Consider the following 72,089-nt stretch of genomic DNA (forward strand, 5'->3'; position numbering starts at 1 on the left):
GACTCTATATGGTACTTGTCGACTCGTTGTTGATGATGTCCTGACCTCATCTAATGCAAAATGTGTCTTACACCATTCAACAATATCATGTGCATCATTTACATGAACTCCTTGATAATTCATTTGATACTTTCATAGAGCACATTTGATGTGAGATCCAACACCATCATGTTCACCTTTTCCATGACCACTCTCGAAGAAATTCCATATTTGTTTTATATTTTCATTTCAATGATATCTACATAATTCATAGAATGGTCTAGATGATTTGAACTATGTGGCACATCCATTAGACAACACACTGTTAAATGTGACCTGGTTAAAGGATTTAACCATCTTGTTAGAAGTGGTTCTAATTAAAGGACTTTAAAACATTCACTTGGAATGCCACATTGTTAAAGGATTTACAAATGGGTATTAAACCAACCTAAGTCCATAGGATTTTCATATCTAATACAATTGCTAAAGAGTATTAGAAAATCTTTGACCTGATTACAAGATACAACTTAACTTGCAAATCTTAGATCACTCTTCAGCTCTTCACATTGCCTGGGATTCAATCTCTACAACTCTTGATATTTTTCCCTCCTATCAAGCTTAGTCTCCTTGAGTCTCCATCCTCAATGTACCAGTTTAATCATCTTTCTCTGACCACTTGTCAAAGCAGACCCTCTATGCTCTTCCTTCTCCTAGATGCCTTCTCCTTGACACCCTTCTAACCACTTCACAATTTTACACTCAAAAAACTCTTGCTTCTTGGTCTGTGACTCCTTAAATAGAAGTTTGGAACTTCCTTTCCCACTTGATTCTTCCAGCTTTTAATTTCAATTCATATGGATTAGGTAGGATTCATTGTATCTAACCCATATTTTGTTTCCTCTATAAACTTCTTGAATAATCCTTTTGAATTCACCCAAAAATAGTTTGTGCCACCAACTCATCATCCTTATCCTCAAACTAGTTCACAAAATTCAAGGCAACAACTATGTCAGCTTAGATTTGGTGAATCATTGATATTTTCAATAATGTGGCAGCTTGACACTATTGAAATACTGGTGCTCAGTACATAGTGTGTTACTTAGCACCTACTACATTTTACTGATGCTTGGCACCAACTAAAAATTTTCTCAGCTTCAACTAGCTTGCTCAACACCCTCTGATGAACTTAGTTTAAGCTTTGCAGTCAACCTTATTACAACTTATTCCTCCAATGTTTCTAAGTGTAGCCAACCTTTGTATCTTCAAGTATGTTATCAATACATCATTTAACCATTGGCTTAACTAATCCTTGCACTTCATTACAATATCATAACTCAACCTTTCCCTTAGGTACTCTTTTTACATTTTTCTAATCAAATCCTCTTCATCGATCAACTAAGTGATAGTATTTGGATCTTATAAGCAATTATATTTCCTACACATAGTAGGTTTTACATCAATGACAAAACAATGATTGAAAACATTCTTTTAACAAGAATCTTGCTCTTTCCATCAAATTTCCAACATGTTTAAAGATCAAAATCAGACATAGCAATAACATCATTGGGAACACTTACAAGTTTTCATCAACAAATGAAGAATAGAAAATGCATCACTATGGTGATAGTAATTATAGTTAGAGTAGGAATAGATTGTAGATTACTTACACTATCATAGCAGAGACATCTACCAATCTCATTAGTTGCATAGTTCAAATTAAAGATCATTCTTACATAATTGTTATCAGTCATATCATAAATGATAGACATAATCTTAACATTATTTTATTACACTAAGTGCAAATATATAGAAATCATTTTACATATACCTAATTGTTGTATCAAAGATAGAAATGGTATTATTCTCATATATCATATCAATTGTATAACATAAGAACAATCATTTAAAAGTGGTACCATAGAGTATTTTTCTTAAATCAATCATTGTTAGTTTTAAGTGTTATTTGAGACTTTAAGGAATGACGTCTCTTCTAATTGAGTTTTGTGACTTATTTTTACCTATTTCCCACATTTTAATAAAAGGATACATTACATCAAGAGCATTATCAATGAGGAGCTTGTAATGAAAAATACATTCATAAACAAATTTATATGGATTTGTAAGTTTTTATGACAATGACAATGGAATCATATTAGAGGCAATGATAGAAAGTTTTAGACTGACTATTATGTACAACACAAATATCAAAATCATATCATCACAAGGTCATGGACATGGAATTGGTCAAGAAGATATATATTTAAGACTATATCATCATAAAGGTTCAGCAATTATACTTAGAAAAGATATATGAGTTTTTCACATAAAGCTAAGATAACATATTAGGAATGAGTATTATAGAGTATGGATAATGGATTATATCAATCTTAAGTATCAAAGAATGAATATAAGTGGTTAAGTAAAGGAGAAGAATGAACATGACAACAACAATATAAAACTATCAATAATAATCATGAAGAAAATAATGTCCCTTTTGATGATTGAGAATTGAAATCACATATCTGTAGGATGTACACTTGTACCCTCATCAGGTGGAAGAACTTAGTATGGTCTCAAAAGATCTTGTAAGAAAACATACATAGTATGGTTCATGATCTATAAATTAGTATAAAACATAAAGCTTTATTAAAATATTATCCTAGAAAAAGATTCATTATTTCTTACTTCCAGACAACATGCTCTATGACATAATTTATTTCTTGTGGCCTCTTTCTCTTCTGTTGGATGTGGATCCATCACAAGCCCAACCCTCTTTCTCTTCTATTGGATGTGGATCCATCACAAGCCCAAGAATTTGTAGATTGATGGTCTTGTGGGTCTTTTTTTATAGGCTGATAGGGCCACTTCTATATGTGATGTCATCATTGCATAATAATGTGGTCATCATATTAGCAAGTAATTTCTCTTGTGCAATATATTCCTTTCCCTTTCCCTATGAATAAAATTATGACAAAAAATATAAGGAAAACAATGAAAACATGTCCAAAACCTTCACAAAAGTAACATAATAATCTAAAATTTTGTAAAATTGCAATTGCATTAATTTTTATACAGAAGGTTTACCTATACTAGAGAAGGAGTGAGATCAAAATCCATGACTCTGTCATCTAATGGATTGGCCATTTCACCTTGTGACAAAGAATATATATAAAAACATTAGCATAATCAAAGGAATAGTTCACTTAGCAAAAAATCTTATTATTAAAATGGTATATTGTATATTAGAGTTCTAATTGGAACTAATTAGTTTAAATTTTACATATATGGTACTTCTAAGTCCCATGATAGTAACATTCTTTGTATCTATGTGATTCAATTTGCAATCTATTAGCAACTCCTCCCCTAAACTTATTGATTTTATCGCACATACCAAAACATGATTTCCCTCATGCACCTTGAAAATATAATTGGGTCACTTATAAGTTGACCCAAGATATGTACTATTTACAAAACCTACAATGTTCCCTATTTCTTTTGACCTTCCATAAATATACACAACAAGTCTTTTACTCTAATAATTTTCTTTTCATTGTAGATAATTTGTTGATAGTGCATACCTGCACATATTTTTTATATATTGAACTATCCACATCCAGTTTTTGTAATTGTAACAAGGTCCTACATGCTCCACCAATTTGACAACTTTTTTATAACTAGTTAACCTTTATGCCATCCATAGAAAATAGGCCCAAACCATGCAATGATGATAGAGCTATGTGATATATCCTCTTGTTAACACAAAAAATAGTGTTGATTGGAGGTAATTCCTTGGGTACCCATTATTTCTCAAGATGTGTGTACTTCAAGGGAACCTTGATGTCACCCTTTGTCTCATCATCATAAGAACATGACCCCCATTGAGCAATGAAAAATTGCATGCATTTATTGAATTTTCTTCAAATCTTTTTCCCTCTAGTTTGTCTTTGTTTCATAGACCTACTACATGTCTCACTATCATCTTCTATTCTCGCATTTCCCTCACTTAAAGAAGACAAATATGATAGATACCTATTTGGTGGTACCTAGAGCCCATCAAATGAGAGATATAGTTGAAGAAGAAAAACATTTTGCTATAAAATGAGGCTAATATTGACAAAGCTTTCCTAAAGTTAATATTGAAGGTAAAGAGAAAGCAAGCATGTAATAAATTTATACCTCCCAATCCATGTCACTTAGTACAATCCTCATTAAAGGGGTATAGTTTCCTACATATTAAAATCATTTGCCTTAAGTTAGTTACAAATTACATAATTCTTATGCTGCAAATTATGCATAGAATATAACATGAGCAATATATGTAGATCACAAAAATAATAAAATTATATATTTTTTAATTGGTTGCCTCAACAAAAGACATATTATAAGTAATCAACGCCTAATACATTTCCATTGATTATGTCATTAATCATATTATTTTTCCATCTCATCATCATGAACATCATCATTATCACCATCATCACCCAAATTGTAGCATCATCAATATCATGATCATTACTATGACCATCATTGTCATCATCATCACCATCACCATCACTACCATATTTATCTTTGCCACCACCACCACCACCACCATCATCACCATCGTTATCATAATCATTATCAGATCATCATCATTCTCATCATCATCATCATCAATTCCATCACCACCATCATGAACATCTTTGCCATCATCATCATCATCATCATATCCTTCATCTTCAACAACATCAACATCATCATCTCCTCATTCATCTTCCCCATCATCATCTAATTCATCTTCTACTTCTTTGGTATCTTCTTCTTGAATCACATTATACTTTACCGGTCTTCCTCTTTGATGATGTCTAATGACAAATGACCAACCCAGTTTATGTAGAATGCCAAAGTAAAACACTTGCCCACATTGGCTTGGAAGAACATAGGGCTCATTTCCAACTAGATCAAATGACCTTGTATTAATTATTGTAAATCCATTATCATGTTCAATAATAGCTCTACTAGGATCATTTTGATTTAGTCGTAGCATGTATTATTTGACATCAAGTAGAACTTGTTTGAAGGAATTAAAGTTGCACTCAATTATATCGTGCAAAACACCATAGTATATGTTTTTATATTGTTGAGGATGCATATCATTTCTAGATAAAATATTGGTGACCTCAAATATTATAGTCATCCCAGAATCACAAGTTCTCTTAGTCTCATCCACACTTTTTATTTGAAATTTATGGTCATTGTAGTACATAGCTTTGTGGCGCTTGACCTATTATTTTTCAAAAATTTCAAAATTATGCATCCATCTTTGAGTTGATATTAAACAAATGGTTCATGATAGATTAACTTATACATACCTTTCCACCTCTTAAACCATTTGCTAGATCAATTACCATTGGCATAACATTGGGATCTCCATTACGATGAGCTTCCTTAACCACTGAAGCAACAACTTTCTATGTTAATGAGTGACCATTTTGTTGAGATTGTTCAATCCATACCATCATCCAATCATGATTGTTTGCAATATAAAAATGTAGTGCATCCCACTCATGAGAAAATATATAAAATAAATAGACCAGTTAGAAACAACTTATATTGATGATGGATAAGAATTAATTAACTACAATAACATCTTATAATTACCTCTCACTTTCCTCAATCTACCTTTCCCCATCAAGTACTCCCCTTCGAATCTATTCATGAAGTTGTAATCCCAAATGTGATCTACATGGATCTTTGATGAAAAATTGGGAGGATATTCACTAATGTAAAACATGGTCTGGTAGACCATATATCCCTTGAGCATGGAACCCTCAAGACATGCTCTCTATCGAACCGAGCCCTTTAAAAATTTCAAGTACCTCTCAACCATCCACATTGACCTAGTTAGTACAAGTTCACAAAATTTGATCTCCTCAACTAGATGTATGAGGTTCTATTCTCGTGCAGTGAAATAGTTGAAGGTAGACACTTTTGCATCTCACACAAAAGCTGAGGAATTTTTCTCTTCCATTTCTTTATGTCTTTTCTTATCAATTTCTTTTAGATGACAACCACCTAGAAGATATTCATCACCTAAAAATATATTAACAAGACTAATAACACTTCTATACAATAAATCTAAAAAATAACACTTCTACCCTCATGTATTTCCAAAGATCATATATAACATGTTTGAGACTCATGTTGTCAAAGTTGTGAGGGAGAGATAGAGGAAGAAGATACTACAGCAATAATAAAATGTTCTTTTCAATATATTACAAAATAAAACAATCAAAAGTACATGATATTTTATAAATTTATTATAGATAGAGAAGAACATGACTTACCTTGACGAACTTATGCCAATCATGCATTTTCAACCCTGACCCAAAATCACCTTTCTTTGATATGAGACTGCTTATGTTTGCAGCAATTATTGTGGGAAATTTTTTATTTTTTTGGCTTCATATATGGCATCAATTTTTTTCTTTTGTGTTAATAACCAAGGAATGGTGCTCGCATTAATCTGGTTTCCATTGCTATTTGAATCAATGAAAAACTTCAAAGCATGATTGGATTCATCAATGCTATTGCAAATTTTGACCAATTTGTCTTTCTCATGCCTTCCATCCAATATTTTCCATAGTTTCTTTGTTATATTCTTTGCAATATGCATAGTATCAAACAAATGCATGATTAGGAGGTGCTCGCAGTGCGTCAACCTACTAAATTGTCTAGGATAACTTTTAAGTCATTTTGTAAATTTCTCATCGATTCCTTGACGACCTTCATGAATGTCAATTATTTCATTATTAAACCAAAGAAATTATACAAACTTAAATTTCAAACGAAAACCTACATCAGATGGAATGTCATTACCTTGATGATTCATTCTATTGTATTCCAACTTCCACATATGAGGTGTCATTCTTCATGGCTTTGATGTTGTATCTTCTTTCCCATTGAAAAGATGTTTTTCTTCAATTCAATACTTATGATTTTTGTGGACAAAGTGTCTATGCTCATTGAAGAGCTATATTCCTAAACTTTTTGAATGGTGAGATTCATCTTTGGACCACAAATTAGACATTGAATTTTTCCCTTTGTCTGAATACCTACACGACCATGCATAATTTGGATGACATGTGTACTATAAGATTCATACTTACAATTATCACCCATAACTTAAACATACAATGAAAAATATGTGTTAACAATTTTACATACCACAAAAATGTGTTAGTTTTAGGGTATCATGTATTGTCCATATAAGCATTGCACAGAATTGAAATTGTGTTTCATCAATTGGTCTAGAGATGTCCTACATAGCGACCCCATTCCATAACTCCAACAACTCATCAATCAAGGGCTCAATAAATACACTCATATTTTCACTTGGCACTTACCTAGTTGAATAAACATAAACAAAACATAATTATTACAGTCATTTTGATACTATATTTATAAATTAATTTAGCTAATTACTAAATAGAAAAATACATGGTACAATCATTGCCAACATTATGTGCTCCCTCTTTATAGACATCCAGGGAGGAATGTTACAGGTAAGTGCAAGAATTTGGGTTTCACTTTTAGGAAAAAAGTGGAAGTGTTTTCCCTATTTTTGAAATTTCTTGTCAATTGATGTCAAAATTTGAGGAATTTAGAGATTAAATATAAAAATCTTCAAAAAAAAAAAAATTTGTGTTCAAAATCTAGTTTTTAAATATGCAATTTATTTGTATACCCATATGATAGATTTTGATTTTGGTATAGATCTTTAAAAACCACTTTTTCAAAATGTCTATTTCAAGACCATACCACACTCATGTATGGACACCATAATTTGACACAAATAAATGAATTTTCATAAATCTTTTTAAAGGGAGTTACATAATAACCTAAGATTGATGACAATATTTTTCCTTAATTTTTTATTGAATAATTTTTTATTATTAATTATTAATTGGCTATAAAGGTAAATTTTAAAACCTCTCATGTATGAACACCATAATTTGATCAAAATTTCACTTTTCTCAAAAAATCTTCTTTTTAACCTCAAAAGAATTATATGTAGATTAATGACATATAAATTAATTTAAGAAAAATGATAAAATAAAAAAGTTATTAAAGTTTTAGTGAACTTCACTACTTTACACTTAAGTACCACCTTTCATTAAAAAATAATACAAAAATAGTAAATATAATCATAGTACTATAAAATTTATATTTCTGAAATTAGGATAGTGTGAGCTCTAATGGGTTTGTGTTTCATAAAAAAATTTGATCGTGAAGACCCTCTAAAAATTATGGCAAGCCGTGAAGTTGTCAGTTCAATGCCTTAGCCAAATTTTGAGAGTTCAAGGCATAGGCTTGATCTCATCAAGCCTATCTTGAACCAAAATCCAAGGTAGGAGAAAAAAAATCCCGCCCAATGTTCTAAAAAATGGGTACTCATTTTGAAAAAGTCAAATCGACATATAAAATCACCCCCAAAAAAAAAAATTAAAAATTTTTAGAAATTGGTACCCATTTTTTACTTTTCAAAAATGGGTACCCATTTCTAAAAATTACAATTTTTTTATGTTTTCAAAAATGGGTACCCGTTTTTTGAAAATAAAAAAATGGGTACCGAATTTTTAAAAAAATGGGTGCCCCTTTTTAAAATTTTGGATCAAGTGCCCGAGCCTAAAATGGGTACCCATTTTTAAGAAATGAGTACATATTTTTAAAAGAGCACGATCTCAATCTATGGACTTCCATGGAATTGTGACCCAACTTCTTGCTTCTACCCTTATTGTTAATAACAAAAATAGGCCAGATCAAGTAAACAAATTTCATCTCTCCAAATGGATTGACACCATCTATTGCCAATGAAACCTTCAGATTATGAGGTTCTTCTTTAAATACTAGCCACCTATATTCTATGTCCTTAAATGTAGAACCATCTACAGGCATTCATATAATGTCATCTTGACTTATATTGTTTGTATGGAAATCCATAAATTGTGCCAAGCTAGTACACTTGAATAATCATTACAGATGTGGAATAATGGAGATGTATTGAAGAACCTTGTGAGGCACCTTTTTTGTTATTTGATCTAATTGATATCTACTAATGTGACAATCAGGGTATTTTGTTATAAATTTATCTTGTTTATTATATGTAATATGAGCACTGGGACATGCATGTATTGCTTGGTACTCCATTCTAATATCTTTCATAATGGTCGATAATTCTCGGTAAGAGCAAGGTAGAATGTTTGATAGTAGTAACCAACACTCACCTATCAACCTATGGAAAAATATTGTTATTAGTATAAAGAACAATAATGGTATACTAACATAGAAGATGACAAAAATTACACTATACCTTAGCATACATGAGATTGTTACAATGGATATGTCATTCATAACCTTGAAGTTTACTAGAAAGAATACAGTGGAGAGAAGTATTGTTTGGGAGTCTTGGTACAAGGGCTCATATGCCTTTTCAATTACAGGTATATCAAGGTTCTCTTCATCATCATCATTTGATGCACGACTATCATTCTCTTCATCATCTTCATCAGTTGCGCTAGTAAAATCTTCTTCAATCATGTTCTCTAGCACATTATCAGTTGCTTCAATACCAACATCTTCAATTGTGTTCTTTACCTTAGGATCATCTTCTTCCATGGGAGTATTACCTTCTACTTCAAATATTCACACCTTCATGTTCCACTAGTTTGAAATCCTTATTCACCAAAGGATGAAAATCTTTTCCCCCTTCAATGTGCTCATGTTGCGTACAATGTCTCTAAGCTGATGTGATTAGAATTATTTGATTCTTTAAACCCTTGCATTTTTTGCAAGGAAAATAACATTTTCCATCATTGTTTCTTTTGAATTGAGACCACAATCTAGCAATTGTCACCTTATTTTATTCTAGGTTCATATTGTTAGGCATGGACTTTCTTCACAAGAAAATATTCGGGCTATAAAATTATATCAAATATAAGCATACAAGAATTAGTAGTATCTTGTATATAATTGGTAATAATAAAACAATTAAATATTACTATATCTTTAGTAGAGATGGCATCTAAAAAAATCATAGTTCATTAATTCTTTATCTTTAAAGGGGGAAGTTTGATCCTTAACCAAAATATCATCATAAATTAGCAACATATTAGGAGAAGAGTTGAGATTAATCCCACCATCACCACAATTCATTAGGGGGATGACAAGATCTTGCATGAGTTGTGGGATTGTTACAAAGAGAGTATTTTGTACGCAATAAATAATAATATAAGCACGGAGGATGGTCATGTGTCCATGCTTTATTGGAAAGTGTTCATGGCATATTTCATAAGTTAAAAGATCTACAAGAATGTGAAAATAGTGTATTATAGTCTCAAAATAAATTTGAGTTACTACACTAACTATAATCCCATGTGATTTCATTTCCCCTATTCTTTAATTTAACACATGTGTTGGTTTAGTTATTGTCCACAATAACATTGGTTTAATTATGGGTTTCATGTAGTTTTTTCTCCATACCCCTTTATTGGTTACTTTACCTTCTTATAATCTCATACTTTCCTATTGTTTGTCTTCTACGAAAAAGGGGTAAGTAATGGGAAATACAAGCATTAATCTTCACAAATAAATTGTTCTTCACGCATATTTCTAGCCACATAAAAGAAATCAGAAAGCATGAAGTGGTTAAAAGAAGAGCATGAATTTATTTTTGGAAAGAAGTCCATTTTTTAATCTAATTTATTTTTATCATGTGTAGCTATAGGAAAGAAAACATGAATCATTAAAGGGATGTATCTTTAAGATGTGAAACATTTTGATTCATCACTTACCAAAAGTTGCAAATCACATGAATACATAAATTATTAGACACATGAAACCTTCTAAATTAACATTCAATGTAGCTATAGATTTAGTATTCAAAATAAATTATTGAAGTGACATATATTAAAATATATGAAACCTTTTAGTTTGGTATTTTAGAGGCAAATATATGGTACAAAAATAGAGCATTAAAAATAAGTAAGCAGTAAAATCTTACTAACAACATAAAAGATGTATACTACAATTTTATTATTATCATAATACAAAAGAAACTAAGTCAAGATGATAAGGCATGGAGATGGAGCTCTTGTAGGGATCATACGTTACATAAATATCAAATATCCCTAATAGGAACTATTATAAAGTAAGGATCTTGTATATTGAAGAGAATATAGTGTTCATATAACTGATCAATCATAATGCAAAGAAAGATTACAAAGTTTAGAAGATATCAGATACCTATTAAAATAACTATGCCATGAAAATGGATTATGAGTTTATATTGAAGAAAGAGATAGAGGATATTTATTTAGTTGTAAGGGAAAAGGATACAAAATCATATTTAATGTGATCAAATGAAAACATAATAGCATGAAGGTACCTTCAAGTGATGCATTGTTAAGCATATCGAGCCCAAAATGGAAATTGACAAAAGATTGAAACATGCCACAGGTAAAGAGAACACTTCAAACTCGAGGATTAGGATGGGTTAAGCTAGAATGGATTTTTTTGCAAAATGATGAGGGATCATCATTTTGAACACTTTTCTTAGTGATCACTATGTTCCCTCCTTGATTTCGTAGTCATTCTAAATGTACATTATGCATATGATGCTAATATAAAGGTTCATTTAGATTAAGTTATAATTAAATGTGGTGAATACTATTTATCTCACTATTACTTCTAATTCAAAGAGCCTTTGAATAATTGATACACACATTGAAAACAAAATCTTTATCAACACCATACATGAAAGAGACATTTTAGGAGTATAGAGTTTCCATGCTACCTTGAATGCTGAACTAAGGAGAAGTAAATATATTACAATTCAGATTCACAATTTTAGTCTACTTAGTGTAAAAAATAGTGCTTCCTAATACAAATAGGTTTCAAAGGATAGTTGCAATCAATGTTAGTAGTTATATCCCTCTTGATGACATTTTTGTTCCATATGGGTAAATTGAGTGTAGGAATCTACTCTTGTCCAACTTAGGACCAACAATATTCTAGATTAACATATTTGAACATGTCATGCAACATCCTAGTGACAACCAACATTTACACTTGCTACCTTGGATAGAGAAAAATATGAGACCTTGGTTTCAAAAGAAATTTTCATCAAGAAGAATGTTAGCCAGCTTAATTAGAATGTGGCACTACCTATAGTTGAGGCATCCTTCACTCATCTTGGGACATTAGGAAGATCGCTACCATGCCAATTATACCACCAGTATAGAAATTTTTGTTTTAATTAAATATAAAATGAATAAAGAATAATTTTCTATACTAGATTTGTGTGATATACTCATACTAACTAACAATTCAAAATTGAAAAAAATAATAACTTCACAACTGCATCTTGTAAAAACCCAACAAAGTATAGATTACAATCAATTGTCGAATGCCACAATGCTAAAGCTATATATTACAATCCTCAAGTATCAAAAAAATTATCAGTAGATATGGAAATCCAAAAACAAGATTTTCGAAATTGAAAGAAAATAGTGAGGAATAACCAAGATTTGCTAGTGAGGTGTAAATCTATTGTAGTCAATATGATCAAATGAACCAGTTACCAAATTTCAAAAGTCTAGACAAATGATAGCACATCGAAACCCCTTGTGTAATTTGCACATTGAAACCCCTCAGTCCACATTTAAAATATGTGTCTCTGTGATGTTGTTTGATTAATTTATAAGCCTCTTCATACTTAGGGTTCCTTAGTTCTTCCATTGTTGTGGGATCAAAAGAAACATGCCATTTGCTCAAATATATTAGTGGAGATTTGTAGGGCATTCTGCATCAGGGTATTTTCTAATTCTTTCCCTCCAACAAATAACTCATAGCACAAAACTTGTAGATGCATGATAAATGCAAAGCCCTAATTAAGGAGAATGCACAACAAATTGGTTATCTTAGGTTGTTCAAAATAGACTTACCTTCAACAGTGTTGTAAAACTCTTCCTCAAGCCTCCTTCCCACACACCCACACTTTTCTGAGTGAACAAATTAAGTCTCACTTATTTTTGTTTATATCCCTGACAACATCAAAATTTCAATGTTATCAGGATCATTTTAAAAGAAAAATTAGTTTGACAAGGAAAATTGGCTTGCCATCAAAAATTGAAGTAAAAAGTGACCCCCAAATGCTCTAGTGATTTGTGCATGGTGGAGTTATTTTTCTAATGTTTAGTGGGTGTTTGTTGTTGAAGGATGGTTCTCTTCTAGTGACTCTTTTATACACTCCAGAGGTGTTTAGCTCTTATGGTTGGTGATCAGAAATGGAAAGTCCCATGTTTGTGCTAGCAGAGCAGTTGGGTTGTTCACTAGTTGGACCTCTATAAAGGGTTGGGGTTTATGGGTGGAAGTGTTTATTGCTGACACCCCTATTCCCCACTTTGGTTTTTGGACGTTTGGGGTCTTTTTTCCTAGGTGTGTTTTTGGTCTCTACCTCTGGTGGGCTCTCTTATATTTGGAGTTTTTTACAGATGAGGATACATATGTGTTTGGTCTAGATGGTTTTGTTTGACAGTGTTTTTCCTTGGGGCCTATTCTTATGATTCTTGGGGCCCATGCGAACCCTAGGGTTTGTAGGAGCTTTGATGTTGATGGACTAATCTATGGGGAAAATGTGTTCCTTGTCCTTGTTGCTAATTCTATTGAAGGGGGTGTTCTCCCTAGACAATTTTTCTTTCTTAGATGCTTTACTATTGGTAGCTCCCCTTGGCAAGGCATTTTTTTCATCATTTGGGGATTCTCTTTGTTGGAATTATGATATATTTTTCATTAGTGTAAACACTTATTCAGTTCTAAATGCTTACCGAGCTCATCACTTAGTCTACAGTGTATACTGATCATTCAGTGGTTACCTTATAAGTTCAGCAGGTAAACAGATCACATTGAACATTCTAGAGGATACCGAGTGAATGGGCAGTTCAGTATTGTTCACCGAGTGATGGAAGAGCACAGTGCTTATTGAGCTCAGTGTTCACCAAGTGATGGAAGAGTGCAATGTTTACCAAGCTCAGTTTTCACCAAGTGATGGAAGAGCACAGTGTTTACCGAGCTTAATGTTCACCGAGTGATGGAAGAGTGTAGTGTTTATCGAGCACAATGTTCATCGAATGATACTATATTTACTGAGTCACCAATGGTTATTGAGTTCCAATCAGTATTGTGTGGCTATTATAAACTAAGCCTCTACTTCTACCGAGTGTATGATGATGCCAAGTAATGTAGTGGATGCTAAGTATCAGAAGGTCATCGAGTCAGTTCAGTGAATCCGAGTTATTTACTATTGGGCTGACTCAGTAATGTTTTGTTCACTTATGTTTTGGACGACCTTGCAGTTGTAAATATTAGAATGGTATATATGTAATGTATGATATCATTTGTAGCATGGTATGGTGTATGAGAATATAAAGAGAATGATGTTCCCATGTGAAAAGGTATTTCTATATTTTGAGAAAAGTGAAAGTGAATCAGCAGTAGAGTAAAAGGAATACAGCAAGGTCAACATAGGAGCAAAAAAGTTATATCTATCACATCAGGTGATCAATGCAAAAAGGATCTTATTAGCAAACAGTTGTAAGTAGATCCACTACTTTATCCTAAGAGGTGAATCAATTTATAAATCCTTTAACAGGGTAGACTTAACATTCTTTTTGTAAATCTCCTAACAAAGAGCATACTTCACTGTATGTTTGTAAATCCTCTAACAAGGTGGATCAAGCAGTCCTACATGCTCCTAATAGGGCAAATCACCAGAAGTGATCATTGTAAGCCTCAACAGGCCAACTTTATACTGCAGTATTGAAGTTTTGTGGGCATCATCCCCACCCTAGTTTTACTTTCTATTTGGAAGGTTTCTGGGTCACCAACTCTCTATGTACATGTGCAATGAATATGTGATCTTTCATTTATGCAGTAGATTAGATGAATGAATGATGAATGGCTAAAATGCTGAAGTGTTTGAAAGTTTTATAAGTTACTGATTCACCCCTCCCATCTCAGTAACTTATCTTATCCTGAATATTTCCAACAATTGGTATCAGAGCTTTGTGGTTCTTAGGATAAAGTTTGATAGCTTGAGCAAAGATCAAGGACAATGGAGATATTCAGACTTGACAAATCTATTGAAAATGAAAAGTTGGCCATGGCTCAACTCGAAGAAGAAAAGGAGCATCTTTCTCAATCTCTGAAAAGAATGAAGGAACTAGCAAGATAAATGAATGATCATCAATATATTGAAGAAAAGATTGAAGACCTTTTACCATCAAGTAGTTCAAATGAAGCTAATAAAGCAATCAAGGAACTCCTAGCAAAGAATGGTTCTATGCATGAAGTAGTAAGGAAGCTTAAAAGAGAAAAAGAAATCCAATCAATCAGGCTATGTGAAGTTTTGGAATAGAGAAACAAGGCAAATGAAGACTTAGAGGTAAGAAATGATCTATCCAATCAGCATGAAGATCTTGTAGGTCAACTATCTAATACAAATGAAGAAATTATGAATCTAAGATCCAAGAATGAAAGTTTGAGAAATGATTTAATCACTGAAAGACAAATCAATGCAAGCTTACAAAGTGATCTAAGATCTAAAAGACAAATCAATGAAAGTTTGGAAAATGACTTGATCACTTAAAAGAATATCAATGAGAGAATGATGAAATCTCAAGCAGACATGACTCAATTAAATCAGCAAAGTGAGCAAAACTTTCATAGACAAAAAGGTAAAGCTAGTCTTGGATATAAGGAAGAAGGTGAAACCTCCAAACAAGGTGGCCAAACAAATCAAAGACCTACTTGAAATCACTGTGGTAAGTTAGGTCATACATGAAACAAGTGTTGGAGTAATGGAAAGGCAAAATTCAATGGTAAATACTTCAACTACAATCATCATGGTCATAAAGCTAATGAATGCAAAGAGAAACCAAAATTTGAAGGGAAATATCACAAATCCAAGAAACAAGGTCACAAGGCATTCCAATGTAGATCCAAAGCATTCAATCCAGCTGAACAACTTGTCAAAGCCATCTTTGGATGGGATTACAATACCTGGTGCAGATGTCATTATTGTGGAGAATATGGACATATTGGCAAAGACTGTTCAAGGCATCACTTGAGGAAAAGAGATACAACAATAAGATGTTACACATGTACTAAACTTGGTCATATAGCCAAGAATTGCATGAATATAGGAAGAATTGAAGATGAAAAGAAAGCTAAAGCTGATAACATTTGAAAGTAGATGAGAGAACAGTGGATTCCTAAATCTACCGAGCAAGACAATTCAAATGATGGTCATGTCACTCATGAAATGGGTGACTCCACCATTTCTAATTAAATTTAAGGAGAATCAAGAACTGCATCTTCTAGCCATATCTTAAGCAGTTCCAGAGTAAAAGAGTGCAAATGATCAAATCAGTATTTCAGATACAAGGATCAAAGAAAAGTTATCATTCACCATGTTACATCTACCAAGCAAGGTTGGTTAAAGATCTTACCAAGCTAGGTCGGGAGTATCTAAGATTTTTTTCATCCATCAAGTTGCAAGGTTTTATTGAGCAAGTGAATGACAGACTAGCAAGCACTATGTCATCTCAGCTACCTTCGTACCGAGTATTAATGATAGTATTTTTGTCAAAAGGGTAGAATTCAACTTCATTCTTCATCGCAATTTTAGAGCAAAGAAATTCCTAGTGAATCTAGAGAAAATTCCAAGCGACTTCAAGCGATTTTCAAGCGGAGAATTTGATTCAAGATTTTCTTATACTCATCGAGCAGCAATGGCATCCACAAGCACCTGCAGCACCAAGGTGAAAAGAGGTTCAAAAATGTTGGTAAAGGTTATAAAATGGAAAGTGCCCAACTTCAAGATTGTTTCAGCCATTGCAGAATCACTCGACCCAACTGGAGCTTAATCACAAATACCACCAAAGGTAATTCTCATCAATGATATTCATACTCATTTCAAATGTTCTATTCAAGAAATCGAAAACCTAGAGATGGACAATGCCCTAGGTGAAATGAGTGTAGATGCCTCTCTGAAACCTAAGTTCAAGCATCTTGAAACCAAAGGCTTGACTCATATCTTGCATATGCCTGGAATCTTCCAAACCAAATGGATTAGGTATATTTTGAGTCAGGCGCATAATGGACAATTATGGTTAGAGAAGCCAGTGCTAATCACAAAGAAGATGATTCACAAAATCATGTGTCTCCCTATGCTCAGTAAAGAAAAAGCCACCAAAACCCTAAGTCGGGAAGAGCTACAGAAGCAAACCCTAGTTGAGTGGGATGGTAGAGGTTTAAAGATCAACACTGTATCTGATGTCAAACCAAGATTTGGCATTCATATAATTTCATATAAATTATACAGTTCCAGCAAACTGAATAGTGTACCTTGTGAAGCTGTGGATTTGGTCCTCAAGATTGTAAAGAAAAACCTTGAATTTGATCTATCAAAAGTATTGCTGAGACAATTAAACAAAAATATGGATAGAATAAGGACTTCCAAGAATAACCCTTGTAAATTCGGTTCTCTATTGATCTATTTATTTTTCTATGTGCAAAAATTCTTTCCATCAAAAGGAATAGTAGAATGGAGAAAAGACATTCCAATTTTTTATCAGATAAAATGAGTTTGCAGTAGAGATGGGTGAAAATTTTGATAGCATCATGGACAATTATTTTGAAAACTTCAAGGAGAGAATGAATAACAAGTTTTGGATTCCACCAAAATTAGTTGAAGATTACAAAGATGATGTATGCTTCATGGTTGACTATGATAAGGTGTACATCCAGGCAGTCAAACCCCGAGTTGCATGGGTAAAACCTCTTCCATATGAGGTAAATATTGATGAAGCCAAAGACATCATAGAAGCACTGGTAAATGAGCCAATAGACCCAAGGCAATCAATTTTTGGAACCTATGACGAAGCAAAGGCCAGAATTGAGCTTGAAATCAAGCTACCTTAGGGCATAAGCAAGGGCAAGAGGAAGATAGCAAAATTGAAAACTGCTACCAGCCCTCTTATGCTCACCGAGGGAAAAGGTGAAGATAAAGAAGGTGATGAAGAAGAAAAAGGAGAAGAAGAAAAAGAACATGAATCTGAAGAAGAATAGCCAAAGAAGAAAGGTAACGTAATAATTACCAAACCTAAGAAGAAGCATACTACAGTATTCACAAGAAGAACCAAAAAAGGTAAGTAGGAACCTATATTGGTCAGGCTTGCACCCACATTTGAGGAAAGGCTTAAACTATTAGAAGAAGGAGCTAGCATCACAAATTTCAAACCATTGAAATTTGAAACTAGAGCAGATGCTGAGAAAATGCAGATAGAGGAACTGGTACTCAACAAGATGGGTAAATGGAAATACTCCCCAGACCAGATTGCCCCCCAAATCTCAAAAGAACTACTAGAGAGATTGCAACCGAGATGGGAGTTAGCCACCCAAATGGTAAAAGACATCTATGAGCAATCTCTGAAAAATCTTAGACCAAGTCTCACTAGACTAGAAGTAAAAACTGAAATAAAAAACCATGAAGGTAAGATGATGATAAGATTTCACACATGTTTCATTTTAGTCAAATACATTGAGCATGTTGTAAATGATGCAACAAACATGTGGAAAAACATCTATCATCTGCATAAGCCTAGTGAAGACCCAATGGAAATCAAGGATGATGATAGCAATGACAGTGATGATTTTGATAGCACTTCATCCATCATAGTCTCACTAGGAGAGTTGCATGCACTTATCGAAGAAGACAAAGAGGAAGAAGACAAGGAGGAAGAAGTTGAAGAGGAAGATAAGGAGGAAGATGATCTAGTGAAAATTGCAGCAGTAGTTATTGCATCCCTTCCTCGCTCTCCACCTAAAAATATCACATCATCTAGGTTGGAGTCAGCTTTAGTAGGTTTGATAGAATCTACATCAGATTTATCATCTACACCTACCGCATCATCGCTCCCAGTATCATCATTGGAAGTGTCTACCACTTCATCTATCAAGTTGCAGCCCTCTTCTTCAACTACCATGCCAGCCTCCTCAGCTCCATCATCTTCAATCAGTATAGTAGTAAGCTCCACAATTTTGTTAGTTCCAATTTGTTCTACAATTTTGTTAGCATTATCTGTATCTACTTCAAATTCAGTTAGTTCAGATACTACATTACTGAGTGTATCATCATTTTTGGGAAGTATTCTAGTTTTTGATCCGGTAAATACTTCTATTAGCATTCAAACCTCAAGTCCTATCCATGTTTTCACTGATAGTCCTTCCATCTCAACTATTGTGTCTATTCCTAAGGTCAAACCAGCCATCACAGAAGTCAAACAAAAGCAACCATTAAGACTTTTGATCACTGGAAAGGAAATTCCTGAAGATATTAACAATGAAAATGCTACCATTGAAGAAATGAGGTATGCTAGTCAACTAATTTAGATGAAGGCTACACAGAAGCAGTTAAGGTCTGAAAGGGATAAGGAATACAAAATAATTGAGAATGCCAAGAATATAATTACAGAAGCTATAGGTGTTGAAGTAGATTCTACTCAACACATTTTGATCCAGTTAGAAGAGGATGTAAATAAATTCAATGAGGACACCTATGGTCAAGAAAAACTGATTGAAAAGGCTGAAAGAAAATTTGAAGATAAGGTGCTTGAGCACATTGCAATAAAATTGGTAGAATTGTCCTCAATTTTGGTCAATCTTGAAAATTCTTTTAATAATGTAACTTCACTTTTTGCCAAACTTTGTGATGTTACCGAGTATACCAAGGAGATCAAAGAAAAATTAAATAAAATTGATGAGGATATGAAGGTCAATGCCCAAATGTTGCAACTAGACCCCAATTTAAGTTCATCTCATCACCTCAAAATCAGATTTTTGTCAAAAAAGTAGGCAGAATTGTTGAGAGAGGAAGCAAGGATCAGATCTACCTTGATTGACATTCAAAATATGATCCTTTCTATCATGGACATAATGCAGAAATACATTGTCTACTCCAAAGCATTGATCCTTGACAAAAAAAAATTTAGTTGCAGATCACATGATTGAACTTTTAGCTGAAGTTCAAATAGCACTCTCCACCTGCATAATTTTGCAAGAAAATTGGGATAAGACTTTGGCTCTTATTCTCAAGGTACATTATGAGTTTATCTCCCATTTTGGTGTTTCTGTGTAAAAACATATTGTTTACTTTGGCATTATTTTCAAAAAGAGGGAGATAGAGTACCAAACAAGAGATATAAATATTTGTAAATACTATGTACATATTGTATGGAGGAGATATATGTAAATCATTACGTCAAATTTTGCTCATAAGTTTTGGCTCATAAGTGTTTTTGTCACTGATGCCAAAAGGGGAGATTGTTGGAATTATGATATATTTTTCATTAGTGCAAACACTTATTCAGTTTTGAATGCTTACCAAGCTCATCACTTAGTCTATAGTGTATACCAAACATTCAGTGGTTACCTTATAAGTTCAGCAGGTAAACAGGTCACACCGAGCATTCGAGAGGATACTGAGTGAATGGGCAGTTCAGCAGTGTTCACCGAGTGATGGAAGAGCGCGGTGCTTATCGAGCTTAGTGTTCACCAAGTTATGAAGATCACAGTGTTTAACAAGCTCAGTGTTCACCAAGTGATGGAAGAGTGCAATGTTTATCGAGCTCAATGTTCACTGAGTGATGGAAGAGCATAGTTTTTACCGACCGTAGTGTTCACCGAGTGATACTATATCTACCGAGTCACCAATGGTTACCGAGTTCCAAGCAGTGTTGTGTGGCTAGTATGAACCGAGCCTTCTATCGAGTGCATGAAAATGCAAAGTAATGTAGTGGATGCTGAGTATCAGAAGGTCACTAAGTCAAGTCAATGAACCCGAGTTATTTACTATTGGGCCAACTCAGTAATGTTTTGTTCACTTATGTTTTTGCCAACCTTGCAGTTATAAATATTGGAATGGTATATATGTAATGTATGATATCATTTGTAGCATGGTATGGTGTATGAGAATATAAAGAGAATGATGTTCGCATGTGAAAAGGTATTGCTATATTTTGAGAAAAGTGAAAGCAAATTAGTAGCAGAGTAAAAGGAATACAGCAAGGTCAACATAAGAGCAGAAAAGTTATATCTATCACATCAGGTGATCAATGAAAAAAGGATCTTATCAGCAAGCAGTTGTAAGTAGATCCACTGCTTCATCCTAAGAGGTGAATCAATTTATAAATCCTTTAACAGGGTAGACTTAACAATCTTTTTTTTAAAATCTCCTAACAGAGTGCATACTTCACTGTATGTTTGTAAATCCTCTAACAAGGTCGATCTAGCAATCCTACTCACTCCTAACAGGGCAGATCAGTAGAAGTGATCATTGTAAGCCTTAACAGGCCAACTTTATACTATAGTATTCAAGTTTTGTGGGCATCATCGGGCCACCCCAGTTTTACTTTCTATTTGGAAGGTTTTTGGGTCACCAAATCTTTGTGTTCATGTCCAAAGAATATGTGATCTTTCATTTATGTGGTAGATTATATGAATGAATGATGAATGGCTAAAATGCTAAAGTGTTTGAAAGTTTTATAAGTTACTAATTCACCCCTCCCCTCTTAGTAACCTATCTTATCCTGAATATTTCCAACACTCTTTCCCCTTGGTTTTTATTGGTTTGGGGATTCCTTTGGTTTTTCTTTCCCTGAGGAAAATGCTTCCTCTATTTGGGACTTGAATCTTGTTAAGGAAATCATTTTAGAGCTTTGGATGTAAATGTGATGGAGGCTTCCTCTATTCTATTCTTTCACTTTCCTACTTCCTATTCAAGTGGACCCTATTGAGGTTGGGGCAAAGCTTATGGAGATAGCTAGTTGCTAGAGGGAAGTGGTTATGAATGTGTTTAGTGGGTACTCTCACATTATCTGAGTGTATCTCTTTCTTATTGTAAGAGATCTGGTTGGAGAGAGCATGTGTAGAAAATGTACTTCAAATGATGAAGAAAAGATGACTCCATAGCTAAACACTTTGGTGTGGAGATGTGTGTTACATCCTACGGAGATGGGCTAGGTCGTACTCTTAAATTCTAAGTTTGTTGCTCCTATGGAGGTGGAGCAATCTCTTATTAAGGTGGATATCATATTTGGGCATTGGGAAGAAGTGGAAACTCCTACTGAAATGTTGAAAACTTGCACTAGTTCTAGTAGCTTTTCTAGTAGAGGAAGGGGGAATTTCTCTTACCACCGGGGCCTAGGATTCCTCCTCTGTGATCCTCTCAATATAGTGTTTTGGGAGTGTCTAAGGGTTAGGGAGACTTTTGACTACATTTTCCAAGGTTGGAGCCTTTTCTAGACCTATGGTTGAATGATATGCATTGTGTTTACCAAGGCTAGAGGTATTCTTGTTTGGTCCTAATTCTTTGCTTACTATTTGGATAGGTGTAGATGGCCTAAGTTTTTTCACTTTCTCTTATGATGATTTATTGTCTTAGTTTTTCTTTTCCTTGAGATCGATTAATTGAAGGAACTTTTAAAGGGCACACTCTAGTCCTTTGTTGTTGTTTTATGTTTATGTTTGCAGTTATTATGGGGGCTTGTCCCAAGTTTTTCTTTTTTAGCATTGTCCATGGTTGGTGGCTAAGTCGATTGTGGACCTTTCTCTTTGATAGAGTGAGATCTAGCTTGTCTAGATCTTTGTTTACTAGGCCCTGATAATGTTCTACTCTTGGTGTCTAGTGTTTTTTTTGTACTTCAGGTCAACAACCATTAATTATTTCTTTTCTTAATCAAAAATATTAGAAACTTACTTTACATGGCCATTAGGTAATTGTACACTTATATCACCACATCTTTATACATAATGTGACCTATTATCTCCTAAATAGATCTTTCTACCATCATCCTTCTCTTGAAATTTTCTAAACCAACTTTTATGACATGAAATATGAATTGATGCTCCTAAATTTATAAACCAATCGTTACAATCACTTGATTCAGTTGAAAGAGCAAAATTAGAAACAAAAAATTTTAAATGATGAAGGTTGTCACTTATTGTCTATGTAGAAATTTCTAGAAGGTTTGATACCAAGTTAGAAAATAGAAAAACAAGAATAGAAAGCATAAAACACAATAAATTAAGGGCTGGCTGATTTTGTCTATTAAGAACAACATAAGAAATGCATATTTATACAAAAACTACAACCAACTACTACACTATAAAGTTAGAAACAACTCTACATCTGACTGCCTGACTAATTTATGACAAACTAAGTCTTATTGACAACAAATGAGAACTATGAACAAATCACACTTCTTTACAAACTCCTATTAGAATTGAAACTATGACTCACTACTTGACTTATTCCAACATAAATTCCATACACGAAAATGTACAACGATCAAGGAAAATAGAAACCAAAAGATCTTACCTCAAATTGTTGTTTATTTTGTGTCCTGTAAGAAATGAAATAGAATGTAGGGCTTCCTTCCACTCCTTTTTCCATATACCTCCCCATCTCTTCATGTCTTCTAAATGCTTTAGTTCACTCTCCACTTTCTATGTAGCAAAGAGCAAAAAAATTTACTCTATAAAACATTCGAACGATCTTAGCACTACTTTTCAACATGAGAATGAGCTCCTTCAAACACCATGGGGACTCTACATATCCTTTAGAGAAATAAGCTATGTGAGATGAAGAAGAGTTAATGACATTCTCAATGGTTGAAGGAAATGAATTACCCAACTCTTTCTCTTCCAAATCAAGAAATGCATGTATTCCCAGCTCCTAACTCCTTAAGAGAATTGTAGAGCTGAAAGGCCATAGTATGTTTGACATTAGAGCCCTATGGTTTATGAACATGTCAAACAATTTTGAAGATTTGTCTACTTTCCTCATTTTCTTGGAGGTTCAATTGCAGAGAAAGCATTATGTTCCTCATTTCTACATAGAGACAAGGATGAGGAATCCATTAGTTAATACTAAATACAAGTGGAGAATAAGATTGCTGGTGTAGGGCACGGGTAGAGTGAGTTTGGCTAAATAATTTAACAAAGTTCCAATTTGTAAAATTAGGATCCTATAATGACGTTAATTCCCTAATGGATAATAATAATGTATGTATCTGAGATACTCATTATTAATTTTACTCCCATAGAATGTTATGGGAAGGCTCTTTCTTTTATCAATGATTAAAACTTTTCTACCTTGCCAATTAGCAATTAGATTAAACTATAGAGGTTTAAGAATGAAACATGCTCAAAGATTAAAGAAGGAGAAGTTTGTTGGTATCTTATTGACTTTTGTGATGAGATGTTGAATTTTGTAAGGAAATTAACTCAAAGTCAAAGTTAACACTGTCATCCATTTATGTGGTGGATCCAAAAAAAAAAATTGATGGAGGTTATCCACAAACAAGTTTTAGGTACCTAATACGAGACCACAGTGTTTGAAACCTATTTGGCTTAGAGCCAATGACTAAAGAACATCCGTGCTACCAAATTTGTCCAGGACATAATCCTATCCTCATCCCTTATGATGTCTTCAAGCCTTGTACTCAACAAGACTTGATCCCTAGTTGGCTCTTTGTGAGCAATTCAACTTCACCAGTAGACCAAGGGCCCATTGACACAGATCCAAATTTTGAAGCTAAAAAAGCCTCAACTTTAGAAGTAGGAACAATGTAGCACAACTAAGTGTAATTATAGTGGTTTTCATTATTATCATTAGTAACGTTATTTTTAGTAATCTTATATTAATATTATTACTAGTAATCTTATTTTTTTGTATTGTTGGAAAACTTAAATATTACATATTAAGATTTGAGTCATAAGTTAAAATCTTTAAATAGTTAAAGTTGACTTAATTTTTCCAAAATTAATTATTTTCTTAGTTTTTGATGTTAAAGGGTGGCTGTGAATTATGGGTAGAACGAAGAGGTACCTAAGGCAAATTCAAAATACTTTGATCTATATTTTACATTTATTTTTAGATAGTATATGAGGTCATTTGGTAGGGTACTTGATAAATAATATTATGTATGTCAAAAATCATACCATTAGTCTACCAATTAGGAGCTTATGTTATGTTTTCAATATTGAACTTTTCTTTCCAAATTTAGTTTTAAATATAAACATGATCAATTGTGCAAATTAGTTATAACCTTATTTAAAATTTGAGGCTACAAAATTGTATAAAATCATAAACCTAATCCAATTGAATCCATCAACTCATTCACATGTCACTAAAGTATTGCAAAAGGAGGTTTCTCATCAACATATGTGATCATAAGGATTGTGATAAGTGTTTGATGATCATGTTCTTACTTTTAGGTGTTCAAACCTGATCAATGTCATTGAATAGATTTAAAAGACTTAAAATACAATAGAAATCTTAAAGTTGGCTTTGGAAATTGTGTAAAAAAAAAATGTATTATCTATGTGGGGACTTAAGCACATGGCATTAGAAAGCATCAATTAAGTGTTTGAAGAGTTGTGTTATAATATTTTATTTTATTTCAATAATTATTTTTAAAAAAAATAGAGCATGAAGTCCTTTTCTAGAAAGGATTTTCCATATAAAAAAATTGTACACAGTGTACTTGTTGTCTATTCTATTGACTTAGGAATTTCTCTATCTTTTGTAATAGCTATACACCAAATTTAAATTATAGTTGTGTGAAGATTGTATTATGAAGTTGACTTTAGTACCCATTGCTTCCTAACATATACTCGAATGCATCAATTCCTAATCTCCTAAAGAATATTTTTGACATTACTCCTTTTATATGTGCACAAGAAAATTAAGACTCAAATTCCATTTTTCAAATAAAATTACATTTAAATATATGACAATAATTCAAATGTATAACTAGATTCAAATTTGGAAGGAAAAAGGTCAAATTTGAAATTGAGAATATTAATCTAATATCATAAATAAAAAATTACTAGTTTAAAAATATTTATCTTGATATTTAGAAAAAATGGTAAACGAGCACAGGTCTTTAGTATCAAATTTGTAATCACCATATCTTACCAATAAAATCATATTGATATAATAATAATTATTAAAAAAATAAAAAATTGATGTTAAAGATTGAGTGGTCGAGGGAAAGCAGGAATTCAAATGGACACTACATTGAAGACATATAGATTATAGTTGCAATGTGTATATAAATTTTGCTGAACCATAAGAGGTGACAACTATTGTGGACTCAGCCAACGCTTTGATAGTGTAACTGAGGCGTGAAATAAGTGAGTTCAAATACATGGCAAAGAGAAGCGATGATGGTCATCAAACAATGTTGAAGAAGATATGAGCCTCCATATAAAAGATACAACATTCAACACTAAACAACAACAATTCTATGTGAAGACAAAACTGGTTTTACAAATGACTATGTTATGCATAGGGATCTGATGTAGGATGGAGAAGGACAAGGCTTTATCCATACTTACATACTGTATATCCTCACACAAATGCTTTACCTATTTTCCACAATGATTTCTAGATATATCTCTACTATGGCAATGTTTAAATCACAATACAAAGAAGGGACTTACCCTTAGCATGAAACAAAATGATAAATATCCAGTTCGCATGTCACTTATGAATGTGCGAGAATCTTTAGGCACAACATCGAGTTGAAGAGGCCACCCATGTGAAACTAATAATAAATTTCTGGATACTTGCTTAGGATGCAAAATGGATGTGTCGCTGAGGTATTTATAGTAAATAAGATATACCATGTTAGGAGCAGTGGATTACATTGCATTTGATGTTGAAGAAACATGATTTGTTTCATCTGAATTTTGTGGCTAGTTGTATTTTTTTAAGACAGTGGAAACATATTGAGAAAATTTTGGGATAATACATACTAGAAACAAGTTCTAGTTGTGGTCACTCATGTAATTGATTAACTATGACCAAACTTAGGCCATGGTCTGTAAAGATTCATATGTATATCTATGGAGTAAATCTGTATTGTTCTATATGGAGCATTTTTTCCCTGCTACTGCAATCTTGTAAAGAAACTTGGCAACAAAGAATATAACCGTTTCCACATAACCCATAATAAATCTGAAATAAACACAGAATTAAAATCCACATGCAAGAGAATAGAAAACATACCCACAAAATTGTGACACAAGATATACCCTGAGAAACCCTCATTGAGGGAAAAAACCCAGCCTCCAAAAGCATCCATCACCATGTATTATTCAGCAAAAAATACCATTGCCATACAACCATGGAAGCCTTCATGGCCATAGCCACAACCAAGCAAACTATGTGAACAAGCATGAATCCACACATCCCATGCCATGCTTCCAACCTTCACAAATGCTCCCTTGGCTAACCTGTCAAGCCTTGTCCCGCTCGACTTTTTTCTTTTGTCTTCTCCTTGTCACTCTCTCTATCTCTCACCAACAACTACCCTTGTGGCTACTTATATAGTAGCAAGTCCCACAAAACCACTAAGTGGTATTACATAAACCATGTGCTAAAACCATGTGCTACCTAACCCACTGACCCCACATTTAATATTGGACATTTAATTCTTTTCCCCAATATTAAATAATTACATAAAATATTTTTACAATGTTACAATACAACTCATCAAGAATATTCCATGGGAATCTTTACATGTTGCACGTCCATCTAGGCACAACATTACATAATAAAAAATAAAATAATAAAATAACAATATTATGCAATGTGTGCAACACCCATTATCTCAACAATCTCCCACTTGTTGTATACATTGCATAGGGTCAATCCGTAGCCACATAAATGAACAAGGGAACAATCCCTCCCAGCACATCCACCATCATGGATCAAAATAAACCAAGTGCTCCATCCTGGTACCCGCAACAAAATCAAAGTATCCAGCATCTCGAACATGAATGATCTCACCTCCTATTACGCCACTCCCACTGGACATACATAGAAGCCATCCAAAGAGAAAGCCACCCAACTTGTCACGTTAGAAGATCATAAAATCCTGTACCAACTAATATTCCAAGCACAAATAACCTGATCCAAAGGTAATCACATGTATTCGTAGTTGTCAAAATCTCCATAGCTGAAATAGCACCCACAGCAAAGTGCCAAACCCATCCAACTATCCATACCTCAAAGGTATAACAAGTGAATCTCATATCACCGACATATCCAATCTGCAACTTGCAATCACAAGCCTCAAGAGCAATACCTACCACATATATACCAAGAAGCTCCCACTGTAAAAGATAATGTCAAATCTATAACCAATCCACTCAACACATCTCAAAGAAGTGAATCCATGTAGTATCAAGGACATCCACAATACATAAATTGATATCTTGCAAGAACAAATCTCCAATGCTCTTCCAAGTTCTCCACAACCAACAGAGGAAAGAGATAAAGAAATAACCATGTCATCTCTCACATGACATACATGAGCACAAACCAGTGATCACAATCTCCAACCAATCTCAAATCCAATGTAGTCAAAACTGAACATCCAGGAAGATAACCAAGACCAGAGAAACCATGCAAATCAAACCTGTATCATGTCCTTCTACACACACCTCTAGATGTAAACTGTGCAAGTATGATCTCCTCCATAAAACCCCAACAAGAAACCTCAACAACACCCAAACCATACCATATAACTAATCATGGATGTAAGCCTCTCACAAGAAGATCAAACTCATAAACCCATTCCTAAACCAAGGAATAACCATTCCTAATCCAAGGACTATGCCGAATATAAAACCATCTCCCAAACTCAACCAGCATAACAACATATGCACATGGAGATAACTAATGCTTAACCATCTCTCAAATGAACCCTTCAGAACTAACTCATGTACCATAGCTCAAGATCCATATCCATGAAAGACAAGCATAAATATAATGCAACTGAGAGAAAATCATGGGCTATACCTCTCAAGTAGCAAACCGCCGAGTAGATCAAGAGTGGGGAATGAGAATGCTCATCAAGATACCCAAGTATCCAACCAAGACTCATCTAAGAACAATCTCCTCTCAAGTCCATATCAGGTGACTGCCCCTCGGACTTCCTGCTGAAACCATCAACCGTCCCAACAAATACTTCTCTAATCCAAGAGAAATTAGCATCACCACCATCTCTAAGTATCCATGAGCACCTGTAACCAATCAATTCATGCCAACTCCACATGCAACATAGCAATATCATGAAGTATCTAGCTTATGATCAATGTACTCAATACCAAGAAACTAAACCAAGATCAATGTCAAAGTTCCAACCATGGCCTCAGGAACATAAACATGACAACACGATCTTACCATCTCAACTAAAGAGATAACATGCTCCATATGAACACACCATAACATGTCACAACTCTAAACGCGTATCAAGAGTATACCATGACATAATAATGAAACCATCCTCATACCAAGGATAACATGCCAAATAAAAGCATAAACCACACCTTTGCCAAGAACCTTGTGAGTCCTCAAGATGCAACCATCTCCATACACCATGAAGAAAACCATCTCCACATACCAAGAAGAACCATCTCCATACACCATGAAGATAACCAAGAACTCCATGAGTCTTCAAGATCTAACCATCTTCAAACACCATGAAGATAACAAGTGCACCATGCAAATGTCAAAGACGTTTCTGCAACAACAGGATCTAAGACAAACCTCCAACATCTGCAAACACTCAATAAATATATCAATGCCAAAAAATCCCACTCAACTGTGGTACCAAGTCACCTATGGCATCATAAAATCCATCTCCTATATGAAGATCCAAATCAAACCAGGAACTAATCCTGCACTGTCACCCCATCACTGTCACAAGCTCCCATTAAACCATGTATCCAAGCTATCCATGACATCATGATGAAAAATAACCATCCTCTAACCATGAGAATCAACCAAGGTATCAAACCATCAAAGAACTCAAAGTGCACATCATGAGCTCCTCAAAAGAAAACCAAATAACCATGATCCTCAACCAAGAAGATATACCACCATAACTGAATCAGAAAATCCAAGCTAATGAACATCAAGGATGTACCTGTATAGCCAATCATGTCATGCAAAAAATCCATGACACCATGATCACATCCATGAATGGAGCATCTGGCTCTCAATATGTCCAACCTATCAGCATAGTCAACCACAATCCTCTGCCATGACTGTACCTGGTAACAACATCTCATCCCTTCTACATGAAGAAAATAGTAAATCATGTGATTTGGGGCATAGACAACCCAAATCCAAGCCACCAATCTGAATATGCATCAATAATGAAAGATCAATTGGCAAAGACAACCCATAACCAAGCTATAAATGCAACCTGTAAGTATAGACCGCTTACAACACTGCACAACTTGTAGACCCAACAAGTCATCATGCATATCCAAAGCAAACACTAATAACCATATCATCATGAGACCAATCTAAAATATGAACTGAGTATATAATGACATCAAATCTTAAATCTCCAATGCCATAAACTCACAATGTTACCATAGTCAAAATATACCTATAAACTGTTCAGATCAATATATCAACAAATAAATCATGCCAAACTTGCACCAAATTTGAACCAATGTGTAGAGCTCTCCAAGAGCTTTCCATTGACTACTCGAAGTCCAAAATCCGACTCCGTATGCCCAAGTTATGCCCTAATCTGTGCTCAAAATAAATAACATCTGACTTTAGGGCTCTTAAAACCTGATAAAATTTCAAAATCATAGAACCAAACCTACACCATGTTGTAGTGCTCTGAATTAGCTTTCCAACGCCTATAAGAACTCTGAAATCTGATATTCTGATAGAAAGTTATGACCGTTTTACTAAGACAGTCTTTTTACCATTTTCAGTACGATTTTTTATTTTTTTATTTTTTCAGTGACGAAAATTCCGACGGGATTAAATTTGACAGCCATCATGGGCTGAAACCAAAAAACTCTTTCATTTCCTCTGAACATGGCCAAACTAGGGCATATTATATATCAAAATTTATGGAAATGTTGACCCGGATCCAATGGTGAGGTCTGTTTCTACCTAGGAGGTCATTTTTGCAAGCTACCCCCCAAAACACTCATTTAAATGAAACATCTGAAAAATCCTTTTCTCCAACAATTTCACATGCCCAAATCTTTTAACATCCCATCATAACAAAAAATCCAAAGTCCTCAGATCTGCAATAATTATTCATATATCTTGCCCTTTTTTCTTTTTTTCTTTTTTAATCCTCTCATGCATTCCCATGGATTCAATCTAGGGTTACAATAATAAAACCTAGCTCTGATACCACTTGTAAGGAAACTTGGCAACAAAGAATATAACCGTTTCCACATAACCCATAATAAATCTGAAATAAACACGGAATTAAAATCCACATGCAAGAGAATAGAAAACATACCCACAAAATTATGACACAAGATATACCCTGAGAAACCCTCATTGAGGGAAAAAACCCAGCCTCCAAAAGCATCCATCACCATGTATTATTCAGCAAAAAATACCATTGCCATACAACCATGGAAGCCTTCATGGCCATAGCCACAACCAAGCAAACTATGTGAAAAAGCATGAATCCACACATCCCATGCCATGCTTCCAACCTTCACAAATGCTCCCTTGGCTAACCTGTCAAGCCTTGTCCCACTCGACTTTTGTCTTTTGTCTTCTCCTTGTCACTCTCTCTATCTCTCACCAACAACTACCCTTGTGGCTGCTTATATAGTAGCAAGTCCCACAAAACCACTAAGTGGTATTACATAAACCATGTGCTAAAACCATGTGCTACCTAACCCACTGACCCCACATTTAATATTGGGCATTTAATTCTTTTCCCCAATATTAAATAATTACATAAAATATTTTTACAATGTTACAATACAACTCATCAAGAATATTCCATGGGAATCTTTACATGTTGCACATCCATCTAGGCACAACATTACATAATAAAAAATAAAATAATAAAATAACAATATTATGCAATGTGTGCAACACCCATTATCTCAACAAATCTGTCACTCTTTAAGATTTCTTTGTATTCATATTTTCATTTGTCAAATGTTCCTAAAATTCAAACAACAGACACAAGATTCATTTTCTGGTCATTAGTAATTTTCAAAAAATGTTAATGCAGTGAATGAATTAGGCCTGACCAATGGGTGTGTTATTCTTGATTCTCTTTTCTAAATCCCTATACTTTGACTAAATTTTAATCTTTTATTAAAATTTTAATTTTAGTTTTAATCTTTTTCTGATTCCATGAGTTCTTTTAATCTTTTATTAGACTAAATTTTATTCAGCACATGTTGTCTCATTCTTAATAATTTGGACATTTGCCAATCTTTGTTTTAAACCATTCTAAGATTTTCCATTATTGTTTCATCTTTCTACTTTTATAGAATTCACATATTTTATTCTGATATATTTAATTCATTCATATGTTAATCTCAATGAAAGATTCCTATTTGGATTAATCACTCTAAAGGTTTGGTAACATAAATCAGAATTTTTCCCTATTTATCTATACCTCTTTATGGATATATACATGTGTGTTTATATGCATGCATGCATGCATGCGCGCGCGCGCGCACACACACATCTATGTGTATGTGTATATATAAATGTGTGTGTATATATGTATATCTATATATGTATATGTGTGTAAATACATATATGTATGTGTGAGTGTATAGATATATTATCTCTTTTTAAAACTATTCTACAATTCACATTTATGGTTTCATCTCTCTATTTGTATAAGAATTCACATACTCATTCTCATTTATTGAATTTGTTCATATGTTAATCTCAATGAAAGATTCCTATTTGGATCAATCTCTCTCAATGTTGTGTAACATAAATCATAGTTTTTTCTCCATTTTGATACCTCTTCACATGTATATACATGTGTACACAAATAAACACACACACACACACACACACACAGGTGTGTGTGTGTGTGTGTGTGTGTGTGGATATACATACATACATACATATTTACAACTAACAATATTCATTTGGGCATAGAAAGATTCTTGATTTGGCTACTTGGGAAAGGTTGAATCTAGAGAGAGCTCTTGGGAAAATGGTTTTGATTAAGAAGGGAAGGAAAGGGGCTTGAACTTGAAGATCAAAAAAATTAAACCAAAAGATAATAATGTGAAGGACCATTAACATTACAGCCAATCAAAAAGCTAGCACAACATTGGCCATTATAGCCCAATGTACTACCTTCCAAAAAAATCATCAAAAGCAATCATTGTTCAAAGTAAGATAGCTTCTCAAACTAACACTAGAGAACACAATATCCCTCCAATCTAACATGATACTAGTGATATCAATAGAGTAACTACTAATACCAAACCTTAAAAGATCTATTATAGAAACATTGTTCAAAGTAAGATAACTAAAACTTAAACCAAAACATGAATATTGAACTAGTCTAACATAATTCTAGTGATATGAATAGAGAAAATATATAAATCAAAATTTAATAGATTACCACTAACAACATAGTTTTTAATATTAAAATTAACCAAAGTCCATTAGAGATAGAAATAGAGCCTATGGTCCATGAAGATAAGCGTAACAAAAAATAGAAAAGACCAAATCATGCTTTCTTAGTAGCCTTACAATCTATAGTGAGGCACTTGAGGTCTTCACTCCAGTCTTTAGGGTCTCTAGTCCCGTGCTCATCCTTGGACTATCATCTTTGATCTTTCCCACTTTTTTCAACTTGCTTTTCCTAGTAACTATACCAAAGACCACCTACATCATTTACCTTTGAATTTGGCCAATAGTTAAGACACTGACCCGAAACTCAATGTTGGTGAGGGTATGTATAGGATCATGAGGGACCAAACTATGGCCTTAAGCTGTAATGAAAAATCAGCACATCAATGTTAGTACACTAGATATTAAATTTTGAACTAATTATAAACCTTATATAAATAAATTGTAAGAATAGAATATGTAAGAAATTGAATGAAGTTTCTAAAACACTAGCCCTTTTCTGAAAATAAACTAATTTGATTGGTCATAACTTTGGATTGAACAATGGAGTAAGACAAACAAATAAGGAAAAAAAAAAGTAGGTGTATGTCTGACCACCTTAACCATAATCAATTGATAATATTTTTTTATAAGATTCTAGATTAAGAAGTAGAGTCATTCCTAGATGTGATGCATATTTTTTATAATTTTATTCCAACTAAAACATTAATTATAAATTTCTACTACAATTTTTAAGTAAACTCATGTGTTTGACCACATTAGTTCATTGAAAAGTTTACAAAATTGAGATTTATTTATTTTTTCCTCGTAGTAGGCAAATCATAGAATGTGATGCATCTTTTAAATTTCAAAAAGGTTACACCATTTGAAAGTTATAACTTTTCTAAATAAGTATGTCAATCAACACTTTATAGGTAAGTACATTATAAAATACGTAATAATTACTTATTGAACTCATAATTTGACACAAATTATATCAATGGAAAGCTGAGATGTCCTTAAGAAACCCTTTTCATTTCATCAAATTCAGATGAAAAGTGATTTTTATTTTCATATGCCTACTTTTTGGCCCCTCGTGACCATGTACATACTAATAGACTCTATAATAGTGTATTCAAGAGCTTTAATTCTATTCTCCAAGGTATGGATGTACCCATTCCTACATCACATTAGGGGAATCTTTCATGACCTCCACTGCTTCATTGGTTTGTTTATCCTTCCCATGAGTTGGCTCTTCCAGCCCTAAGTACACATCAATGTCCACAACCTGAGTATCATCCATCTCCACATCCATGTCCTCAACATCTTCAACCTCATAATCCTTGTCCTCAAAGTTATAATCTTCTAGATTTTCTAGGGAAAATTCTTGTTCAATTTTGTAAACCACCACTTCTGCCATTTCATCATGGATTTCCTCTTTATTGTCTTCCTCCTTCAAGCTTTTCCCTTGCTTATCTCTTAGCCTCACTAACCTTCTCTCACCCAAGCTTAACTCATGCCTCTATTCCATGAGTGTAGGGTTTTTATTCTCATCATCAATATTCTATTTCCTCCTCAATAACAATCCTCTCCACATGAATTATCTCCTTTTCTAGCCTATTTGCTTAGGGTTACTCGTGAGGTTATTTTTAGTAAAAGTAGTCTTCCTTTTAGCTGATATCATAGTAAGGATCAGTTTTGGTGGGGAAAGGGTTTTTTCTAAGACATGAGGGGGGTTCTTAGATTTTATCTCTTTCTTCATATGGTTTTTAAGAACACCTTCAACTAAATGGGCAGAGCTTAACTCCTCGATAACCATAGAGGACTTGGAAATATCCTTGGCTTTATTATGGTAAGAAATGTAGCTGCCTAAACTTAAGTAGTGGGCATAAATATGTTGGTAAAGGACATAGATAATGCCCTAGTGGAGGTACAAATTTTTCCCTTTAGCAATACTATAACTAAGGAAAAAAATATAGGAAGAAGGAGACATTAATCTTGTCAGTGTACCTCAAAAAATTCAAAAGGGATAGATAGTAGCCATGGTGGATCATAAAATGGCCTTTCAAGGTAAAATATTTCATATCCAAAAGATAGATAAGAAAAAAAGGGAAGGTGGAGAAAGGAGATCATACTCATCATTGTTCTTCACCCAAACGGGTTTTACCTTCTCCTTAAGGAATGTATTTTTGTAGTTACTATAGGCTCCAACACTCTTCCTTTCCACACATTCCTTACTGCACCTTAGACTAGTCATCTCCCTAATAAGATCAGGATTCACCATGAACTTGATACTTCCTATGACCTAACATGACCCTTGTGCAAGGAATTTGCAAATTCAGTGGACAATAGGCAATTGAATCCCCTCATTGCCAGAATATAGCTATCCAAATCTACATTCTAAATGAGTGCTTGATATTATCTGGGTTTGACCTTTATGGGAGGACCACCTGCTTTATTCACCATGACCAAATCTTCCTTATCAATGAATTTAAACACCTTTTATTTCATAAATTTGTCTCTCTTCTGCGGGTTTCACCTTTATATTAGCCCTTACAAAGTCATGAGAAGGTAAATTCTTGCTAAGAAATCTTTAACTAAGAATTAAATATTTTGCAATTCCTACAATAATAATTAATAATCATAACCTAAATAATTAAAGTGACACATTGGCTCAAGTTACTTTCATCGTTCCAAATGAAATGACAACAATTATTATTTACCTTAATCTAGTATGCTTTGATTGAAGTGTTTCTTATGTGAAGCATTAATTTTCTATACTTCCACAAGATCAATAAATCTTTTTTTTCCTATAATCTAAGTTTCCTAAACTTTCCACTATAACCAATAACTATATCAAGAGAAGTTTTAAATGTTAGTAGAATAGGGAAAGTCCCATTCTCAACCCTCAAAAGATTGGGACTACTAAATTTAGCTTTATTCTCCACTTGTCTTTCCTCTAGGATATTAATATGATGAAAGAAATAATTTAATTTCTTCCCTCTATTATAGTTTTAAAATTAGAAGTCTTGCAAATCATTATTGTCACTACTACTAGTTTGAAACCATTGGCTTGACCTTAAGGTAAACAAGAACCAAACATGTTAGTAAGTCTCAAGGGACCTACGTCATCCCTTTTCCTTCTCATATTTTACTATGTTTTTTGCTTTCATCTAAAAATATTTCTTCTATCTCCTGAGGGAACTTTCAATAATTCAACATTGTCCATTCCTTAAAGTTCAAACCCCATTTTTCCATATAATCTACCACTTTATTTCCTTCCATTAGAGTATGCTTAATTCTAACATTATAGAAGGTAGAGAACATTCTACTACTATCTTTCATAATACACTTCATTCTCCAAGGGCATTGAATTTTATTTTGAAGGATATTACTAATTAGTTCGGAGTCTCCTTCAAGAATGAAACTTACCTCCCCATTATTCTTTAGAGTTTGTAATGCTCCACCCAAAGATCTTTAGAACAACAAGAAATATAAGCCAAGATTTTTTTTCAAAAAGACAAGTATGGATGTACATGAAACATAGCATACTCAAATCACAAAGATTATAATGAAAGACTAAACCAACAATCCAAGAAACCAACGAATCTCCAAGCACCACTACCAAACTAACATGCTCAACAAAAGATGATAACCAAAGGTGAAAATAGAGCATAAAATATCTAATCTATCTAATCCTAGAATACAAGAAATCCAAAAGGGTACACAAATTACTGAATTGTGTTCCCCAAAAAACAATGAAGATGGCCCTTATTTTCTATGTGTGAAAAAACAACTAATAGTTCTACACAAGAAAGTACTCCTTCATGCAAAGAAGTACAACATGCTACATGAGAAACTACCCTCTCATATGAGAAACTACTTGGCCTAGTAGCCAAAACCCAATGCACTGGTGCTGAGGTTTGTGTGAGGAAATGCAAAGAACCATAAGAAGAAATACTAGACATGATGGGAAGAAAAGGCAACTCTTGTGCACAAGAGAATACAATCTTGCATGGGAGAGAGTACAGTCTCGTGTGAGGTTTTGCAAGAAAAACACAAAATGGGAAAACAATTTCTCTACACCAAGGAGTACCAGATTGACAAATCAAGGAATGATCACTCAAGAGCATAAAAGGAAAGAAACTATGTAAAATGAAGTAAATAACATCTATCCATCTAATCCATAACAACATATGAAAGAACATGCAAAAAGAACATCACAATGTACATACATGGTTCATAAACCAAACATCATATGAAGGAAAGCATAAACATCTAAGCACCAACACAACTAAAACTCATGTGCACTTCCTCCCAACCATAATAGCATCATGAAACCTTGAAGGCCCTAGCTATCCCTCTCAAGTAACATCCCAAACTACCAATTAGATAGTCAAAGTTGTCTTATGAGGGTGTCACTACTAAAATGTAATAACATCATAAGAATAGGAAACCTAACATGATAAACCAATAAGAAATGGATACTCCAACTAGTAAATCACATCATCTAATCATATGCTAAATGTCATGATATAGGAGTGCATCAAATAAATTAACATCGTCTAAACATGATATCTAAACATTCCAATGAAAGCATAAATTACAAGAAAACATACTCTGGATAAACCAAAATACCAAGTGAACATCAAGCACCAATCACACTAGAAAATATATCATTTCTGTACACTGTTCCCTAGCAGTGGTGAAGGTAGCTATGCCTCCCAACCATGTGGAACCCATAGGTCCACTCCCACCATGCTGATGGAGATAATGATCCAACCATAAACACACATAAAGAAAACATCAATGGCTAACACTCACACCAAACAGTAAGATGACTGAAACCAAGATGATGAGATAATGCAAGTACTATAGGTCCTAGTCAGACATTTAATGGGATACTGTGTAGGGGCTAACAACATGGAGAGTTTCTTGGCATTAGATAACCCAAGCTAGTATTGGCAACTCACACCTCCCAATGGAAGGAGCACACTCCAAAATCTTTTTATTATCTTATGTTTTGTTACCACATAGTATTTTACTTAGTTATCACTTGATTAGAACTTCTACATGCCAAACCTTGGGAAATAGTCATGTAGGGCTGTAGAAATAGAAGGCCTCTCCATGGTGCTACACTACCTTACCCATGCTCATCAAACGATGAGTACCCATAGGCATGCATATTCCCAACCCAACCCCAAATGATCGTAACTGAACCAAAATACAAATGGGAGATCCGGTCACCCAACAAATGCATGTGCATGTGCTCATATGTGGTGCACCATCATCACGAAGATCTTAACACAAGCACTGGATGAGAATAGAATGCAAAAATAACACTCAACCAAAAATAGACTCAGGAGGACAAATTCTACATGAATCTCAAATAAAAATAAAACCATGCATCATAAACTAACTCAACCTATCTTAATCTGGTAGTATAGATTCTACATGAATCCTAACATCCATGCAAAGACAACAAGGGTTTGATCAAAACAATTACACCAAATATAAAATCACTCAATTGTACACAAGATCGAGAGTACAGATGTAGCACACATCCTAGTACAAACATAAAGATGCAACAAAGGTTTGACTAACATCCTATGGATAATCCAAGTCCACAACCAACATCGTGCCGAGAAAGCTCAAGAAAATTGGGTAGCACACAAATCAAGGCAAAAACCTCAAAACTCAAAAAATATGAAATTAAAATCCATTTGGTCTTAGGGCACAAGAGTCACAAATATCAAATTAAATCTGAGTTTGGAGTCCGTATGCAAAAATGACCAATATATCGGTGCAAAACCCCAAACCCTCAAACACAAAATTAGGAAAATGCTCATACCTACCCAATTGGGTAGAGCTAGAATACAAAAATAGAGGGGAACACTAGTTCTCAAGCTCCTAACAAATTGCTACCAAAGACAGAAGCATAAACAAAGTTGAAACAATAAAATAGGAGAGCCCTACCTCATATCTAAGAGGACCAAAATGGAAATCTAAACCATAAAATAAAAATCTTGCAGAAGTAGCCAAAAATCACAACAATCCAAGGCCTCTTAGAGCTAGATCCAATGAGACTGATCTCATGACAATCCTACACCCATAGCTCCCAAAATGAACATAACAGTAATTCCTCATGTAGAGGATTTTGGATTTTACTCTCAAACTTTCTAATTCAAAAGTGAGATGTGAGGAGTTAAATTCCTTTTAGGACACTTATTTACTTTTTGAGTGAATATTTGATTAGGGTACATAACTAGCCAACCTAGTTAAACACCAAATCAACCCAAATGAAAATAGGCTATTCCAAGTAATTGGAATTCATCTATGAAAAAGCTGCCAAAAATTAAAATTAATTAAAATAAAATCCCTAAAAACCAAAATCACATAATCTTTAATAATTTTGTGACAATGCGAACCTTTAGATGCACAGATATGTTCATAGGTCTTATCACATTATGCAAATGAGTCTGGATTTATCAAATCACTATAAGATTTGATTTAAACAATTAATAAGATACACCCACTATACAAGGATGGCATTGGTAAATATGAATAGTTGAATCACTAACTCCATGTGCCATTGCTAAGAATATAAATCTACACACTAAATAACATGATCAAATGCAATTGCATATAATAACATAGCCAAAGTAATAAATGCATTAAATAGCCTAATTTAACCATTTATTTAATTATATTAAAATGATCTATTTACATCACTCACTTTCAGATAAAGCATCTCAAAGCTAGAATGAAGTAAATAACCATACCATTAAATCCAATTGATAAACATAATTGGAGGATATGTCCAAATATTAGATAGCCAGATGTCATCATAAAGATACAATCATCTCAAATAAAAGGCATCATCATGTAGATATGATCAATTGAATGTCACAGTAATCTAACATGGACAATTCATTTCTAATTATTTAAGTATCTAATAATGGTTGGTTAAACAACATGAAAAGGCACTCAAAACACATAAGTCAACATAATCAAATACATGACTAACCACTGCTACAAAAAACTAGTCTAGTGTAGCAGGACAATAAGACACAGTACAATCTATGCACACATCTTAGGGTAATCACATAATAGCATCATTATACCACATTGATCCTGGTAATCACTGGCACAAACCTTAGTAAACCATCTAATACGTCATAGTCTCATAAATCAGCCAAATGCATAATCAAAGCAACTGATACAGTAACATAAATCCAATCACCTCAAGGGTGTTGACCACTCATGGTCCCAATTACTATCTCTTCACAATGAAAGATCAACATGGTTGCATCCATTAGGATGATTTACACAAATCAAATGAGTGAGGCACTACAGAGTTTTAATCCCAAAACACATCACCATCCTTTCTATGAAATTTTTACACTAATTTCCCTATTTTTTGTTAAAACCAATAATCATGTTTCCCTCATAGTTCTTAATTACTCTTCCAGCTCTTGTGAGCCTCAAATTACCTTTAGAATATCCATCCACATTACTCTTCATCCAACTCGCTTCTAGTGGTTTCCATCTAATCAATTTCCTTTTCCAAATGCTACTCTAATTATTATTAATATGGCATTGATAAATATTCCAATTTTACTTGATTCTTAAATTGAGAAGGCTAGGGGACAAAGTACCTTTGGGTGAGGAAGCATCATTCACTTTTTCTCTAATTGATCTTTTGAGAACATGAAATAAGGATGAAGTTGAATTTCATTATTCTCTAAAACTTTTATTTTGTCTTTCCTTCCATAGGATCCAAGCCATAATAGGGAGAATCATTTACAAAAATCTTATAAAAATAGAGTATGAAAGGGGGAATTGACCCATTAAGAGATTAGCAATGCAATAGAGCTCAACATGAACCAAGTAGTCTATAATGAGGAGAGAACAAGATTCCATAGGGGTAAAAGTACAAAGTTGTGTCACCTTTCAGGTTGACTTATCAAAATGACTAAATTTGAGTATTTCTATGTAAAATTCAATTTTTTTAGAACATATGATCTTGATAAATTCATTTTAGCTAAGTTATATATGGTCTCACACTTTTCCAATTGGCAATGTCTATTAAATGCATGTGTTTATGCTACTTTGTATCCAATTACTAAAAAAATAAAATTATTTCAGAAAAGTGGCATTTCAATAACTCTTACTATTTTTTATGATATTTTTTCAATAACATTCAAACACCATTTTATAGAGCTCAAAGTCAAGAATCTTCTCATCTAGAGTTTATAGTGTTTTAATTAGATATAATATATTCAAATTAAAAAATTCCACAACCGCATATTTTAACACTGAAAAAGATGTCAGTTTTGAGAAAGAAAAAAACATTAAATCATATAAAAAAATCCAAAAATTATATGACATTCTAGAGGAGAGAGTCCTCTTTTAGAATGTATGATTTTTCTCCTAGTTAGAATAGATTTGCTTTGAAAAATGTCGTGGGAGATGAAAACTATTGATTTCAGGTGAGCTAAAATTTCAATCCTTATAAAAGAGAATATATAATTCTAAAGCTGATTTTTATTTTTTATTATTCTAGATATATATCTTATCTATATAATAGTCTAAGATCAAATGGAAATAAGTTTGTTTGCATATAATTTTTTGGTGGGAACTAGACCCCTAATTTTTAGCATTTTTTAAGCACCTAAAAAATAATCTATAAAAATTAGGAAAATATATCAATTATTATTCCAAAAAATTATTAAAAATTAGAATCCTAAAATTCCTCCATTTCTACACATTTAATTAGTTTACTTCATTTCCAAATTCAAAATAATAATACTAATTTTATGTCATTGAAGGTGAACAATTATACTTTTGTTAGCCTTTTCCTTTACAAAAGGGTGACACAGGTTTGTGCCTATACCCATAGAGCCTTAGCAAAAGCATAGTAAATAATCAAGTGGTAAATAGAGTCTAATTCCTCATCATAAAGAACACATCTATTGGTAATTGAAACCCTCTTTTGAATAAGTTACCCAGAGTGAGCATTCTCCCATTAGACACTACCAACCAAAAATAATTGATTTTAGGGATTAAGTTAAGAATCCAAACAAGATTCTAGAAAGGGACTTTACCTTCAAAATTTCCCTAATAGTTAAATACATATCTAATAGACAAGGAACTATTTCTAGTATATCTCCAAATCCATTTATCCTCCTCAAGCAGGTGAAAGTCTCCCACAAAAATATACGATTAATCCATTAATATTTACCTTTATTCCTTTCCAGGTAGTCCTCAACCATGTCCCTAATACTAGTACTAAGCCAATACTTTATATGAGATTCAGAGAAGGTCTCACTTAGTGGGGCATCATCCTTCCATAATGTTGACCAAAAGAGAGCCTTACCACCATTACTAATAAGCATTAAGCTCCCTTCTCTCAAGCTGCCTTTGGTTTTATGGATACACTTCTAAATAGGAGAGAAGCCATTCATGTTATTCTTCTCACAGAAACTATCCAAAGAACCATAATTCATATATTTCTCTCTTTTAACCTTATCCAATATTTTTTCCCTTCTAGGGGTTTCCATCTAGCTTTAGTAACAAGGGCCTTCTTCATATCTTTAATACTCCTAAAGCCAATTCCTCCTCTAGATCTTGGCAAAAAGACTCTACCCCAGTCCACTAGAAATATTTTACATTTATCTTTTCCTCTATTTCAAAGGAAGATTTATGTATTCTCTCAATTTCATCTACCAGCTATGAAGGCATAATTTATAGGGTCATAAATAAACTAGGATGCTTTGAAGAAAATATTTCAGTCATTGAAGCTTTCCTCCCAAACTTATAAGTTGTCCTTCCCAACCAACAAGGTTCTTTTGAAAACTTTCAATAAGGTTATTCCAAAAAGAGAGAAAAGGTTGAGTTGGGGAGAAGGAGAGACCAAGATAAGTTTTTAGGATGGAAGCAATTTTGCAATTCAAAATAGAAAAAATATTGTTCTAGAATCCCTTGTCCATGTTGAAGAAGAAAAGTTTTCTCTTATGAAAATTAATTTTATGACCAAAAAGAGAAGCATAGGAGGAAAGGGAATGATTCTAGCACACCACTTTAGAGATACAAGCTTCTTCAAAGAGAATATTTTCATCTACAAATTGATAGTGAGTGGTTGAGGGGAGTTTAAAAGCTTCTTTGACCGCATTAATTGAGTGATCTAAACTTAATTTCTACAAATTTCTACCAAGGACTTGTACAACCAAAATAAAAGGTATAGGGAAAGGGGATCGCCCTATCTTAGCCTAGTATGCATAGAAAAGAAACCTGGAGGATCCTCATTAACATGCAAAACATATTTTATAGGCATGACAGAAATCATAATCATTTTGAGGAAATTTCCTTTGAATCCATTCCTGATGAAAACTACTTCTAGGAAGCTCCACTTGACTCTATCATAAGCTTTGGATATATCAGGTTTTAGAACCATACTAGCTTTGTTATTTGAGTCCATGGAATGGATTAGTTCATGAGAAGTGATAACAACATCCATGATTTTATCCCTCCTATAGAACCTTTTTTACTAATGGAAATCAATTTGTCATGAATCTCTATCATCCTATTAACTATAACTTTACAAATGATCTTGTACATCGTGTTACATAAACATAGGATGAAATTCATTCATTGATATAAGGCCAACTTTCTTAGGGATGAGAACCATAAAAAAATTTATTAATATAATGTATAATATTAAAAGGTTGTTTATTCATTATTTTCTTTTTAAATCTATTTTGCATTTGACACTTTAGTTGTACCAAATTTCAACCTAAATGTTACTATTATTGAATATTAAACATATTCATGGCAAGCTAGGAACTTTCAAATTTAATTTTCAAAATGTTGGCATGGTTGAAGGATATATAGTAAATGTAGTTGACCATTTCAGTGTTGATGGACATATTTATTTTCAACAATCATTTCATATAATTTTCAATAAACAATATTGATCACAAGCTACCATAAACTCATCTTGAAGTAGCTTTTGATTTTTTAATCCTACCAAACAGAATTGAAATTTGTTGTCATGGTCGAGTATTTACTAAAAGAGGTCAAGACTTCACATATCATTAAATATAAGAACGACGAGTCTTTATTTGCACAAATTTCTAATGGTAATGTCTATGCAAGAGCCATTTACCTAACAAAATTTTTTATTTATATTTATTGACTAATTTAAAAATTAAATTACAATTTTTTTTAAATTTTTTTTTTTTAAGTACAAACAAAATGTCTATCCATGTTCATTTTGGCCGTAGGATAGCTCTTTTTGATTTGTAATGGTTATGGGTCAACTACTCCACCATTTAATTTGAGTGGGCCACTTCATTTTCATCATTTATAGAGGTGTCAGAATTCGGCAATGACTACCCAACCATATCATTCAATATGGCTCAGTGCTGATCCAAATGTACGATCATGTTCTTTTTTCAATAATTTTGTGTTGAAAATCATCATACCTTACCAATATGCATATTGACTTGAGCCCAAAATTTTAATTTTATATTTTAGTTACTTAAATTTCTTTATCTATATTTACCTACAGATAAGGTAATAGTACTATTATCTAACAAACATTACTATCATTAATTTTTTCAACAATAATTTAATTTTAAATATTTTAAACCTACAAATATTTTAATCAATGCTTTAATAATATTTAGGTAATTATATTTATATTAAATTTAACTTATTTTGTAATGATTTAAATATTATATTATTTATATGTACTTTGATCTTGATGGTTCATCAATATTAAAGTCTGATTTTAATATTATCATACATTTGAATTTTGGAATCAATAGAAATAATTAAATAAATATTTGAAATATCATGAAAAAGAGAGTATTTGTTAACTCATGCAAAAGACACTATCATTATGATTAGATTTTTCTTTGATTAAAAATAATATGTTGTTCTCACATTATTAAATACTCTACAATTTGTAAACTTAATTTATTATTTTATATCAATCACAAGTATTTTTTTTATAATTAGCATATCTCCAAAGTTATAATAATTTTTATTAATTTATTATATTATACAAATTACTAAATAATACAAATTTAATTATTTGTTGAAATGTAAATTATTTATTTTAACTTTAAACAAGATAACTTATAATTTCGTTAAGAGATTGATAGTAGGATTATGATGCTGCTAATACATTAATAATATTAGATATATATTATCATTTTTTGTTAGTTCGTATGCACCATAATCATCATTATCTAAGTCATGATTCTAGCAAAAAGATTTATTTATATAATAATTTAATATAGCCATATAGCCATTGCCTCCAAATTCCACTTCCACCGGTTGACATACTTTTCATTTGGGCTCTGAAATGATGTCGAGTTGCGAGCGACGAAATCACGTGAGTTGATCTGTACGCCCTTGGTATCCAACTTATTCAATTTTAAATCTACTTTCTTTTCTTAACGCCACCAGCTGGAAACAAGTATTTGACCTGCACATTAATGGGGCCTTCTCCAATCGTGAAACACGTGTAGCTTGAGGTTGACCGGAGAAGAAGACTTCAGCGGCCCCAATATGTTGCATACGCCAGTGGTCTCCACCGGCGGAATGACTACATCTTTCTAAGGATCGACCCTAACTATTTTCTTTCAGACTTCTTTTATATGTTTTACGTTCTAGTTTGCTAGTTAGCCACTACCCAACATATTCTCCAATCTCAATGGATGCTCTACTTGACTGCAATGCGCTCTTCTCCTCCTAACTTATCATCCATGGCATCTTTTTCCTCGTCCCATAAACAAAGTGAGAGTCGTTTAGCTTTCTCTGGGATCGAACCTCCCCTCAAGAGGAGGAAGGTTTCTGAATCTTCAAGATTATATGATGTCTTCATCAATCATAGAGGCCCTGATGTGAAAAACACTCTGGCTCTTGAGCTTTACAAATCTCTTGAGAGGATAAACATAAGGGCATTTCTTGACTCGGAAGAGAAAGAACTTGGAGAATCGTTTCCTTCAATGATTGAGAATGCCATCCACTCTGCCTCGGTTCACATAGCTATCTTCTCCAAAGGATATGCAGAGTCCCCATGGTGCTTGGCGGAGCTCGAACTCATGTTGCAGAGCAAAGCTAAGATTATTCCCGTTTTCTTAAGACTTCGTCACTACGACACATAGAAAAGGGACAGTACGGAAAGGCATTCACTGAATATGAAAATAAGAAGAGGTACATGGGAAAACTTGAGGATTGGAGAAAAGCCCTCCAATCTATTTCCTTTATTGCTGGCGAAGAGTTCAACAGGTAATATTTGTATGACTACAGTATATATGAGATTTTTCTTTTTGAAAGTGATGCAAATATTACTTCTCATTGAATTTCCCCTGTATTATTTAAAAGTTTCAGTGACTGCGAGAAGATAGTGTTAGCTGTGCAGAAGGAAGTACAAAGAAAGAGATGTTTACATGTTGCCAAATATCCAGTAGGACTTTCCAAACTTGTAGAAGATTTTCAAAAGCAATGCATTAATAAGCTTGTACAGGATTTTGAAAGTCAGTACGAGATTAATAGACAAGAAAAGGGGAAGTCTAAGATCGTTGGTATTTTTGGCATGGGCGGAGTTGGGAAGACAACTCTGTCCAAAGAATTGTTCAACAGAAAGCGTTCAGGTTACAGTCGTTCCTGTTTTTTGTTTGATGTTCGAGAAGCCTCTGTGAAGAAAGAGCTGCCTGCTTTGCAAATGAAGCTCCTCAGAGAACTCTTTGACGAAAAAGATCTCCCAAGCTTTCCAAGCGTAGAGGATGGCACAAGCTGTCTAAGCAACCGTTTTGCAAGGAGTGGCAATCACAGCTTCCTAATTATTGTAGATGATATTGATCACCAGGAACAGTTAGATGCCCTCTTAATCAGTGATTGGTTAGATAGATTTGACAATAGTTTGATAATAGTTACGACTCGTGATGTAGGAGTGCTCATAAGCGCAGGAATCACTGTTGGTTATCATTTGAAAGGATTGGAAACAAATGAGGCGAAGGAGTTGTTCTGCTGGCACGCTTTTAGCCGATGTTATCCATTAACAGGATTCGAGAAGCTGGTTAACCTCTTTGTTCAAGTCTGTGGTGGTTTACCGCTGTCACTTCAAGTTCTGGGCAGTCATGTTCATGGCGAAGATCAGAAGTTTTGGGAGTTAGAATTGGAAAAAGTTAAAAAGACCCTGCCTCAAGACATACTCAAGAGACTAAGAATAAGCATTGACACTTTGGACAATGAAGAAAAACAAATTTTCATGGATGTGGCATGCTTTTTCATAGGAGAATTGAAGAAAGACGCCATCAGAGTATGGGAAGGATCGGGATGGAGCGCTCAACACGCACTGCGAAGACTGAAAAACAAATGTCTGGTTGAAGAAATAAATGATTATAAATTCAAGCCAAAATTCATGTGTCTATACGGAGAGATCACTAGTGAAGAAACATCTGTATTGAGAATGCATGACCATTTGCGGGACTTGGGACGAGAAATGGCAGACGAACTCAATCATCCTCGTCGCCTGTGGCGTACTCAGCACTGTAAGCCTTTGGTATGTTTCTCCCTCGGATCTCTTCTTCCATGTCATGTGATCACTGATCATATTCGAAATATTTAAGATCTTACTACGTATAATAATCTCAAATTTTTCTGTCAATGCAGATGTCAAAGGGAATCAAAAGCATCTTCAGCCAAACCAAAGCTCGATGTCTGCATACTTGTACGTCTCCGTCGGAGCTTTTCCACGTCAAATATTTTCTAGGGGTATCAGACAACAATGCCGAGGTACCGTTAACTACTTTACTATGGCTGGAGGTCAATTTTCGAGAGTATATAGTCACAAACCTTCCTCTATGTATTCCTCTCCAAAATTTGCAAACTTTGAAAGTCTCTGGTGGAGGTCTGAAGAGTTTCTGGCAGAAAGATGTGCAGGTATGTCTGAAAGGTGATTCCTTCGTAATTGAGAAAAAATATTAAACTAGACGAATTCTATTTAAAATCGGAATTGAAAATTTAAAAAACGCCATTTCTTCTGAGTTTTAGGCGCCCTTCCAGCTAAAAGAGCTACGGATCTACAAGCAGCGGAGGCTGAAGGAGTTAGATTTGGGGCTTCTCCGTTGCCTTGAACAAATTACAATTCATGATTGTATGAATCTGAAAAGCATCACTGGAATATCTGATCTCAACAAGCTAGTAGAGTTGAACATTTCTAAATGTCGGAAGCTGGAGCAGTTGAGTATTCTTCGACTCATTTGTCTAGAAAAGATTAGAATTGTTGATTGTTACCATCTGAAAACCGTAAAAGGAATATCTGACCTTCCAAAGCTGGTAGAAATGAACATTGTCATGTGTGCGAGCCTAGAGGAGTTAAGTTTTGTTAGACCCATCGGCCTCCAAAAGATTAGAATTTTCAATTTTCCGCATCTGAAAAGTGTCAGAGAAATGTCTAATCTTAGGAGGGTAGTATTATTGAACATTGGTCAATGTAGCGGGCTCGAGGAGTTAAATTTTGCTCAACTCAGGTGCCTAGAAATTAGTAAAATTTATAATTGTGAGAACCTGAAAACTGTGATAGGATTATCCGATCTTCCAAAGCTAGAAAAATTGCAAATTAGTAGCTGTGAAAATATTGAGGAGTTATGCCTTGCTCGACTCAGCTCTTTGGAATTTTGTATAATTTCGAATCTCGCCATGCTGAAGAGGATTGAAGTGAAAGGCTGCAAAAGTTTGATCAGCGTAGATGGAATATTTTGGCAACTTGTAAAATTGAGTATTATAGACTGTCCGAAGCTGGAGAAGAGACCAGATATTAAAATATGTTCATTGGAGAGAATGCAGCTTTTATATTGCAGCAATATGAGTATTCGCAACTGTATTTTCAATATGGACGTATTGAATTTCCGAGATTCTTAATTTTCTTTCTGAAGTTTTGAGTTCCTCTTTGACTTTCCCTATGCTGTCGAAAGATGGCCTTGATTTCATATTAATCATTAAGTAATCAGTCAATAATATGCTCAGATTTTGTTAGTTTCACGCAGAAGCTGCCGTCAGACTTTATTAAAGTAATGGGGAGAGCCCGAGATGGAGCGGAATCAAAAGTCAATGCAAATATATTCCGTGACTTCATTTGCCACGATTCAGTCGTCGAAAGTGGGTTTGGTAACACGTGTGATCATCTGGGTAGACATATGGTGAGCGCAATCGTCTTGTGTGCTGTTGTTGTGGTTAATACTCCTACGGCAGCAATGACGATTAATGACCTCATCCGTGAATGTGATATTACTCCATGGTTGAAATTTGAGGTGCGCCAAGGCCAATGGATGATTACTTCGGTAATTACCAAGGGAGATGAAATATACAGTTACATTCTTAACAAAGGTTATTGTTTTGCCTTTGATTACTTTTGTTCACTCAAAGATGTAATGCTGAAAATGGTAACGATGCCAGTGATGAAAGGTGAAGAACATAAAATTTTGGATCTACTAGGTAGAGTTGTTGATAAACTCTATTAGAATGAAGTCACTTCATGTTAGTGTTTGTGTTCAAATTAGTCTTTCGGAATGGAATTTATTCGATAATTGATAGCAAGATATAATATATTTTGTAAATTTTACAATTTAAAAAGTATTATAAAATTTTATTTTCAAAATTGTTATAAGAAATCATAATGATCAATATTGTTGCTCTGATGCATTCACTTTAAATTCTTATCTTACATGATAAATATATTTGAAAAAATAACTTATCAAATATTTCTATACTACAAGAATCTAAATCTAAATTTAAGCTTGAATCTCTTCCACAGAAATTTAGTACTAAATATTAGGTGATATATATATATATCATTTCCTTCTTAATATTGAAACCATGACAATGGAATCTACTTCCATTATAATTTTGAAGACTATAATACCCCTTTTAAAAAGATATTTTAATTGTTACTTTTAGTTAAAAGTTGAACTCATTTGAATTTGGGAAGGGAAAAATAATGTAGCCCTTAGAACTATTGACAACCACGGTTTGGAGCTGATGTAAGCTCAATCCTCTACATTCCTATTAACAATTTATTTAAATGCAATGAATCCATTAAGAAATAGAATTACAAAGTATTAACTTACCTCAAAGCTTATGACTTTGCTCCAAAATACTAGATTTTTCCTTCATATATAGATTGTGTACTTGATTAGGAACTTAATGATTGAATTCTATTTATGGAAACAAAAATTAGAGTCACAAATCTTGGGCACATAATGAGTTCTTAAGATGTCCAGACAAATGATTTATATCTCTTCTAAATCTTAGGTTGATTTACTAAAATTGGACAATTTATAGAATTTTTGAGGGAGTAAGCAATTATGTTAGATGCCTTTGCAATATGATATCACAATTAGATTATTTTAAGGAAGGTGATAGTGTAATTTATAGAGTTGGTTAAATATAACATGCTCGACTCATCGATGGAAACTAGTTGTTAAAAAATACATCCTTTATATTTGCATGAGAACCATCTAATTGCAAACCTTTAATGAAAATGAATGATTCACACACAAAAATAACCTATTGATTGATAAACATAAAATCTAATAATTTAATTAACATATTTAAAATCCTAAACATAATAAATAGAATTACATTATTTGTTTTGAATATATTAATTTTCTTCAACTTTACAAATTATGGAAATATGTAAATTGCATTAAATTTCCATATATTTATAAATATTATCATTAAATATAAACCATCCATATAACTTTAAGTTAAAAGATAACCAATCATGTGAATGGTGCATTTTTAATGCTTCTAAAACTATCCTAAATCTAATGAGTTTGATTTACTTAAAATCTGAACACCAACAATGATAATATTAAAAGAAGCACTAATTGATTTTTTTATATTTACCAAGACAATATCTAATATGCTAGGGCACTTGTCATCAAATTCTCTCCAATTTTCCTGAGTGGCCTTCCATAGAACTTTTTATCTTTAGAATTTTATCTATTAGGAAATGTGTTGAATTAGTTTTTATCTATTAGCTTTTTTAGAATTATTCTAAGAAATTCTAAATGTCCTCATCTACAATAAGAATGCAATGGTAGTTGTTGACTCTACTAAAAAAGCTAATAGATAAAAACTAATTCAACACATTTCCTAATAATTTGGTGGACTTCCATAGAATTCTCTCCAATTTTCCTAATAGATAAAAACTAATATTTGCATCTTTAGAATTTTTTCTAAATTCTCCCACAACTCTATTGGATCATTAACATCAATAAACCTTCTATTGAGATTGAGGCTTAAAGCAAGTTACCAATAATATACCTCCAAATTGCTCCAACTTTCTCTTCCAAAACTCATTTTGTCTATCAATTTGGGGTTCTTTAATCTCCCTACTCACAATCCTCCTTAAAGCCCTTAAAGCATTCTTGACTACAATCTTCCAACCTGCAAAACCACTTCCATCAAATATAGACAACACCTCATTTGTAGAGCTTATGTTAGCCACAAAAGAAAAAAATTCAAGCAAATATTATTCCAGCAATATAGAAGTCCTGCAAACAAATAATTTCAGCAATCTATTTTTGCTAAACCTTAGCTCTGATACGATATAGAAAAATGAAATATGAAACAATATATCACAACATAAGAGAAGAGTAATTGGTATAGCAGATTGGAAGATAATTATTTTAGTTGAATTAAATTGAATTAAATTGGTGTGAGCATTTAATTGCCTCCATTTATAGAGCGCATTTACAACTTCTAGAATCTCAAGTAATAAGAATAAATTAAATTCTATCCTAACTAATTCTTCATTGCATGTGAAGATGGAAATATAATGTACCAAATTATTAGAAAATATGTGAAATTAATTTGTAAGTAATAACTATTTTAATAGAGTCAACACCTACTACTACAGTCTAATTGCAGATGTGGACTTCTAGAATTTCCTAGAACAATCTAGTTAATCTTAGTATTCCTAACAATTACTGCACACTCTTAAGACACGGACAATATGAAATTTTAACTATTTCAAGGCAGCTGAGCTAAACAAGGCTCAATTCTTCAAGCTCCTCACAATTATTAATGTTCAATTCTACTATCTTTGTAAGACCATTTATTCGCTTCAAACTTTTTAGCATCCGACACTCAGAAACGGTAATATTTTCAGGGAAGCTCGTTTTACCAAAATTTATTTCCTCAAGATTTGTAAAATTTTCGAAACGAAATTTTGATGGCTTTGGAAGATCATAGGATCCTACCGCCCTCTTCAGATATTGACAAGAAGACATTCTAACTTTTTCCAAATAGGTGAGTTGAACAAGACCAGAACCAATCACATGACAGCAACTGATGTACAATTCTATCTCAGCCTCTTAAGATAAGACAATATTAAACGCTTCAGATTTTGACAATCTAAAATTTTAATTCCTTCCAGGCAGCTGAGTGTAACAAGGCTCAACTCTTCAATCTCCTCGCATTACTAATCTTTAATTGTGCTACTTTCATAAGATCATTTATTCCTTCCAAACTTTGCATCATCTCACATTTGGAAATTGTAAATTTTTTCGAGGTAGCACAGAAGGCCTAAGTTTCACTCCCTCAACTTAGAGATGTTACTTATCTGCAGCTCTTTTAGCCCAAAGGGTGCCTAAAAATGAAAAGATCTTTTCTCAAAATCCCGATTATATATAAAGTCACAAAAGTACTATAGAAGAATGCGTTAAGATTCTATGACTTACATACCTATTCATTATTCTCCCACAGTCCTTCCAAACTTCCACAACTGATGCTTAAAGATAAAAATTTTTGAAGAGAAATCCATGGAGGAATGTTTGAGAGTTTATGCTTATGAAGGCTAAGCTCAAGCCATAGTAAAGTGGCTGATATCTCACCCTTATTTTCTAATTCACCTAGAAACTATTTAATAAAGATATCTGGACTGGAGGGATCCATAAAAGAATGAAAATAACTAATTTTTGGTACGTGAAAATATTTTTAAATCCCTCTAATCCCTTCATGCACAGGAGTAGCTTAGATTTTTATTGCAGCAAAGTTTAAAGATTTCAATTATCACATAAGAAAGGCAGTAATCTTGAGGAAAATGCGTACCAAAGATTGGAGATGTTGAGAATGCCATTGGCGACAGGGATGATTCACTTCATCTGCTAGTTCTCAAGTGGTAATGCAATCTCAATACAACAACCTTTTCTCTGTAATTTTTCAGGACACCCTTGAATGATCTCCTGCATTCATAATGATCTAAATCTTCAACCAGATTTTTATTTTTGAGTCGTCGTAGTGCATATTGGGCGCTCCATCCCAATATCTCCCATACTCTGATGGCGTCTTTCTTCAATTCTCCTATGAAAATTTGTTTTTCCTCATTATTGAATGTCTCAATTTTTATTCTCAATCTCTTGTGATGTCCCGAGTCAGCGACTTTTTTAGCTTTCTTCAATTCTAACTCTCAAAACTTCTGATCTTGGCCATGAACATGCCTCCTAAGAACTTGGAGGGATAGGGGTAAGGCGACACACACATGTACAAAGTGTTCAACTAAACAGTTCTTTGGCGTCACCTGTTATTATTCCTTTTAAATAATTCCTTTCAAATTATAACCAACAGTAATTGTTGCACTAATTGAAGAATTTGGGAAGCAAATAATGGACAATATGAAACTCAATTCAAAACATGAAAGAAATACGTAGCGTAAGAGTCGTTGAAAAATTGAAAATAAAAGTTAAAATAGGAAAAATGTTAAAGGATTCTAGTTCAGTGGTTGACTATGGGGATGATAGTATGGGACATAGATGAAATTCATCAAAGTTTAAACGTTTCGGATACATTTGGAGTAGGTTTTTATTTTTGGATGAATCATTGTAATAGATGCCAACATCTTTATACACTAGCATGTTTCTGTGAAAGAAATTTGAACCGACATCTGTGTATGCTTCTATATACGAGTAGAGAGATTTTTCTTTGAAAAGAAGTAAAATAAAAGTGAATCATTGTAATCTACTTTATAAAGACGGCAGTGCCACACCGATTATTAATGTGTTTCTAGGAAAAAATAATTGAATATTGCTATTTGTTGAGAGGTGGTGGTCCAGGGGCTCTGTTATGGACTTCATTTTCCTTGACCAATATTAATGTAAAACAAGTGTCGTGCGTGGAATATATTTATATTTTATATTCAACTCTTAGTTTAAAATTCTGTTAAATATTTTAATGTAGTATATGATTAAGATTTATTTTTTACATTAGATAAAATTAACGACAAATTTATTAAAATGTATTAATTTTCATTAATATTTTATTTCATTAGATAATATTAAATATTTTATATATACTAAAGGAAATATGTTATAATAAATTATATTAAGTTAAATTTCTAAATTTTTATATTAATGATACTTAAATATTAATAAGAAATATATATTCAAGAAAATATCATGTGAAAAATTATGCAATATATTTTAGAGTTGATGATCTAAGTTGAACAATTATTGAAATGAGTTAATTTTTAATAAAATTTATGAATTTGACACTAATTTTATTCAATATAAATTTAAAATGTTTAAAATATTTATTACAAAAATATATATAATAAATTAAATCTCTATGTAAAACTGATTAGAATTTTTACATTACTAGTTACTTTAGATTATTAGACAAATAGAATAAACAAATGATTATTCATGTGAGGTTTATTTATAGGATTCATAAGGCCATAATAGCCAATGCAGAAGAAATTTATCAATCAAGCAATTTACATCAATGAAATATTTTATTGCTTTCTATATTTGTTATCATAGTGATGTTTAACTAAGTATTGCAATTAGGATGGACACTCCACTTTCTTTAAAAACATTGATTCTGAGTTTCTATAATTGGGTAGGAGAAAGGGAGGAGATACAAGAGTTATGACATAAGAGAGTAGAATGTACATGGTATACAAATGACTTAGAGGCATTTTCAATGTCCATGTTAGAAGGGTGCAAGGCTTGAAATTCTGTAGAGTAGGAAGCATCATTTATATTTAAAGCCACTCTATTTGTCACACTTAGAGATGGGGGCTTTCATATTCAAAAGGTTGTCTCATATGTTGCATTTGGTTGGGGATGTGTGAAACATAGGGTAGCTCATTTCAATAATACATGAAGAGGCATTAGAAACACTTAAAGGAGATATGGACTTTTTGATAGAGGGTGACTTGTGCAATACTTGAGGAGGAATTAGACATATTGGAGAAGATCTAAGATTTTAGAGGAAATATATGTCTCATTGTGAATGGTGGTGGGGACACCTTTATATTCTCTCATGTTGTGCAAATGGTTATAGGTTCCACAATCTAGAGTTCCATCGATGCACATAGTTTTTCATTTTTTAGATGAGTGGAAGGGGGTTGATGAAAGAACTTCATTAAAATCTATAGAAGGATTGGATTTAAAATTATTACAATTTTCTTCTCTTGTGTGGAATAATATAATGAGGAAATGATGGACATTTTACATTAATGGTTAGTTCTAGATTTTGGATAAATAATTAGTTTTTCATAGGAAGTAATTCACGGGATTTACAAGGCCATAATAGCCAATGCCAAAGAAATGTATGAGTCTAACATTTTATATAATTAAATATTATATTTCTCTCTACACAATTCAACATTGAATTAATCTATATCATCATTGTATTCTTAAAGTTATAAACTAGTAAAATGTATTGATTCGACACCCTAATAATGTTGATATTTGACATGTTAACTTAATTTCATTTAATATATAGTTAAACATATTAATTGAAAAAATGATAAATTTATACTTGTTATATATGTCAACTTTTTATGCATTCAAAATTTGTTGATACTACGTATGAAACTCAATACAAGTCAAATTTACAAATCCTTATAAGATGCGATCCATTTTTCTATTATCCAATTTGATATATGGAATGACATTATCCTTTGTAATACTATCTCAATCAATTATTTACTTTAGAATTCAACACTTTGTATGTTAATATTTGAATCTAAGGAGTTGCAATGGTCCAAAGTTTTAAACCTATAAAATAATAAATAAAATTTAGGTGAAAAAAATCATATTGCAAACTTGACATTCACATTTCATAATGCACTCTTACATGCACACCGTGTTATGACTGAACATAATGACATAAATAAAATGTATAATCAATTTATGAGTGAAATAATTTACCCACATTTGTTAAAGCACCACAATGATCATATATGGGAATGTATCTTCCTCTATAGTGAATATTATAAAATAATTTATTATACAATTCTCCTGTTGAGTGTGAGAGTGAAATTCATGATATAAGCTATTCTAAGATGATTTTAATCAACATGGTCTAACAGCTATAAATACCTATACAAGATTTATGTCCATTGGGAAGTAGACACCATCAATGAATCAAATCACAAATTAGTGAATTTCACTCAAGAATATATACCATTATACAAAGTTATGGATAACATGCAAAATATGAAAGGAAAATTCCTAGTGAAGGAACCTAATTCTTACCATCTTCTATTATCGATTATACACATTCGTCCATCATGACTAATTAATCATGTCACTAATTTTTTTAATTAATCAATTATTACTTAATAGATTGCATCTTATCATCAATATTAATTAGATAAATAGTTAGTGTTAGTTAACTATTTACCTTTTTCTCAATTAATTTATTTATCAACTACTTAATTGATAAATTAGCTTGATAAATTAGTCAAATTTTCAATTAATTAACTCCCACCTCTATCAACCCAAATCACACCACAATAAATTCACAATCCATCACTATCAATCAATTGGTCAATCAATAAAAAACTTCATGCATATAAGATCAACTATTTACTACTAATTAATTAACTACCTATCCTCAATCATTTTCAAGAGTACATTATTACCACCATAGAGTATTTTACAAAATGGATGGAAACAGTCCCTCTCTTTCTCACCACAATTGTCTAAATATCCCAGTTCATTCTCTACCATATTAGTTATCATTTCAACATCTCTTCTAGTAGGGATCCCAAAAATAATGGTACACCATACAAAACCTAGCATATTGATGACATGTGTGCCTAGTTCCATATAAAATACTAATATTCTAGCTATATTCCTACAAGAAAATGGCTAGGCTAAAGCAACCAACAAAAACCCATTTGAAATACTCAAAGAATGTTATCAATGAAAGTGGTTGGCCAATTAGACCTACTGGATTAGAGAAGAAAAAACATTTGATCATCTAGTTCTTCACCAGAATAAGCTTAAGAGACTCTATGATGAAAAAATCCATCCATGAAGTTTAAAATTGATGTTATAGTCTTATAGGAAAATGAGGGTACAAGGATACCATGAAAACAAGGGTAAGTTTGAACCCAACTAGCTTGACCCCTATGTGATTATAGAAAACTATAACTCAAGGTCATATCAATTATTCACACCAAAAGGTGAGCTAAATTGAATGATCTCATAAATTCCATTCATTTGAAAAGCTTATACATTGAAAACGTATAGTGTACTTGAATTATCTTTAAAACAAATCATTAAAATATAAAAAATACAAAAGAAAAAAAGAAAAATAAAAGAGAATAGAGAAATAAAAATACAATGGCACAAAACCTTGGTAATCAAGTGCCCTCCACAAGTGTATCTAGAGAAAAACTACAAATAAGTGTCACATGTAAAGGGCCTTACCATTTTCTTTTAAAAATTCTTCCCACATGCAATCATCTTTCATATTCATTTATTTATCTATATCTATGCATCTTTACCTCAAACTCCCTTGCCTTGAGGTATTCCATTATTGTATGTGCATTGTATACTTCCCTATTATTTCAATTCCTAAGCTTTGTACATGTAAAATATAAAATGGTTAGAAGTGCTAGGATGTAGATCACTTAACAAATCATATAATTATGTATTAGAATACAAACCTACCCTTAAAAAAGTTTGATTAACACAATACGCTAATGATAAAGGGGTGTTAATGCAAGATCTAGATAAAAGGGGGATTTGGGTATTCTTTATTGAATAAAATGTAACCATATGATATGACTAATATTCAAATTAATAAATCAGTTTAGTTCTAATCTATAAAATTAAATAAAAGGGGGAAAATAGCAAGAACAGACTCACTTGTAGGAAGAAGAGGAAAATAAATCTCTAGATCTAATTTTGATTTTCATAGAGACGTCAAAATTGGGTGAAATCCAAATCTAGGATTTTGATTTCATAACTATTTTCTATTAAAAATCTCTTCCCCAAAGGATGAGGCTGATGTGGAAACCATTATCTAGGATGATGTTCCAAAATTTTGACCTTGTCCTTTTAACTTTGAATTTGATGGCTTCTTTTAAGGTTTACAACTAGTTCTGAGACACTTGAATCCAAAGATGAATTTCTACAACCTCTTTATACCCAAAGGAAAGAAGGTCAAAATATTTTTGATAATTTTTTTTTTCTCTATCAAACTCCTTTTTACAAGTTAATCTTGAAATTGAATTGAAATTACATAACTTGGAAAGATGAAATCGAACCTAGATCTGAAACATAAATGACCTTATACCTTAATAATGTAATGCCTCAGTTGAGATAATAAAAAAAGTTGATGGAATAGCTTAGAAAACCAAAGAAACCCAATAGGAAAGCATAAAAGTAGACCCTTAAATGATGGATATTGTAGTTTGCTACAATATTGGATCGAGGAAGAAAGAGAGGAAGACGACTTGATGGATGAATGTATATATCCTTGATGTCATAATCCTTCCCTTGGCCTCCAATGGGGAAAAAAGATACATATATAGAAGGAAATGCCTTGAAAGAATGATGAAAAGGATGGAAAAAGACTTGAAATAATTGATGTCTTCCTTGCACTTGAATTTTTTATTGGCTTGAATACTTGATAATGTTTGACTTCACTATTAGAAGCTTACATATATTTGTGTGTGATGTCTAAATGAGAGGAAGAGGCATCTTTTATATATATTTTGAGGGCTCATATTTTTCAAGTCCAACCTCAATAAAAGATCTAGGAGAAAATCTCCTACATTGGGCCCAAAGGAAATTAAAGCACAAAGATATAGGATAGTGCCAACCATGGTGTCCTTGTTTAGGACAAGGCTGACCTAGTCTAGGAAAGTCTCTATATTTTTTCCCTATAAATTTGGAGACTATTCCAAAAAGAAGCAATGAAATCTATGGACTACCAATAATATATGAGAAAATCTTAAAATCCAAAAATGCATGCATAGGTCCTAGGTGAGAGATGAACTGTTTTATATGTGTAAAAATGAGAAATCATACATTAATGGTAGAGCCAATTTCACTATAGGGAGATACGACATTGTTAAGTTTAATGGAACATGTTCCCAAACCTAAGATCTTAACTCATACATCCATATGAAAGGATACCTAAAATAACAACAAATTATCGAGGCTTACTAATATTCCAAGATAACTAGTTGAAGAGACCTTTCTAGAGAAAATATCTCAACTGCTACAATCATGCTCAAAAAGGTATTGAAAGAGCACAAGTGGTTACCTAAAAAGAGAAAGAGAACACATCAAAGATAATTTATTACTACATGATTTGATAAAATAAAAAATTATGTTATGTTTTGTAATAATGGAGGAGAGAACCAAATAATCATGAATGATATAAGTTGCATAGTTATGTTACACTAGGATATTCACAAGAGAGAGGGAGGAGGGAATGGTCTAATAAATTGTATATTGCTAGGTCCACCTTTCAAAGAAATGAGGAGGATTAGTCCAAGGATTTGAAAGGGGATTAGTCAAAGGACAAAATGTCTATAGTTATTCTAAGTACCAAGTATTTATTAAGCCCCTCTTCGGTCTTTGAATATATTTAAGGAGGACCATTTATGATAAAGAGAGGGACATGAAAGTGGTAGATATGAAGAGCATGTCAACATAAAGACAAGGGAAGTAATAAGATTGGGACGATAGAAGGGAAAAGGAGAAGAAAGAAAAATATAATAATCCAACTCTACATTTAATAATTTTGAATGGTGATAAGGAGGGGGCAAGATACAATATATAAAGATATCACTATTAAAATGCTTAATCTAGTGGAAAAATTTTACATATATATTATTCTTATTTGGAACTATTGAGAGGAAGCACTTGATAGGTTGAAGAGCATACGCACACCAATTCAAATAGAAACACATTATGTAGTGCCCACCTATAGTTTTCTTTTCCATTATATCTACCAAACTCTTTTATGCCTATTTCATGGATGTGTTAGTTTCAAGGATATTATTTCATAACTTGGACTAGAGATATATCAACAATGATTACTTAGCTGACTATATTTCATGTGTTTTTTAATGACTATGGTTACTAGTGCATTAATGATGCTTTAATGATTTGTAGTTAATAAATATAATTCCTTTCATAGTAGTGTCAGATGATGCTTTAATGATGATTACTTCATATTCATAATGATGCATTATTTTATATAAACATCTGATGTTTGACTTATAATTGCTATGCTACTTACCTCATACTTACATGTGTATGGTGTGTGTGTCTATTTTATATTTCTATTTTTCATGTTTGATGTGGTTAAGGGAGGGAGTCATAGTCACCTACAAGTCAGGATCTACATGATATACCACTCCCTACCATTTCTTGTTTAGTTTAGATATATTTATATACATGTACATGCTCATCTTTTATGCAAAATGTAGGTACTAGGCATTGACTTCTCTGAATTGCCAAGATGAGTGTGCCCTATCACAATAACTCAATGGTAAGAGTGGGGAGATAATGTTGAGGTCGAATCCTAGCCATAGCCTAAATACTTGTCTTGCATGGAGGACTCATAACTAACTTTCCACCCTTTTTAAAACCCACGAGTTTATCTTTGTTTGTGATGTTTGATTTTGAGCTTTGGTCTATTTTGGTAATGTTGGTTTTATGTGGATTTCGCTATGTGATTTATTTGGTAAATGATTTAATTGTAATATTTGGGTTAATCATATAATTAAATATTATTTAATTAAAAATAAAATATTAAATCATGAAAATATTTAATTAATTAAAAAACTAATTAAATATGTGCTCCATTTAAAAGTTTAAATTTAGGTGTCTACATTTAGAAAATTGGTTAAAGAGAAATTAGAATATGATGATATTTAATTAATTAAATATGTACTTTAATTTAAAAGATTTAATTTAAAATTTTAATTTGAGAAGTTGGACAAAAAGAGAATTAACATATTAAAATATTAAAAATTTAATATTACTTTATTATAGTTATTATTTATTTAATAATAATGAAATTAGTGTTGTATTTAAATAATGAGCTTTGATTATTATTATTAATTTAAATAATAAACTATGCTTTAATTATTGTTTGCACTAATTAATAAACTAGAGGAAAATAAAATATAAAAGAATGAAATTTAAAGATAAAGATACAGCTCTAATTATGACATAGTTATATTTATTTAATTTAATGATAATTACTTAGGATTATTATTTTAATAATAAACTTTAATTATTGTTTAATTAAATTAATAAATATATTATTAAAAATTCTTCAAAAATTAATTAAAGAGAGAAAACTAATTATTTAAATTAAGATATTTTTTAATTAAATATCTAAAAGAGTTGTGCATAAAAAGGTAAAAGGTAATAAAGTAATAAACATGATCAATGAGTTCCCTCTTGTGATTGCACAATTAGAACCCCAATTTAGAGGAGAACTCTTTATTAGAGATCTAGAGCTCATTTTGTAATTACGTAAGTTTTGGGGAGCAAAATTTAGATTTGGATCAAAAGAATTGTTGAGAGTTTTAGATGGTTTGGATTTGCATGCATTCACAGATTGTCTCAGATTTTAGCTCTGGTTTTGAGGTTTTGGGAGTAAAAATTCAAAATTGGATCAAAAGAATTGTTCAAAGTTTCAAAAAGTTTGGATTTTCATGCATTCACAGATTGTCTCAGATTTTAGCTATGGTTTTTAGGTAGGGTTTGAAAATGCATTGTAAAATTTTATTGAAAGATCTATCTACTTCATGTCTTCCTGGGTGTTTGCATATTGCTTATTAATTTACTATATTTATTGTTGAATAAAGAATTATGTTGTAGATTTTGAAAAAGGAAAACTTATTAATCAAGAAAACTTAACTGAGAAAAATTATAAAAAAACTGTAGAAAATTATTGTGACTGTATTCTTATAAACCCCTTTCTTATATAATGAAAATTTTGATTATTGAAAATTGGGATAAAATAATAAATTGAACAGTTAGGGTTTCAACTTAAAATTTGTCATTAGAACTATATATCATGAATTTTCTAAATATAGATGAATATTCTTCTTACATCTAAAATAATTTAATTGCAACATTTATTTGGAATGCAAAAGATTAATTAAGATGAAAGCACATTGTAACTAAATGTATACATGCATGTGAAAACAAATATGCTAAAAATAGAAAACTAAGTATAGTGTGGTTACATGCATATGAAAATAAATAAGCTGAAAATAAAAGGCTAAGTATAGTATGGTTACATGTATGTAAAAACAAATATGCTAAAAATAGAAAGCTAAATATAGTATGGTTACATGCATGTGAAATCAAATATGCTAAAAATAGAAAGCTAAGTATAGTAAGGTTACATGCATGGGGAAAAAAATGCTAAAAATAGATAACTAAGTATAGTATGCTTGCATGATTTGAGAGATCAAAGACATGCAAAAATATTAATTGCATGTTTATTTTTATTTTATAAAAATATAATATAATTTTTAAATTTATTTATTTAAAAATAATAATAATATATTAATTTCTAGAATTAAATAAATATCATTCCTTTAGTTAAAGTGAATGTTAGTATTAGTAATTATTTAAGTCTAATTAAACTCTTAGTTGCATATAAATGATTTTATAATTATTAATGCAAGAGGGAAGTTAATAAATAAATATCTATAATTTCATTATATTTTAAAAGAAGTTGTGTTAGAGTTCACTTTGTAATCATTTAGTTAATAACTATTTGACTTTATGTGAGAAATTATAAATAATTAAATTAAATTTATAATTTTATCTCTAGTTGCATTATGAATTAAAGGAAAAATAAATATTAGTATTGGACTTAAATAGAAGTCAAATTAATATTTTAGAAATAAAATTGATATAAAATTATTTAAATTAATAAAATGATAATATTACATGATATTTATAAGCACAAAAAGATTGGATATTTAAATATATATTTTTTTAAACAAGTATATTAGTACAACAATTTATATTAACATGTATATTCTTACTTTATTTCTAAACACATCCTTATGACCCAACTAAACAAGGGAAATTGGTGAAATTTAATCACGTGGCTGAAAATTATGTGTTTGCTAATATTCTATTTATAGTCTTGTGATGTTTATTTCATGATGGCTATTCTTTGTGGGTTGTTTAGTTGGCCAAGTTAGGATGTGAACAAGAGGCATTTTTGAGATTTTCTTTTATAATAATTTGATTGGATGTCATGATGAACTTTATGATTTGAATTGGGATTTATGTTTTATGAACTTTATGCTATTGGGCATTTATGAGAACTTGAGTTTTGAGAACCAATGTTATTTTTGGGGTTTTTGTTAAGGAATTGAATTTGATCAATATTACTCTTGTGGTATGGGACACTATTGTGATTTGTGATTTTTGGGAAGGTAGTCTAGGTACATGTCTATGGGAGTGACTTGCAATGGGGGCTGGGGCCCAAAGTGGCTGCCAAGGTAACTCATTGTAAGTTGTGTAACAAGTGATAACATAGTAATTAAAATATCTTTCCTAGCCATTTTCTTTGAGATACATTAAAAGCATAAGATAGATATTTTTCCTCGTCCATGCCTTGAGTGCTTGTATAGACTAGGGATGAGATGGAGATGATAACTTGAGAGGTATGGCTAGTTTTGTTATCTTCATGAGAGGTTATCCTAGTTTTGCATAGAGTCACTAGGGGGTCGAGGTCTTGAGAGACTGCCAGGGTAACCTTAGAGTTGGCTCATGTGATGAAACTCCATAGTATGTAGCCTGAGTCTCCTTCATGGTTTTTTTAATATATTTTCCTCTAGTGGTGTACTTGTTGGATATTACTTTTGATGATACATTTATTGTGAGTTGTTACTCATTTATTGAATGTCATTTATTGTTGACAGTTGACTTTTATTAATGAATGATTAGTTATTCATTAGTGGTGTTTTTATTGTTGGAGTTAGTGATTGGTAGTTTACTTTTATTGATGATAGTTGTTATATGTTGGTCATTGTGCCTATGACACTTGACATTATTTTGAGATGGTTGTATATTTTTGGTCTTGGTATTTGTATGTTGACTTAGTATGAGATGTTAGTATTGGAATGAGTGTCCTTTTGATTTTGATTATCTCTTCTTGTTGAGTATTTTGTGTTACCCTTGAGGTAGTTTTGGCTATTAGGACTCCTTGCCTAGGATTATTTTATCATTTGATTATTTGTATGTGGATTGCGCATTATCTCTCCTACACGTGGGAGTGGGAGCTTGATTAGATGACCATGTGGTCGAGAGGTAGTGTATTCTTACCATTTGGGTCCCCCTCAAATTGACAAATGTTGGATGCTCCTTGATACAGTGGTACCATTATCATTTTTCCTCTTATCTTGAAGACTTGTATTCATTTGATGTATCTATCTACCATTTTTTGTATTTATTTGATGTATCTATCTACCAATTATTTTGAGATCCTATGGGATATTGTATTCTATATTGATGTACTTGTATCTATTTTCATAAACCCTGTAATGTGTGTAGTGGATGCTATTCATTAGACGTGCTTTCATATTATTATTTGTACTTATGCATTTGCTTATACGATTATGTATGTGTTTACTCATTTTATGATTAATGGAATTTTTAATTGAGACTTAAACTTATTAATAAAACTTTCTTAAATGTGACTCAATGTGAAGGAACCCTTGAGGAATTGAAACTTTATTTGTAATTGATTACATGTTCTTGATGTGTATGTATATAATGTTTTCACATTATTATTACTTTGCTGTTGTTTAAACTTTTTTGAAAAATAGTTTAGTGAACTTTGTAACATATTAGGTTTATTTCTTTTGGGTTCCAGAGTGGGGTGTTACACATTATCTAAAATTATGTTTCTTCATTTGCATATTTAAGTCATTATATCAAAAATAGTTAAGGTAGCTTGTACAAGTAATACATATTAGTTATAGGTGCAATTTCTATACATCTAAAAAGAGAAATAGTATTCATGCCTATAGGAAGTAACTAGTCTTTCATTATAAATTATACAAAAGAATATTTCAAAATATTGATATAGTTGTCATCACTATCAAACTAGTTTGCATTGTTGATTGAATGTCAAATAGAAGTTGAGATTTTATATAATTCCTATTGCTTAGTTCAAAAAAATGTAAAGATAATTTTTTACTGAGGGTGTATGGTAAGTTGAAATAGTTGAATTAAGGGATATTAAAAGCCCTTAAATTGATGTCTTTGGATCTCCATTTCACAACAGGTGTGCACTTCCATTAAGGAAAAAATTGAACAATAGGTGTGCACTACCTATAAGGAACATTTTCTAGACTATAATCAATCTATAATTAACTCAAGAACCCTAATTTAAAATCTCATTTTAGATAAATATCACATGGAAAATCATGAAATGTAGTTAATAAGCGTACATGAAAGATTCAATGTACAAAGAAGACTTCACAAATGGCATCCAAAATAAATTAATCCATGAAGGGCCATCATGGATTTGAAGCAATATACAAACGAAAAAACAATAAATTTGAATTGTTTTACAAACATCTTAATTCCAAGGCTAGAACTAAGGTTCGAAAGAAGAAGAGAAATAAAATAGCCACATCCAAACTCAAGTCACTTAGGAAAGATAGTAAGAAGGAAAAAACCCAAGAGAAAAATAAAGATGTAGGTGAGAAGAAGGATGATTTTGGAAATTCAATATCTCTACCAGATGTTTTTTTGCCAAAGTTATTCCCTATTTGTAGAAAATTTCCATAAACATTTAATTCAACCTTGAATTCTCATATAGATCAATATGTCAAAGAAAATGCTAGAAAAGTTAGACCTAAATTTGCAAAGCCTAAAGTGATAACAATAAAAAGGGATCATTAGTACATATATAGGTGGTGGTCCATATCTACACATTAGATGATTTGGATCAAAATATTGGTGAAGAAGAGTAGTTTCCCATAGATGTGAATGAGTTGACTTCAAATGATCTAGTGTGCTAAGAGAAAAATAATAATGGAGGTGGCATCAATACAAGGTGCAAAAGCCCATGAAAATTCAGAGGAAAAAAAGAAGCTAATTTTTTTTTTTGAATTTGAAAGTATACCTTCAACCTAAGGAAAATTAACAAAAGAAGTTTCCCAAAAGAATAAAGAAAGTTGCCTCCACCACTTTTGTTTAATGTTCTTTAAAGGAGTAACACAATGTTTAAGCTTCAATATGTTGAAAAGGGTTACAAAAAAAGGCATACTAGTGTTCCTTCAAAATTTTCCTTTTCTTAATCTAAAATATGAAGAGAGTAACATCAATGATGCAAAGAATCCACTCACTAACTCATAACCTAGGCTTCTTTTCCTTTCCTATCTAGTTAGTTGGTGTAGGAGCACCCATGGGACAACATATCTAAGGTGTATCAGGCCTTATTCTTTTGAATTCAAAATTCCAAAAGGTCTATAGAATAACTTATGTGTTGGACATAATGACATCAATCAAATTGTAAGGGTTTGTAAACAATACATCTTTTATGACATAGTTGGTTAAAGGATCGAGCAAAAGTGAACAATGATTACACAAATGTGATATGACCTATTTGGTCAAAATTGATAGTTTTTAGGTTCAGTTGATGCATTTTTTGGTCATTAAGTGCAAAAATCTAAAAGTACACTAAAAGTTAAAAATTGGCAACTTTAAACGTTACAAATTCTTAAATAGATTGTCATAAAAGGACAAACTGAATGAGGAATCAATTGGCACACATTGTAACTGACATAAATGTGTTTAAAATTTGTATCATAATTTTTTGATATCTATAAATATATCTCTATCTACTGTTAAACCATCTAATGAATTTCATATGTCCTTCATGTTCTATATCAGTTTTCTCTCCTTATAGTCTAATTTGATCATTAATCATGCACTATTTCATAGTGAATAGACCACAAATCCTTATAGTTATAATAGTCATCATTTATGCTCATAATTTGCATCCTCCATGGTGTAAGAATCACCTATATTCTCAACACATAGGCCATTTCATTATTTTTTTCATGATCCTTGGGAGTGAATTAATATTTTTTCTTGATGTGACATATGGTTGCATACCATATTGTTGATTCTACTAATTGGTCATTAATCCAAGACTAATTTAAAAAATGCATCTAAATAAAAAATTAACTTAGCATAACTAGATAGGACCAATAATTCAAAATATTAATTTAAAATTCTCAATTAAATGGAGGTTCAAATAATTTTTATTGATGAAAAGAGTACCTAGTTATGTTATATGTCATAGAAGTCTCTATTTAGGTGTCAAAAATGCTCATGTGGATCAAAATCTATACTTGGATATTTCATTGCCTCAATTTTTAATATCTTATTGTTGTACAAATGTGATTTTCATTAATAAATATAAAAAGTTTGCCTAATTTTTAGTGACATCTTCTCCTCGACTAAACCCCTACTAGACTAGCTCAATGACTCTTACTATAAAAATTGAGGATAAGGCCCAAACATATGGTAGACCTATGATGATGTCATTAATAGATAAATGCTAGTAGAATAAGTTTTCTCATTATAATTAGTAAGGGAGGGAGCCATGGGCATGTCTTATGAAATGTGAATTTAGAAGTTGAGGATTTAATCAGGTGTGGTGATAATGTATCAAGGGATTTAGAGTAAAAATCTAGGGATCAATGACAAAAAATATTTGATAGATGATGTTAGAGATAATTTTACACATAATTATTGCACTTACAATTTGATTGCTACACTTATGTTTTTAATCATGTTGGGTCCAAAGACAGGTGAAATGACTGTGTATGATTTTTTCTCCATTATAATCATAAATTTCCTTATGAGTCAATTTTCTGCGAATTCTTATTTTTGCATTTGCGACACTTTTTTTTCTAACATAGGATTTATTCATTTTTGAAATTAGCTAGGAATAATGACCTATCTTCACCAAAAAAAATTCCTTTTGACATTGGTATTAGTTTTATTATAATCCTCTTAATTACTAGTGTGTGCTAAATGACACTATTTATATGATTTTTGAGGAGAAAAGGTGTAGAGTACCTCAACAATTAGTTGAAAAATATGCATAAGACATGTGTTTCCTAGTTAATTATGACAATACTCACATACAAGTAGTGATACATAGATTTGCATGGGTAAAACCCTTGGGATATGAGGTGAACATAGATGATACCAAAGACATCGTAGAGGCTCTTCTAAATGGGCCTACTGACCCTAGCAGAGAATAGTTTGGAAGATATGATGAAGATAAGACTAGGATATCTCTAGGGATAGAGATTACTCAAGTTCTAAAAAGAGGGAACAAGAGGATGGAAACAATAAAGAAGAAATTGGAAAGAAATATGACCTTCTCATGCTCACTGAAGGAAAAGGAGAAGATGAGGAAGAAGAAGAAGAGGAAGAAGAGGAAGAAGAACCTTCAAAGAGAAAGGGGAAAGTAATCATAAAAGCACCCTAGAAAGCTACACCTAAGAAGGTAGCTACCCATGTAATCACAACAAAAAGGAAATTGAAACTTCACGATGATGAAGAAGAGGAAAACACTCCTATTATTCAACTAAAGAAGTCCCCACTAACCTTTGAGAAACAATTGTAGAGATTAAGGCAAGGTAGTGGTATGGTAGTATTCAAGTACATCAAATATGACTCTAGAGGAAAAGAGGAACCACAACAAATAAAGGATTCCCTCTGGAGAAAATTGCTAGTTGGAAGTATGATCCAAGTAAGCTAAAGAGCCAAGCTCTTGATGTCCTATTAAAGGAAGTTACACAAAGATGGACTGATGTTGTGAAGATAGAAAGGGACATTAGAGAGAAAACCTTAAAGAGCATAATACCTAGCTTCACAAATCAGGAAGTCAAAGAGGCCATTACAAAGTATGAGAATATGTAGACTCCAAGATTCAAGGCTTTTCAAAATTTGTGAAATAATATTGAGGAGGTTGTTCAGTCCACAACAAAGTTATGGAAAACTACTCTTGAGGATGAAGGTAAAATAGAAAAATATGAAGAGAAATATGTAGAGACTATAGAAGAGTCTGATATAGAAATAATGATAGCTACTATGATTTCATCTCTACCCTCCACTCTGAGCTAGTCCATTGCTACATGCAGTGTAGAGAAATTAGAGAAGAAGAAACAAAGTCCTCCATCCACCTAAGTAGTAACTAAGTAGAAGACCAATCCACCTCTTGGAAAAGCTTAACTAAGAAGAAAACATAAAAGGATGAGGAAAAGGTTGACAAAGAACATATAAAATCATCCAAAAGTCAAATAAGTGCATAAGAGAAGAAGGATGAAGATAAACACAAAATAATCATAATTTCTCCTAGTGTAGAAAGAAAAGAAAAGGAAAATATCTTTGAAGAGATAGACCTTAATATTGAGAGTGTGATTCCAAATTGGGATCAATACAATCTCAACGTTGATCAGATAGAGATCCTAAGTGATCTATGGAGAAAAGGAGTACAAAAGGGGAAACTAAGAGTAGAAAGAGATAGAGGAAACATTCTTGAAGACATCAAGAACATATATTTGGATGTTATGAAAATAGAGGTAAACAAAAAGGCCCCTATTATTGAAAAATTAGTTTATATTTTACATAAATTACATAAGGCTATAGATGGCCAAAAAATAAATGTCAAAGGGCAGAAAGAAAATCTGAAAATAAAGTTTTAGAGAATGTAGGAAAGAAAATTGCTATCGATCAAGTGGAACTATACACTCTTATTGGAAATCAAAAATGATTTGTAAATAATATTGTTTCCTTATTTAAAAAATTATGATATACCTCAATTTTCACAAAGAAAATAAAAGATAAACTAACAAAGATTGATGAAGACTTGAAGAAAAGTTCTAGTCAGTTAGCACTTGATTTGAGTTCTAGATCTAATCATTTTTTAAAAGTCATATTTTTGATAGATTTGTAGGAATAGTTTTTGAGGGATGAAGCTAGAATATGAGCATCATTATCAAACATCCATAGTATGATACTTCCTCAAATGGATGTGATGCAGAAACATCTTGTACATGCAAAGACATTAGTACATGACACAAGCTTCTCAATTGTAAATCTCATGATGGAGTTATTAGCTAAACTTTAGATTAAACTACACATCATGAAGGTAGTGCAATAAAATTGGGATAATAAACTACATCTTTAATTTTGAAAGTGCATAATGATTTTCTCACACATTTTGGTATTACCTTGTATGTATATGTTAAGGCATTTGTAACAAAAACAAGGATGAAATATGTAAATACAATATCTAATCAAGGGAAAATATGTATAGAGGAATATGTATATGAAGCATTTGATTAGACAAATAAATAAATTTTTTGAGAAATTCAAATTCAAATCACTTGTGACTAATCCATAGTTTTTAGTTCAAATCGAGTTGTAGTACCAAGCATATGGAAAAGGGGGAGTTTTACAGAAAGTTTTTCACTAAGAAATTTTTTGATTGCTAATAGATCTACTCAAGATACTTTTTTTTTTTTTCACTAATGCCAAAGGGGAAGATTGTTGACCCTATGGAAAGAAATATTTCCAATTAGTGACAAACAACTTAATTACCAAGGATGATCAGTTAATACTACAACTAAGCTTTCCATTAGTAAGAATATTTCAGTGTAGCCCAATTAGATGAAGGTATACTATGTTAATCGAGCTCACAGTATAAGCTGAGTTATCCAAGTTATCAATGGAAACCAAGCTCCCAGTGTGAACCAAGCTAGAGCTCTTTGTGTAAACCAACCTCACAATATTAGTCAAGCTATCTGTGTGAATTGATCTACTTGTCTCATGTTAGTATGCTTCAGTATCACTCAAGCTTTAAAGTGTTTCCCAAGCATCTAGTGATACCTAAGTGATACAGTATCACTTGAGTTCACTATGTTGCCCCAGGATCAACATAACATCAAAGTGCACAATGTTGCTCAAGTATCACCATTTGGTCAACTTGAAACTGTATTTTGGTAACTATTGAGGTATCTATTGTGTGATCTGAATTGCTATGAAGTTATTGTTTGATGAATATATAAGGAAGACAAATTCATTAATCTTAGGTTTTGAAAGAAGTAATGATATGAATATTTGAAGACAAAAACAAAATATAAAGAAGATTGAGTAAGAAAACTACAAATTAGTATAAAGGGAAAAGTAGAGACCTATCTATC

General features: G+C 32.3%; 1 pseudogene across 1 annotated transcript; it reads left to right on the forward strand.

The window, feature by feature from the left end:
• The first annotated feature begins 46,275 nt into the window (after positions 1–46,275).
• LOC149545573 (disease resistance protein Roq1-like) lies at positions 46,276–50,067 on the forward strand (annotated as a pseudogene). The gene is made up of 6 exons (XR_016354235.1): positions 46,276–46,831; positions 46,928–48,107; positions 48,218–48,487; positions 48,599–48,921; positions 49,045–49,444; positions 49,594–50,067. The product of XR_016354235.1 is annotated as a disease resistance protein Roq1-like (transcript).
• Positions 50,068–72,089: the final 22,022 nt, after the last annotated feature.

The sequence above is a fragment of the Cupressus sempervirens genome, chromosome 7, assembly GCF_028749045.1.
Source record: "Cupressus sempervirens isolate cs-2001-9-10 chromosome 7, ASM2874904v1, whole genome shotgun sequence".
Taxonomy (NCBI): Eukaryota; Viridiplantae; Streptophyta; class Pinopsida; order Cupressales; family Cupressaceae; genus Cupressus; species Cupressus sempervirens.